At 37.5% G+C, this 72089-nt stretch overlaps 1 protein-coding gene across 4 annotated transcripts; it reads right to left on the bottom strand.

Annotated features, from left to right (window-relative positions):
• Positions 1-15991: 15991 nt before the first annotated feature.
• On the bottom strand, positions 15992-63359 carry VGLL3 (vestigial like family member 3). Of its 4 annotated transcripts, none has more exons than XM_082460541.1 (4): positions 63224-63359; positions 51326-51608; positions 41789-42322; positions 15992-22295 (listed from the first exon to the last, which is right to left on the bottom strand). In XM_082460541.1, the coding sequence occupies exons 1-4, from the start codon at positions 63347-63349 to the stop codon at positions 22252-22254; spliced, it is 987 nt and encodes a 328-aa protein (XP_082316667.1). In that variant the 5' UTR covers positions 63350-63359; the 3' UTR covers positions 15992-22251. The 4 variants fall into 4 exon arrangements, with proteins under 4 accessions (XP_082316667.1, XP_082316666.1, XP_082316669.1 ...); XM_082460540.1 differs by having other exon boundaries at positions 51326-51611; positions 63224-63358; XM_082460543.1 differs by having other exon boundaries at positions 51326-51443; positions 63224-63356.
• Between the last annotated feature and the right edge of the window lie 8730 nt (positions 63360-72089).

The following is a 72089-nucleotide window of genomic DNA, read 5'->3' as shown; positions in this document are numbered from 1 at the left end:
ACACACAAATACGATATCATAACCAGCACTGATGAAAAGAGGAGAGTACAAATGAAGGATATTGGAAATGCATTTGAAGTTAAGAGACCAGCAACTTAAAACAATCTTGTATATATAGACTGCTATATCAAAACCACTTGGGAACCACAAACCAAAAATCTACAATAGATATACACACAAAAAAGAAAAAGGAATCCAAACACAACACTAAAGATAGTCATCAAATCATAAAAGAAGAGAACAAAAGAGGAAGGGAAGAAAAGAGACCTACAGAAAAAAATTTAAAAAAAAAAGATTTTAAAATGTCAACAAGAACATATATGTCAGTAATTACCTTAAATGTAAATGGATTAATTGTTCCAACCAAAAGACACAGACTGGCTGAATAGATACAAAAACAAGACCAATGTAATATGCTGTCTACAAGACACCCACTCCAGATCTAGGGACACATAAAGACTGAAAATGAGGGGATGGAAAAAGTTATTCCATGCAAATGGAAATCAAAAGAAAGCTGGGGTAGCAACACTCATATCAGATAAAATAGACTTTAAAATAAAGAATATTACAAGAGTCAAGGAAGGACACTACATAATAATCAAAGGATCAATCCAAGAACAACATAAAACAATTGTTAAATATATATGCACCCAGCATAGGAGCACCTCAATATATAAGGCAAATGCTAACAGCCATAAAAAGAGAAACTGACAGTAACAAAATAATAGTGGGGGACTTTAACACCCTACTTATATCAATGGGCAGATTATCCAGACAGAAAATCGATATGGAAACACAGGCCTTACATGACACATTAGATCATATGGACTTAATTGACATTTATAGAGCATTCCATCTGAAAGCAGCAGAAAACATATTCTTTTCAAGTGCACATGGAGCATTCTCCAGGACAGATCACATGCTGGGCTATAAAGCAAGCCTTGATAAATTTAAGAAAATTGAAATCATATCAAGCATCTTTTCCAACCACAAGCTACAAGATTAGAAATCAACTACAAGAAAAAAACTGTAAAAAACACAAACACGTGGAGGCTAAACAATATGCTACTGAACAACCAATGGATCACTGAAGAAATCAAAGAGGAAGTCAAAAAATGCCTAGAGATAAAATGAAAACACAATGATCCAAAAACCTATGGTACACAGCAAAAGCAGTTCTAAAAGTGAAGTTGATAGCAATATAATCTTACTTCAGGAATTAAGAAAATAAACAACCAAACCTTACACCTAAGGCAGCTAGAGAAAGGAGAACAAACAAAACCCAAAGTTAGCAGAAGGAAAGAAATCATAAAGATCAGAGCAGAAATAAATGAAATAGAGATGAAGAAAACAATATAAAAGATCAATGAAACTAAAAGCTGGTTCTTTGAAAAGATAAACAAAATTGATAAACCTTTAGCCACACTCATCAAGAAAAAAAGAGAGAGGGCTCAAATCAATAAAATTAGAAATGAAAAAGGAGAAGTTGGCAATGGCACTGGAGAAATACAATGGATCATAAGAGACTCCTACAAGCAACTATTTGCCAATCAAATGGACAACCTAGAGAAACAGACAAATTCTTAGAAAGGTACAATCTTCCAAAACTGAACCAGGAAGAAATAGGAAATATGCTGACCAATCACAAGCACTGAAATTGAAACAGTGATTTAAAAACTCCCAACAAACAAAAGTTCAGGACCAGATGGCTTCACAGGAGAATCCTATCAAACAATTAGAGAATACTTAATACCTATCCTTCTCAAACTATTCCAAAGAACTGCAGAGGAAGAAACATTCCCAAACTCATTCTATGAAACCACCATCACCCTGATACTAAAACCAGATAAAGATACCAAAAAAAAAAAGAAAATTGCAGGCCAATATTACTGATGAACATAGATGCAAAAATCCTCAACAAAATACTAGCAAACAGAATCCAACAACACATTAAAGGATCATACACCATGATCAAGTGGGGTTTATCCCAAGGATGCAAGGATTTTTCAGTATCAACAGATGAATCAGTGTGATACACCACATCAACAAATTGAAGAATAAAAACCATATGATCATCTCAATAGATGCAGAAAAAGCTTTTGACAAATTTCAACGCCAATTTATGATAAAAACTCTCCAGAAAGTGGGCAAAGCGGGAACTACCTCAACATAGTAAAGGCCATATATGACAAACCCACAGTAAGCATCATATTCAATGGTGAAAAACTGAAAGCATTTCCTCTAAGATCAGGAACAAGACAAAAATGTCCACTCTCACCACTATTATTCAACAGAGTTTTGGAAATCCTAGCCACAGCAATCAGAGAAGAAAAAGAAATAAAAGGAATACAAATTGAAAAAGAAGTATAACTGTCACTGTTCGCAGATGACATGATACTATATGTAGAAAACCCTAAAGATGCTACCAGAAAACTACTAGAGCTCAGCAATGAATTCCATAAATTTGCAGGATACAGAATTAACACACAAAAATCTGTTACATTACTATACACTAGCAACAAAAGGTCAGAAAGAGAAATTAAGGAAACAATCCCATTTACCATCACATCAAAAAGAACAAAACACCTAGGAATAAACCTACCTAAGGAGGCAAAGACCGGTACTCTGAAAACCATAAGACACTGCTGAAAGAAATTGAAGATGACACAAACAGATGGAAAGATATACCATGTTGTTGGATTGGAAGAATTAATATTGTCAAAATGACTATACTATCCAAGGTAATATACAGATACAATGCAATCCCTGTCAAATTACCAATGGCATATTTTGCAGATCTAGAACAAAAAAATCTTAAAATTTGTATGGAAACACAAAAGATCCCGTATAGCCAAAGCAATCTTGAGAAAGAAAAACACAGATGGAGGGATCAGGCTCCCTGACCTCATATACTATACTATAAAGCTACAGTAATGAAAGCAGTATAGTACAGGTACAAAGTGAGACTTATAGATCAGTAAAACAGAATAGAAAGCCCAGAAATAAACGCACATACCTATGGTCCATAAATCTACAACAAAGGAAGCTAGAATATACAATGAAGAAAAGACAGTCTCTTCAATAAGTGGTGCTGGGAAAACTGGACAGCTATATGTAATAGAATGAAATTAGAACATTCTCTAAAACCATATACAAAAATAAACTTAAAATGGATTAAAGACCTAAATGAAAGACCAAATACTATAAAACTCTTAGAGGAAAACATAGGAAGAACACTCTTTGACATAAACTGCAGCAATATCTTTTTGAATCCACCTCCTAGAGTAATGAAAATAAAAACAAAAATATACAAATGGGACCTAATTAAACTCAAAAGCTTTTGCACAGCAAAGGAATCCATAAACAAGACGAAAAGACAACCCACAGAATGGGGGAAAATATTTGCAAATGATGCGACCAACAAGGGATTAATCTCCAAAATTTACAAACAGCTCATGCAGCTCAATATCAAAAAACCAACAACCCTATGAAAAAATGAGAAGACCTAAATAAACATTTCTCCAAAGAAGACATACAGATGGCCAAGAGACACATGAAAATATACTCAACATCGCTAATTATTAGTGAAATGCAAATCAAAACTACAATGAGATATCACTTCACACCAGTCAGAATGGCCATCATCAAAAAGTCTACAAACAATAAATGATGGAGAGGGTGTGGAGAAAAGGGAACCCTCCTACACTGTTGATGGGAATGTAAATTGGTACAACCACTATGGAGAACAGTATAGAGGTTCCTTAAGAAACTAAAAATAGAGCTACCATATGATCCAGCAATCCCACTCCTGGGCATATATCTGGAGAAAAACATGGTTTGAAAGGATACATGCACTCCAGTGTTCACTGCAGCACTGTTTACAATAGCCAAGACATGGAAGCAACCTAAATATCTATCGACAGATGAATGGATAAAGAAGATGTAGAACATATATACAAAGGAATATTACTCAACCATTAAAAAGAATGAAATAATGCCATTTTCAGCAACATGGATGGACTTGGAGATTGTCATACTAAGTGAAGTAAGTCAGACAGAGAAAGGAAAATATTGTATGATATCCCTTATATGTGGAATCTGAAAAAAAAGGTACAAATGAACTTATTTACAAAACAGAAATAGACCCAAAGACACAGAAAACAAACTTATGGTTACCAAAGGGGAAGGATGTGGAGAGATAAATTAGGAGTCTGGGATTTACATATACACACTACTATATATAAAATAGATAACCAACAAGGACCTACTGTATAGCACAGGGAACTCTACTCATATAGGTAATAACCTATATGGGAAAAGAATCTGGAAAAGAATGGATATATGTATATTTATAACTGAATCACTTTGCTATACACCTGAAACTAACACAACATTGTAAATCAACTATGCTCTAGTATAAAATAATTTTTAAAAGTGTTTATTGAAATTTATTTATTAATTTTCCAGTGGGAGTCATAGAAGCCAACATGGATTGTTAAAATTTGGTTGGACACACCATAAAAGATTTTTTTTTAAAAACTAAATAAGTAAGGGCAAGGCTGGATAACCTGTTATGTCTTTAGTGTTGTATGTAACATTATCTTCTGTGTTGGATATAATTATTTATAGGAATGCTGTAAATTATTTTTTTTAATTCTACATCTCTATTTTGCAACCATTGAGTAATTCAATCCTGCACACTGAATGCATGGGATGAACAAAATTTCTAAATTATACACAGGTTTGAACATTGGCTCCTTGAAGGACAAGCTATGATAAAAATATAAATTCCAGGATGTCAAATTCCTAAGGGAATTGTGTCTCTCCTGCTTTTTTCCTGTTAAGATTACATAAACACCAATGGCCTTTGTTGCAAAGAGATTTGGAATTTTCCTTTGTTCCACTGTGTACAACATTGTCATTACTGAATTTTCATAGTCTAGTCTTCCACTGACATCTGAAGAAGCGGTCAAATAAAATTCCAATTAGATTATTCTTTCCAAAATTTTCTTGCCCCGGGAAAATATTAATGCTGATGTCTAAATAGGTTATAGCAGTATATATTTTAAAAATACACATAGAATCAGAGAACTTTTAGAGCTAGAAGAAGTCTTAGAGGTATTCTAGTTTTGTTTACCCTATTTCATAGATGAGGAAACACAGCAAGGATATTTAGTAATTTTTCCAGAAGCACATAGGCTGTTAGTGACAGTCAGGTCAGGAATACATTTTTTTCAGATAATCTAAGAAAGCATTCTTTCGGTAATATTTCATTGCACAGTAAGACTTCATTTTGGGGGGAGCATGTGATGTGGTTCTTCTTTGTGATCATGAATAGCTGCAAACAACACATAGACTTTTTTATTCTTGAAGAAAAATAAGACTGGCTTATCCAGGGGGTAACTCGTTCCTCACTATTCTCAGCTTCAGGTTATTTGTACATAAATTCTTCAGTTCAAAGTCATCTTACAAACTGTTTTTCTCTTGTTTGTCTATGTTGAATTCCTTCCAAAATTTTCAGCTTTCGTTTCTGCCTTCGTCTCTCAACCTGAAGCCTTTTTTAATCTCGGCTATTCAAGATGGAACTCTCCTATCATCTTTGAATTTATAGTTTAATGTACTACAACAGACAAGAACTGGAAGTTAAAAATACAAAGCCAAGACAGCCTAGAAATAAACGCACATACTTATAGTCAATTAATCTACGACAAAGGAGGCTTGAATGGATATATAATGGAGAAAAGACAGTCTCTCCAATAAGTTGTGCTGGGAAAACTGGACAGCTACATGTAAAAGAATAAAATTAGAACATTCTCTGACACCATACACAAAAATAAACTCAAAATGGATTACAGACCTAAATGTAAGACCGGAAACCCTAAAACTCCTAGAGGAAAACATAGGCAGAACACTCTCTGACATAAATCGTAGCAATATTTTTTTGGATCTGTCTCCTAAAGCAAGGGAACTAAAGCAAAAATAAACAAATGGGACCTAATTAAACATAAAAGCTTTTGCACAGCAAAGGAAACCATCAACAAAAGGAACCATCAGTTTTCTCCTACTGAATAGGAGAACATATTTGCAAATGACATGACTAATAAGGGGTTTATATCCAAAATACATAAACAACTCATACAATTCAACATCAAAAAAAAAAAAGAAAAAATCCAATTAAAAAAAGGGCAGAAGACCTGAATAGACATTTTTCCAAAGAGGAAATGCAGAAGAACAACAGGCACATGAAATGGCTCAATATCGCTAATCATCAGGGAAACACAACCAAAACCACAATAAGATATCACCTCACACCTGTCAAAATGGCTGTCACCAAATATCAAACAACAAATTTTGGTAAGGATGTGGAGAAAAGGGAACCCTTGTACACTGTTGGTGGGAATGTAAATTGGTACAGCCACTATGAAAACAGTATGGAGGATTCTAAAAAAACTAAAAATAGGACTACAGTATGACCCAGAAATTCCACTTCTGGGTATATATCTGAAAAAAACAAAAACATTAATTTGAAAAGGTACATGGGGTCTTCCCTGGTGGCACAGGGGTTAAGAATCCGCCTGCCAATGCAGGGGACATGGGTTCGAGCCCTGGTCCGTGAAGATCCCACATGCCACAGAGCAACTAAGCTGGCAAGCCACAACTACTGAAGCCCATGAGCCACAACTGCTGAAACCCACGAGCCACAACTACTGAAGCCCGTGTGCCTAGAGCCCATGCTCCACAACAAGAGAAGCTACCGCAATGAGAAGCCCGCATACCACAACGAAGAGTAGCCCCCGGTCGCCACAACTTAGAGAAAGCGTGTGCACAGCAACAAAGACCCAATGCAGCCAAAAATAAATAAAATAAATAAATTTATATTAAAAAAGAACTTGTAGGGCTTCCCTGGTGGCACAGTGGTTGAGAATCTGCCTGCCAATGCAGGGGACACGGGTTCGAGCCCTGGTCTGGGAAGATCCCACATGCCGCGGAGTAACTAGGCCCGTGAGCCACAACTACTGAGCCTGCGTGTCTGGAGCTTGTGCTCCGCCACAAGAGAGGCCGCGACAGTGAGAGGCCCACGCACCGCGATGATGAGTGGCCCCCACTTACCACAACTAGAGAAAGCCCTCGCACAGAAACGAAGACCCAACACAGCCAAAATAAATAAATAAATAAATAGCGTTCCCTTTAAAAAAAAAAAAAAAAAGAACTTGTAAAAAACTTTTTAAAAAAGAAAAGATACATGCACCCTAATGTTCATAGCAGCATTATTTACAATTGCCAAGATATGGAAGCAACCTAAGTGTCCATTAGCAGATGAATGGTTAAAGAAGATGTGGTAAATACACACAACGGAATACCACTCAGCCATAAAAAAGAATGAAATTTTGCTATGTGCAACAACAAGGATGGACTTGGAGGGTATTATGCTAAGTGAAATTAGTCAGACATAGAAAGAAAAATACTGTATGATATCACTTATACGTGGAATCTAAAAAATACAACAAATAGTGAATATAACAAAATAGAAATAGACTCACAGATATAGAGAACAAACTAGTGGTTACCAGTGGGGAGAAGGAAGGGGGGTTGGCCACACAGGAGTAGGGGATTAAGAGATACAAATGATCATGTATAAAGTAAGCTGCAAGAATATATTGTACAACAGGGGCAATACAGCCAATATTTTATAATAACTATAAATGGAGTATAACCTTTAAAAATTGTGAATCATGAATCATTATATTCTACACCTGAAACATATAATACTGTACATCAACTATACTTCAATTAAAAAAAATAAGCAGTTGAAAACCACCCTGCTAGGCAGGAACATCAGAAGTAGAGAATTAAATGTTTGCAGGTTCTCAATCTGTGGCATTTCAGGAGCAAAAACAGACACAGCCTCTGACTCGGGAGAGAGCATTTACCTGAGAGCCTGCCGTTTCCTCCTCTTTCTCCTCATGCTTTGGATTGTATCCTCAGGCAAGATTATGTTGCGGAATCACATCTGCATCTTGAGAACATACCTTCAAAGGCATCAGCACAACTCCTTCGCCTGCTCCCACTGCATCCAGAGAAAGAAGGACCTTGAAATGCTGAAAATGCCAACCTCTCCAGTCTTTTGTCTCAGGAGAAATTCAGGCACAGTGAACTCCTAGATGAAGACCAAATTGTGATTTGTTTTCTTTCCTGTCTGCATGTGCTCTCCCCTTACACAGACACCCAAAAATTCTGCTAAAGCATGAAGTCTGTTGGTTGCACTGACCTGCCCCGTCCAAACACATGCAGAGCAGGTTCTGTTACCCGCCCTTGGACAAATGCCTGGACGCAACTCTCACAGATATACCCAGTAGCCCTCGTGCTTAATCCTGGCCTTAGCTTAGAATCACCTGGAGCACTTAATTAAAATAGCATTGATGTTTCCACCCAGATCAATAGACGGGCTCTGAGGGGGAGGCACAGGTGATGTTATTTCTCAATACTCCTCATGTGATCCTAATGGATGGGAACCACTTAGCTAAGCATTCCTTTTAAAGCTTTAAAGTGCGTGCAAAATCCCTTAAGGATAAGGGGCCCCAATCTAAGAAGCTATGATCCTGCAAGTTCGCACTGGGGCCCATGAAATGACGTCTTTAACAAGTATTTTGCTGCTTATGTTGTTCCAGCAGACTCGTTTTCAGCAGCACTGAGTTTGAGGTGTCACACAGCACACCTGAGTCCTCTGCATGCCGTGAAGCTTTGGGAAGGGAACATCCAGAACTTCGGGCTCCCACGGGCCAATTCCTAGCGTCTGAGCTCATCCTGGAATTGGCGTGGCTGTGTTGTCGCCTAGAGCACATGCGGTGGCCATGGAGAGAATCAAATGGTGCTTCAGGGTTGTATAAAAGGTTCCCCTCAGAATTCTACCCAATGCTACCCTTTGTCCTCGAGTCCTTTAGCCCCCTGTCTCCTCAGGGCCTATTTGATTCACGGGGCAATCCATGGTGTGAGCACCTGTCCACAGGTGAGCAGAGCCTCCATCCCCAGGAGACCTGAGGCATGAAAGTGTTTACATCACAGTTTTGCCTGAAAATAAACCAAAGACAGCAGCAGAGGATAGATTAGCATTTTATGTTTGGAATGGAGAGAAACCCTTCCAAATGATGCCATGAGTGCACATTTAATGATGCACAAAGGAAGCTATGATACACGCTAAGTAACAAAGGAGATTATAACTGGAAAAAAATGCAAAGCCACACACCAATATCCTGTAAGTAGGACTTCTCTTTACCACGGAGACACGTTGAAGTGGCATGTACACAGACAGATTTGCCCTGAAGCAAATGAGGCTAAAGCTTCAAGGCCCCTTCCCAAGCCCTGGGATGCATCCCAGCATTCATGTTGACATATGTTTTTGCAAATATTTCAAAAATAAGCTATTTTAACCACAGTCATTTCAGAGCGCTCTCTTTTTCACTCAGATGGTCCTTATTACACTTTCCCTGCATGGGGTAGTGGATATTAAGCTAAGGGAAAGTTTAGTTGGTAGATATACACAGTTTGGATTTGGATTGAGTGGGATATATTTATAGCATTCTCAAACATTTCCAGGGGTAGATAAGTAATCATATCCTAATGTAATGGCTTCTAGGAATACTTCAGCCCCTCACTGTGCTGTTTCAAAAGGGGCTGAGAGCATGTTACTTTATGAACAGGTCCTATGAGGGTTCCACTACCAAGTATAAGAAGAAGGTACTGGAAAAGGAACATGTTTGAAATGTGATAATAAAAGCACGTTGTTTGAAGAGTGCTATGTTATACCATACTTGTGTCTTAAGCAGGCAGTTAATACAAATTTACATGATTTTTCTAAGTTTTGTGGTTATAGTATTCAGTCTCTCAAAATCTGTTAGTTGTGATTTCTAATTCTAAATAAATATTCACTTTCATACATAATTTAGCATTCGTTTTGTTTCTTTTTCTTGAAAAGCCCCCTATCCCCCAAACTTTTATGTCTCAGGTCCCACAAATCACAGATCAGCCCTTGGGTGAATAACTTCCCGGAGAGAATCCTTTTTGGCTTCGGGACAGCCTGATCCTGGCTCATTCCAGGAGCCAGAACTGAGCCAGGCAGGGGTAGGAAAGACCTATTATGAACAACCAAAGAAGTCAAAACCTCTTCTGAGAAGTGCAATAAAAAGATCAACATCAGAAAGGGTTGAATTCTGTTGACAAGTGAAAGGGGCTCATCATGGGGCCAGGAAATAGACGAGTTCAGAAGTTTCACAGGCCCAGATGTACCACAGAGAGCAAGGAGCAGTGGTGCCATCAAAGAACATTTCCATGAAAAAACTGGCATTCCTAAGACTTGTTTTCATGAATGTGCACTGCCTAATAGGAGGGTAGTTTGGCCTATTTCAAATAGTCAGTACAGATACTACGTCCACTGACAATTGTCAAGGGAAAAAGATTTAACACACACGTGACTTCAAGACCACAGCCCCTAGGCATTGAAATCACCACTCTGTTTTCCTTGTATTAGTATTTTTAGCATATATGGTTGACCCTCCATTTAGCATAAATGGAGAAGAAGAAAAGATGTTATGTTGTACACACAAACACACCCAAATTCTAGGGTTCTGGGAGAGGGAGATCTCTCCTGCTCTGTTTTTTGTTTTTGTTTTTAATAGATCTTTATTGGAGCATAATTGCTTCACAATACTGTGTTAGTTTCTGTTGTACAACAAAGTGAATCAGCCGTATGCATACATATATCCCCATATCCCCTCCCTCTTGAACCTCCCTCCCACCCTCCTATCCCACCGCTCTAGGTTGTCGCAAAGCACCAAGCTGATCTCCCTGTGTTGTGCTTCCGGAATCTAAAAAAAAAAAAATGGTATTGATAAACCTAGTGGCAGGGCAGGAATAAAGACGTAGACATCGAGAATGAACTTGAGGACACAGTGCGGGGGAGGAGGAAGCGGTGGCGAAGTGAGAGTAGCATCGACATATATACACTTCCTGCTGTGTTTTTATGGGATTTGGAGGAAGAAGAAAATGGGAATTACTTCCCTCTTGCACAAGTTTATGTTAATCTGATTTCTGATGCAGAAATTTGACTAGACTTTTTGATTACTCATCACGGTGTATCAGTCACGAAATTAGCTGCCCAGTAATTTAGTTCAGGGACCACAGCTAGCTGCGGTATAAGCAGTTTAGAAGCCAGACATCCCATCACCCAGAGTAGGGCATTTATACTCTTTCTTACTTATATTTTATATGTGAACGTGAGCAAACCATAGGCACTCAATATTAATTTTTTAGTAGATTGAGAAGCCAGCTGGTGCAGTGGAAAAGAAGTGAGCTTTGAAGTTACACAGACTGAACATTCAATCCTAATTCTGCTTTGGACAAGTGATCTAAAATCTCTACAACTCAGCTTTCTCATCTGTAATGTGGGAATTAAAAAACCCACCTTGGAAAGTTGTGTGAGGATTCAAAGGAGTGACTGTTGTGTCCTTCTTACAAGTGCCTAGTAAACTGGGGCTGTTAGTAATTGATACAGGAAATCATACTCTTCCCAGGAAGTCTAGTGTTTAACAGGCATATATACATTATCTCATTTAATCCACATATCTACTTTACAATGCAGGGATTACCATATCTTTTTTTACTGATGAGGAAGAATACTTTTTCCCACATCAAACAACTGACAATTAGAGAGTAAAAAGGTCAAAACCCAATCTTGCAATTTCTTAGCTTTCTGACAGAGAACCTGCAAGTTAAGATATTGTGTGTTTTTAAATGATTTATTCCATTACCATTAGTCCTGCCCCAACACACACTCAGGGTGTGAGAAATGAGAATACTTCATAAACATTAACCTAATTATAAAATAATCAGGTTTAAAATGTAACACTGATTGTTTCAGCAGAGAAAACGAGAGCTCATCCCTAAAGAGCTAGTGAGTTGACATTTTCAGATGAAAACTATGATAAGATGTCAACAGAAAGAAGCTATAATTCTTCCAACCCATTATTCACTATTTTAATGAGATTTGAGATTGACCTGAGTAGAAAAATAACCAGGATCCTTCAGACCAGAGGAATATGTTGAATGCGTTGATTCTGTATCCCCAAGTTACAAATAATGATCTACAGTTGCAAAATCTGTCTGAACTCTATTTGGCTTGTGAAAGCCACCTTACTCTAGCTTGTTCTAAAGAATCTTCCCCTTTCTGGCTATTTTTAGTTCCTCCTACTGTCTCTTTTATTCTAGTTGGCTAAGAGATCATTAAAATATGTTCACGGCAAATACATTCAGATGTGACAATAGCAAAAACTTTGGGAACAGTGTGGTGTTCTAAGATTCTATTTGGGGGCTTGAATCCTGGCTTTTACTTGTGGCCAAGGGCCCTTGGGCAAGAGCTTCCCTGATCATTTACTCAATTACTCAAACTACTGAAAAATAAGATTAATAAAAAATCATAGTATTTACCTAGTGTTAAACTATTTGCATATTTTACTAGTCTTCATAACTCTATGAAGTAGTTATTTTAAATATCTTCATCTTATGGATGAACACAATGAAATTTTAAAAGCTTAAGGAAATTGTCCAAGGACATACAACTTCTAAGTAGCATCACTAAAACTCAAATCCCCATTTTTAAAATATTGCTAACAGCCTCCCAAATAATGCTATCCACATGTTATTTGTGAAAATTCCTTGAGATAAATTCATGTATTGTTCATGGTATATAGAGGACTTTTAGTACATATCCCTTCCTGTCTCTTTGTATCTACTTTTTGTTTTCTCAAAGCAGTTTGCATCTTTTTATTTCACTTGATCTTCATCTGACCAATAGAGAAACTTTGGAAATTTGGGACTAAATGATATCAACAAGTTTCCCGTGGAACTGGTCCTAGGACCCAGGGTTTCTCCTTTTACGTTTGCCATCTTTTCTCCTCTCGAAACCTGTCAAAATCCTGTAAGAAGTGACTTATATTTTTAACTTCTCTTGAGTCCTCTCTTCCTTTTTAGGCTTTGGGTAGAAAGGCATATGCTTATTTTCATAAATGGATGAGTGCCTTGATAAGAACCTGATAATACACAATTAAAGTGATTACTCTGATCTTTGGAATCTTCATGGCAGGATGGCCACTCTCAAGAGGACTTTCCCTCCCCTCGCAATGACAAGCCTTAATGGAATCTGGCCTGAGGAGCGTCTGGGCTGTGTGCAGGGCTGGTGTCAGAGCAAGTGCAAGCTAGTTCCCCGAAGCTCAGCCTTTACAACGTGGTACAACTCAAACATTCCTTCAAGGCACCGCCCACCTTTTCCAGTGGGAATCTACTGAAATGATTCTCTTGGAAGCAGTGTGGAGGAATGGGGGAAGGGTGTTAAGTAGGTGTTTCCAGAGGAGATAGTGGATGGGTGAGTGGGTGGAGACAAAAGGGGGAAATGACAAGTAAAGATGGAAAAAATAACCACTACTGCCACCAAAATATTCTGCTCAAGGAATGAGGGAGTACACCTTACAGCTGTTAGCACTGGTCAGCATGTTTTGCATATTTACATATACCAAGTATTTCCAAACAGCCTTGTGTTTGTTTTAAAATCCCACACAGAGATGTCTGGTAAAGCTGTCACTGTGAAAGGGTTATTTTCTTGGTCATGTTTGCAAAACTGCTTTCAAAATTCTGTATATACAACATAAGAGACAGAAGAGTCACTGTCATTACCCACGTTATAGAGAAATCTGGACTAGTCCATTTACCCATCAGACAACAGTCAGAGTGAAACACCCACATTCTAAGGCAAAAAAAAACACCTGGTTGGTTGAAGCCAATTTTTTATTATTACTTTTGCTTCAATACAAAACAAAAGACAAAACATCACCCAGTGATCCTTGGTTAGTCCTGAACCCACCAAAGTGTGATTTTCTTAGTTACTGCTGACTCTCATCTTTGATTTAGGAGTTGAGATTTTTTTATGAAAAATGCTAACACTGGATGGATTTCTCATATAGCCATTTTCTTTTGGAAACATAAAGCTCCACAAAACCACACATAGCCCATTTGAAAAAGATTAGGGAACTTCCAGCAGAAGGAATGGGGTAGTTTAAAGCTATATTTTCCTTTTAGCAAGATCCACAAGAAAAGGATAGAGTGTTGTGCTTAAAGGGGAACAGATTTTGTATTTTTTGGCAAGATATTAAATCCTCTGTTGCTATATTTGGCTTCCTGCAAATAGTCTTTCGTACAAGTGCAAAGCAAAGATCAATGCTGGTGTTCTTCATTCAGCCACAGCCAAACTTGGTATGAAAAGTAAAACGGGCTTAAGTGTTGTTTCAAGAGATTCTAGTTCATTTATTGATCAACAGCATTCTAGAGTCTAGGTACCTACTTTACACATTAAATGTATCAAAACATGTTTGCTTTCCATAATAGTTTTTCCCCTGCTTAACTGATAACAGATGTAAGGACTCAATCTGGACAGAAATGTAAAAGCTTTACCAATGTAGTCAATGTAGTCATATATGGATATTTAGTCAAATGTGTATAAGCAGGTCAAATGAGATGCTTGGAGACTTAGGACATCACAGGATGGGCATATATTCCCAAAAAAGGAAGCAAAACAATTAAATGGTAGTTGATTGTCCCCAGAGAAAACACACTTCAGCTAGGAAGAATCTGTACCAGATGTCCTGCTCACCACCCCCCTGAGTGCCTGTCTGACATAAAGACAACATAACCCTTTGGATTCGAAGACACTATAATAACCACATAAATGTTTGAAATAGCAACAAGAATTTCCTTTATATGCAATTATTTAAGTGACTGTAGATGAATCCTACACAGATGACCATTGCAAACATGGAACACGCCTTGCTAGTTCCAGTGATATAGTAAACCCTCTTAGATTAAAAGGCTGATAAAAATTAACTGAAATCTAATAGTAATTGTGGTAGGTTGAATAATGCCCACTCAAAATGTTCACTTCCTAACCCCCAGAACCTGTGAATATGTTACCTTACATTTAAGGACTTTTTAAAAATTAAGAACCTTGAGATGGAGAGATTATCCAGTGCAATTACAAAGGTCCTTAAAACTTGTAAAAGAGAGGGTCAGAGTGATCCCATGTGAGAAGGATTTGACCAGCCATTGTTGGCTTTGACGATGGAGGAAGGAAGGAGGCCATTAGCCACGGACTCTAGAAGCTGGAAACACCAGAGGAACAGATTCTCCCTTATATCCAGAAAGAATGCAGCTGACTGTTTGATTATAGCCCACCGAGACGGGTGCTGGATATTTGATTTATAGAGCCATAAGATCGTAAATTTGTGTTGTTTTTAGCCATTAAGATTGTGGTAACTTTTTACAGCAACACAGAAAACTCATTACACTTGTATAGTCTAAATACGACAGACAGTTGAGAAGGCTGTGCCACATTATTTCACCTGTGATGATGAAGGTCTACTAATCGAAATGCTGATTTCCAGGCTTTGCATTTTCACATTACAAATTCATTTAATAAGAAAATAAAAGGCCCCTGTAGAGAAACTCCAGCTTCCTTTAAAAATAAGGTCTTGGACTTCTCCTTTCCAGGTGCACTTCTTCAATGTCAATGAATTGTCAGGAACGTTTTGTTTGTTCTTCCACACTACTTACAGAAGCTCCATATCAACAAATGTAAAAGCAAAACAACAAAGTACACCTCTCCCAAAGAGTTAATTGATAACTTCAGAAGCGTTGTGCTAAAAAATTCACAAGCCTCATAGCGCATTTCACTTGCTCTTCTATTATAAACACTTGCTTTGTAACCATACAATCCTCACTATGACATATAAATCCCTTGGCTGTAGAAATTAACCTCATTAAGAAAAACTAAGGTGGTTTAATTTCTAAAGATATTTGTAATTTGCTTAATTGAATAAGAAGAAAAGAGAGAGCTTTAGTTAATTGTCAAGAAATGCAGACAAAACCAAATTGCTACATTAAATTATAAACATTAAGTTCACATTAAGTTATTTATTGAAAAAATTGAAGTTGACATTTGTTTTTATTACAAAGTCCTCCATCATCTCATATCATCAACATATAGTTATGAGACCTGCATTTGAAGAGTGAATAGAAATACAAAAATGTCTCTTCCTCCAACCCCATGAAAAACAACAACAAAAAATATGATTTTATAATTAGCTTGTGAAGCGAAAAGTTTTATGAATTACATATATTTTGTAAATTAAGAATGACAACAGAGCTAAGATTAGTTAATTTCTCTTTCTGGACATGTAAAATGAAGATAGCATAAAATTGCCCACAAAACAAATAAATCTGGAATTTTTTTGTATTTCAGGGTTGTCAGATAACATTTATATTACAAGTTTTCAGTTCACTTAATCAAGTGACAAATATAAAGTTCACCATACTATGTATTTTTTTTTATAAAAGCTTTCACCTTATCTAGATTTATGTGATGAAAACAAATTGAATCTATGTTTTCCCTTTCAATATATGCACTTTAAAATACAAAGAATTCACATGAAGAGCCTTCCCCATATTGCATATCCAGAAAAATGTATGGAATAGTAATTTTAAATCAGATACAATATCCAAGATTGTAAATAGTCTAAGAAATGAAATCAAGTGTGTAAATAATCATTAATTTTTGCCCTAGCCACAGCATAGAAAAAAATGTACACCTCTATCAGTATCTCTTATCAGTAAGAGATATCATTAGAAAACTTCACATCTTATGCATATACCAAAAAAAACTAATGAAAGAATCTTGTATTCTAAAAGAGTTATTCTTAGGGCAAAATTTAGTAGTCCAGAAATTGTTAACAAGGAAGCTAATCGATGATAACGCGGCATTTTCTACGTGTCATTGTTTATTTACACAAAAGAATTGGTAAATTACACTTAACTCAATTATCATTTCTTGAAACTTTAAAAGAAGATTTAGATAATTGTATTGGATCAAATGAATTGGCATTTTCAAGAGAACATTAGTTTGGATCAATTATCTGAAACTATAAAAATATTTTTCAAACAGACAAAAAAACACAATGGACAATAAAAGGAATAAGAAAATTATGATATTTTAACTATAATGACTATTTCTATACTTTGGAAAGTGTATAGAGGGAAATTCCCAGCGAGCACTAAAAGAAAAAAACCCACTGAAGATTCTGAAAGTCTGTTCTGTGCCCAATCTCCATGACCAAGTTACCAATTAATTAACTTTTTTTAAAAAATTAATTAACATTTTGAAGCTATTAGAACTGAGGTTCCCTTGCAGGCCTCACCTGTTCCCCACTTTCCATTTGTGTGTAGTTTACATATCCTTCTTCAACATACATTATTTTTTTTTATTTTATTGAAGTATAGTTGATTTACAATGTTGTGTTAATTTCTGTGGTACAGCAAAGTGACTCAGTTATACATATATATATTCTTTTTCATGTTCTTTTCCATTATGGTTTATCACAGGATATTGAATATACTTCCCTGTGCTATACAGTAGGACCTTGTTGTTTATCCACTCTATATATACTAGTTTGCATCTGCTAATCCCAAACTCCCAATCCTTCCTCCTCCCACCCTACCTCTCCCTTGGCAACCACAACTCTGTTCTCTAGGTCTGTGAGTCTGTTTCTTCAACATATATTATTAAACTAAATTTTTACCCTGATTTTTCTAAAATGACTTAAATAATAGTTTTAATGTTTAATAATAGATTTAAAGGATTCTAGAGCCATGTTTTTATAGAATACATTCTAATTTCTCTCTCAAACCACCTTAAATTTTTTGAAAGATATGTCTTTTATCCTGAAGGAGGAAAAAAAACAACTGAGTCCTTAGGGTCCTGTACATTAAAATTGGCAGGCTGATTTCAGTCTTGGTCTCATAGTTTCAGCTTTTCTGCTGTCCTGTCTGCTGTGAAGATGCTCAATCACAGGAATTTTAACAGCCATCGATGCCCCTTTGTAACCACAATGGCTCAAGTGAACCCTTTCCATCTTCAATAACTGACACAGTGTCAACATCTGCTTCCAATGAAGTTGTTTCTTTTTTTCTCAAGTAGAATAAGTCTGCTGACTGAGATCATAAAGGGTTGGGGTTTTTTTCCTCCTCTTTTCATGCAGAACGTTTTTTCCACCATATTTTGCAATTTTTTCTCCAAGTCAAGTAAAAAAAAAAAATGGGATAACTTCAAAAGAGATGTTTTTATTCTCGGTGCTAAGGAAGCCCAAAATATAATGAAAAAATTAAAACTTTGGTGATTTCATGAAAATGTCACTTTAATTTGGGGGACAATAATACACGGGGTCCTGGATGAATAAAAGTTTGGAACATGTAAGAAAACTCAGAGTTGGGTCTACATACCACTAAAAGGTTAATTTATTTTCCTTCATAAACAGCACACTAAAATAGAGATAATTTAGAAATTTACGTTTTATCTTCAACATCTAGTAGAAGGCAAAGATTCTCTTGCAACAATTTCTTACAGAAAAGCACAGTCATATCTATTTGATTGCTACAGAAATGGGTGTGGAAAGTAAAGAGAAGTGATGTTTGGGAGCTCAATTTTATGACTCACTCAGCTGATAGGTATTTGTGGTATCTGTCATTTATTGAATGTCTACTATGAGCCAGATGATTGAGTATATATATATGATTTCCAGCCTGCCAGTTAGGTATTATTATCCCACTTTACTCATGAGATAAATAAATGAAGCACCAAAACACACATCTAATTATGGCTAAACCAGAACAGAAAATGACCTAATGTCCAAGCCAATGTTGTTGGTTTTTTTTTCATTAATTCATTCTGCTTCTCTATTTATCCTCTAGTCGATCTGTAACATAAATACTAGCCTTTTCTACCTCTTAGTACCATTGTCCCATTGACTTAATTTGGCAAACATTACATAACCAAGGGACACTCAGTAAGGGATAGAATGCAGTTTCTAAAAATATAGTTTCGATTGCCATTTGTATAATGAATAACGAGCTCCTCAAGGGCACAGTTTATGCCCGTGCCTAGAATTTTTTTTAAAAAAAAGGTTTTTACAACATTGAAGAAATTAATTTCTCAATTATTTGCAAACCACTTGTTATCATTTGCAAAATGTAGAGCAATATCGGCCATTTTTGCTTAAAATAGTGATGTAAATAACTTTAAGAGGAAAGAGAGAGGAAAAAAGCTAAAGGGGAAAGTTAGGAGGGGACGGTTAACCTTAAGACGAAGCATTGATTTTTACATTTAGAGGTGCTTTTCAAATAAACAGTTAGGAACCAAATAACCTGTAAAGATCTACCTAATCACTATTTTGTTGTTTCTTAGTTCATGATAGTTTAGTGGTTGAAGCATAGATTCGATGGCAAATCAATGAGATGATTTTCTAGGGTCTAGCTCACAGATCTTTAGAAAGCTTGAATAAAGCCTAATTTATAAAATAACCAAAGGTGGAGTGGTTCCAAATGAAATTGGGGAGGGAGATGGTAGCCCTCAATAAAGCAGTCTGGAAGCCTCCAAAATTAACAGTATCATTTTGGTGTGAGAAAACCAACCCAGAGAGTGACAGCATTTTAAACTTAAACTCAGAATCATACTAAATTACAACTCATCCTCTTTTATGACTTTGGTGATAATAGTAATATGATTATAGCAATGGGATGTGAGACAATTACAGAGACAGGCACTCATCTTTTTTGACTCACATTTTGATCCACTCCTTGTATATGCAAGGATCCAGTCCCTGCGATGTGCCAGCGACACCTGGGCCTGTTCTCAGTGGGGGATCTCACTCACAAATCTCTCCTGTGTACAGCAGAATTCAGATCCCCATCTTTTCTTGGGTCCTCAGAGCCAAGGAATGTTTTATCAGATAGTTACCAGGAGTGACACAGGGCAGAGTGTCACCCTAATTTCAGGGTGAAGCTATCTAATTGTCAGCTCTCTCGCCTTAAATTCAATTCAGTGGAGAGTAAGGAAACGGGCAGAAAGTCAATACGTTTCTTCTCATAACTGGGAAAATCCAATTGAACGATCTGAATGAGTTGGAGTGCAACCCTGTTCTAAGAGAAACTGCAAAGGAAGTTAACAGGTTCCAAGGGAAGAGGAGGAAAATAAATATCCCCAGTGAGTCACCCCATGGGAGCTACTGAACACTGGTCTTTGAGAATTCAGGAGGACACAAAGTAAAACAAATTTTATAGATTCATTCAACCTTGTGCTACACAGATTTAGGCAAATTACAGATAATTGTATCAAATCAAATTGTAGATCAAAATGTAGATAATTTAACCAAGCCACTCCCTAGAAATCTAAGTTCATATCATTAGTAAGTGGAAGATTCCTTACGTTTGGACCTCACATTAGGTTAAATGTGCATACTGTGTTAAGAGGAGTCTGGTTAAGAAGCAATATAGTGATGAAAATACAAGAGAGTGTATAGATTTATAACTCATAAGATGCACCAGGAAAGAAGACTATGGCATAAAAATAGAGTTAAGGGAAATATTTGAAAATTATCTGTGAGAACTCTGCCTAGCTAAGCAGAGACTATGTTGTTCTTATATCTAAAATGTTCACACATATGAGATACACTATTTAAGATGGAAAATGTATTTCACTAAACATTTAATTTCACATGGGTGAGGACAGGGATGGGAAAAATTTGAGAAACATTTTTAACAATCTAAAACTTCTATATAATACTACCTTTTTAATATGAGCCATCTCTGGAAGCAAATGAAAGAAAGAATGGACTTTACATTGAAAGTCCTTAAAATACCAATAACGGCTACCTTTATAAACCTAATCCTTTCCTAATAGCATTTTAATGATAATCCCAACTTTTTCTTATTTAGATCCTGAGGGCCATGTCAAGTTGAATCCTGAGTCCTCAGTAATAAATTTCAAATAATAAGTTGTCAATTTATTAACCTAATTTCAGTAATTGTAGTATAAATCCCAATTTAAATTTATCTTGCCCCCATTTTTTCTTAAAAAGAACTAAATCAACTAAAACCAGAGCTAAACAGACAAAAAAGACGCAAAAACTGTTTTAAAATCTTACATATGCAATACATTAGTTTTCAATTTAAAATGATGGGTAACACTCTCAGGAACAGCCATTGAATTAAAGGCTTTGTGATGCGTCTAGTACCTTCCCAAATATTATCCCTTCAAACTATCTTCAGGAAAAAAAAATTCACTTAAAATATGGCAAAAAATTGCCATGAATGAGTAATTATAAACAAGAAAAATAAGTCACTGGCACTCAAAGTTAGCATGATTAAATGTGTTCTTTTTCCAGTAGTTGGATATAAATTCTGGTTCCATTTTTCAAAGTCAGATGGACGAGAAAGATAATTATATACTCTAGGCAAACTCTCCATCTGATTGAAAGTTTATGCCAACTTTCTTCTCAGTCAACCTCCAAGCAGTCTTTGGGAGAAATCAAAGTAATGAAATAGCCTTTCTTTAGTGTGATCATTAAAAAACTTCCTTTTCAAGCTTTACATATAACTCAGAGCTAAGTGAGCTAGCATGGAATTAAATCTTCACTGAGATTTAATGTAAAACAATACCATATTGGCTTGGCTATGGTGCTACTTTTGTAAAAAGGAGAAACTATCAAACATTTGAGGTAACCTAGAAAGCACAGAGCGTATCACAGACATCTTAAAGCCAAGCATTTTAAACATTTTTGCCAGTGCTTCTCTGAGAGCAAGTTCTTTAAACAGAACTTAACAATTTTTACAATATTTAAAAAAAAAACACATCCCTCAAAAATAGCCCATCGATGCTAAATCAAACTTTCTGTATTTTTACAAAAATAGATGCACATAGAGCTACAAAATTTTATTCCTGAAAGAATGATCATTTTTTTTGTGGTTCATCTTTTCCTGACAAGGTGGTTGGTTCAAAAAGAAAAAAAAAACTCAAAAAAAGTGTCGAACTGAAACAAAAATTAAACCATGTATTGTTAAAAGCAAGACAAAAAATAAAAGAGAGTTGCACAGTTGGCAAAGGCTCAGATGAGGGAAAAAATAAACAAAAATGCTTTTCTTCAATGTCTATGACCCACTCTGCTTTCTCAAGAAAAGGCTCCAAACCAAAGTCAGCTGGATAACACTTCCTCTTTTCCTTCCATGTCTACTGTGTCCCACTGCAGAATGACAAACCCTGGCAGCATCTTTTCCCAGTGGGCCCATGGATTCACGCTTCAATCTAACTTGCTAATACTGTGTGTTTCAGTACCATGGTGAGTCCTTACTCTTGTCTTGATGCTGTAGACCTAGAAAAGGTGACAATGAGAAATAGAAAAGAATCAATATACGTAGCACTCAAAAATGGGCATAATCTACAATGCACTATGTATAGACACCAAAAAGACAATTGAGCTTACAATTTTCAAAAAGCCAACCAACACAGTAAGTGACAAAAAAACTCTAGAGCGGTGTTATTTGCATGGTACACATTCTTTACTATGGTTTTATCTTACTACAGTAGGTGTGAATAATAAATAAAATAATATAAATGAAGATTTCTTCCTTCTAATCCCAAAAGGAACTGATATGGGGGAAAATGATATAACCTGTCTTTGGGCATTTAGGCAGCGCTTCAGTTCATACTTTTCAGCAATCATCAAATGACAGTTTTGGACTAAGGTAGTGGCTAAATTTACTGATTTTTATTGCCTTTTCTTTCAGAAACTATTTAAGATGGCTTATAAAAATCCATATCTCAAAGCCAGAAAATGAAATTTACAGATAAGTTTAAAAATTGGAGTACAAAAGGAAAATATGTGAACATGTATGAATTCCAACTCAAAGCTAGAATGATTAGGATGAAGTATATCAAAGAGGAAACAGAAAATATGACTCTGATTTGGTTCTAATGTAGTCAATTGACTAATTTCTGATGTGGGCAATTAGCACACCATCTTCAGCTTACACTCACTTGAATCATTTTATTTTTGTCCTGAGGTATAATTGTTTGGAAGAGTGAAGACTCCAAATAATGGTTGCTCTTAAGTTGTTTAAAACCAAATACCTAAACATGAAGAGAAGGCTATTAAATAAGTGAGTAGAAATGCAGTGTGACTGCTGTTATGTGGGTGCTAGGATCCCAGGCTGTCTTCTTGATTTTTTTAACCTAAACCTGTTTTAAGTCTGGGCTGGATGTCAGAAATTGAATGGTTAAATGAGCCAGTATGGTTTTCAATGTAACTGTCACTAAAACAGCTGTAGTGATTTCATTGCTTGTCCTTCAACTTGTTAAAGAACTTTATAAAACAATGTGTGTCATTATAAAACAGATACAATTAGTCAGTCATTGATAGGAGACATTAAGACAATCTACGAAATAGATTATATAAAGGGAGGAAGAACAAATAAAAGGAGTCAGAGAAGCACCTCATAGAAACACAAGGCACAATCTCTGGTTTATAGCGTTTGTATCCTGGGAAAAAGCAGCGCTTCTAGAATGCCAAAAGATTAGCTCCATCTTAAGTTTTTTCTCATGTATACTAGCATTATGTTTAGATACAGAGTCAATAGTTTTCCTTTCCCATTTCAAAAGAAGAAGAGAAGGATAAAGAGAAGCAGGAAGAAGAAATAAAAGGATCTGGGATGTACCAATTCATTCTAAGTTTGCTTTATTCATTTTCAAATAATTTTGTGGTCAGAATAATTTGCAACCTGACAAAGTCTCCGTTGGGTGACTTTTATAATCTAAACCACCTTAACTGACAATCTGCTGACTGCATAAATATTTTTTTCATTATTAAAATGTCTCATCTTCTGTATGACTCAGTTTTTTCCACACTTGAAGACTACATCAATCTATAGAATGTCAGCACTGCAAGTCATGAATAGTGTTGGAATCATCAAGTGGTTTGAGTGTCTTTTTTTCTTCTTAAATAAAAGCAATCCTTAGTTTGCGTTGCAAAGACAGATGACTCCCTCAAAAGCATGTTAGCCTTTTTCTGTGGACAAGGATTACATTACTTAACAGAGCCCTAAATATTCTAACCAGAATAACTGGTTGGAATAACTTTCATTATAACTTTGTCTCTTCAATTGTTTTGTTTCTAAAACTTTGCATTACTCCAAAGCAAACCTTAAAAAAAATCAATTCATCTACGCCCTGAAACATATTAAATAGCTAATGTTGTCCTTTTGGCTTAGCTTCTTCTTAGTGATGGGACATATATAAAATTTTTACTTTGATTACTAGGTATCTATACCTGTAAATTTCAAAATAGGTGTAAGTAAAGCACAAGAAAATGAACAACCACAGGCAAAAGACCCTACTACTAGTAAGTTGTAACAGGAAAGCAGGACTATGATCTTTCTTGTTAAACACTTGTTGAAGGAAGATCAGAATATTTAAGAATCAGCCAGTACACTTAGTTTTCCAAGTAAGGGTGAAAGGGGACAAAGTCATTAACCCATGATCCTTATGTGGTCTCTATATATCTTTAATCCATGATCCTTACATGATCTACAGTTACTTGGGGTTTCCCCAAATTTTCTTACCAGAACACAAAATCAACTCTGCTATTATTTTGTTCCTATTTAGCCTTTTTTTTGCCTTCTCAATTCCTCAGCTCAAACCTATATGCAATTAGTTTATAACACATTCTGAAATCTGCCCACTGGCTAGCTGAAATCACCCATGTTTTTCTCTTGATGTTAGTAACTCAGTTTTAGTTTTATTGTTTAGTCTGTGAGACTTTCCATGAAAGGAAAATAAACATCATAACAATAATGTTAGCAAACACTTTCTTAGGGCTGAATATGCCAGACATTGTGCTGCTTTATGTGAAATATCTCATTTAATGCTTCCAACCATGCTAAATATATATATATATATATATATATATATATATATATATATATCCATTTTACAAATGAGAAAACTGAGAGTAAGAGAGGTTATGTTAACTATTAAGTGGTAGAGCCAGGACTGAGAATAGGTGGTCTGATATCAGAGACAATGGTCTTAACCACAATGAATATGGCTCCCCCTATGTGGACTATATTGTCTGTAGGCTGTGACACTAGCCTATACTCCTGCAACTCCCTGAGTCAAAATCCTTTCATTAAATTAATTCGAAGAAAAGTCAATACATTTTTTTAACACCTTTATTGGAGTATAATTGCTTTACAATGGTGTGTTAGTTTCTGCTTTATTCCTTTTTGCACTGTTTAGAAACACCCTGATTTAACAGAACTGATACCAGTGTTAACAAAATAGCTCTCCTATTGTGTTTTTTTAAACTATACATTTGAAAAGCTTTACCCAAGACACAGCAAATGATTACACAGTAATTAGTTTGTTATACTTCAGATGAAGACTACTCCAATAGTGTAATGGACATGTTTTATTAACTGATGTGTTTTTTTGATATGTGTCTTTAATATAACCACTCCTCCCTGCCCCCCACAGACCTCCCCAGTGTGAACACTGAAGACATAGGGTGGCCATTTGACTCATGAGGTGGTTGTCAGAAATGGGACCAAAGAACAAAGACATCACATTGTTGGCTTCAGAGTTTGAGTCTGGGATGGAGTTAGGAGAAAAGCCTGAAAGGAAATGCAAGCCCACAGACCCAGTTCCTCCCTTCAGTTCCAACACCACCACCACAATCTGACCACCAAAAGAAAAGGGAAAAAAAACCCAGACCCAGGAATAGAACAAAGGAAGGACGAACATAAGAAAGAAATATAGAATAATTAGTAGCAGGAGAGAAGTCTTGGTCACAGAAGATCATAATAGGATTTCGCTTTAAAATTTGAAGAATCTGACTATATATCAAGGCATCATAACTCATTTTCGCATTTTCTAGCTGAGATTTTTGGGAGGCTGTTGCTTCACAGATTCATCTCTTGCAAAAGGCTCCGGGAATAAGGAAGTAGAGATGGCAACAGGGTGCGTCTAAGCATAGAAAGCCTAGAAACTTCCCCCTCCCTAGTTTCCTTCAACTCCAACGTGTCTGATGAAAAGATCTTAAAGTTCCCATGGGCCCCCTGCAACAATGATACAGAAGTTAGTTCAGAGAGATTTCTGGCAGGCCTGCTACTACATTCCATAGTAGTGGGTACCCCATGGAAGAAGATGTGGGTACCCCATGGCAGAAGATGTGGGTACCCCGTGGCAGAAGAAATGGCACGAGCCACCCCAGCTGAGCACCTTGGAGGGATGATCACCAATATTAGGAAGCTGAACTCGAAGTAATTAGTCACTGTCAGGGCAGCACAGTATGGAGAATGCACAGAGAAACAGTGGGGGGAGGGGAGAAGCTGGCAAACAAAGGCCAAGATAGGAATGAAATGACACGGCCAAGAGCAGAGAGCAACCTCTCAATCAACAATGTTCACAATGTGACAAACAACGTGATGCAATGTGAAGCAATCCCTAGGGAGAGCGTGAGGGAAGCATCTGAGAAGAGGTTTCAACTCTAAGTGGGACAGTGTTTTCAAAAACTGAGCAATGAAGATATCATTGGGCTGGACTATGAATACTCAGAATTGATGAAATGACTGTACAGCACAGGGAACTATATTCAATATCCTATGATAAACCATAATGGAAAAGAATATGAGAAACAATGTATAAAAAATCTATGTATAACTGAATCATTTTGCTGTACAGCAGAAATTAACACAACACTGTAAATCAGCTATACTTGAATAAAGTAAATTAAAAAAAATTTGATGAAGTTAAATTTTCTGTTATGTGGCAGAAATAAATAATAAATTGGCTTACTGAAAATGTTACACTCCAGCACACCTGAGTTTTAGGGACTATGTGATTATCAGAGTCATATCCACTAGAAAAGCATATCCTACTTCTAAGGAGGCATAATCACTTGACAACATCATTGACCATCGCTCATAAGTAAGTTGAATATGCTTCCAATTAATTTTATTGCTGGAGATAAAAGAAGTAATGTGGTAACCATGCACTGGTGAACATGCTGTTGATAAAAAGAGAAGAAGAAAAATAGGAACATAAAACCTGGATGTGCAGGTAGAATATTTTATGACTGAAAAGTAAAGAAAATACTTAAATGAACTTTTCATTTCATAGATATTAAGAGTCTAGCAAACCCTTGTGGAACAGAATGCTTGCTATTAGACTAAAAGAAGCTGGTAGCTTATTTCTACATTAAAAAAAAAATGAATCCCTGCTTCATCTTTGCTTTAATAAAGAAAAGCTATAATTATTACAAATATAAATATATACAACACTGTATTGGATGCTATATCAAAATATCCAACCTTCACCAACAACCTGACATCTAACACTGACATACTGTCAAATGATCACAAACCATGTGATGTGAGAGACAGTCATATTATCTTCTCCTACTTTATAAAATTATCACTGCTAATGATCATACAACTGCATTTGTTTGTCTGAGGCCCGGAGCAATCAGTTTAAATGTTAGTTAAGAATTTCTAAATAAGATCTACATGGGGGTAACACCTTAACACTAATGAAGGGAAAAAAAATAAGAGTGAGGGCTATCCAATTTGGGAACTATGATTTCATTTCAGGTGAATATCAAGATAGATCATGTTTACTCACCATGGAGACCTCCCTTTATTTGTTTTTAAAACATCTTTGTTTCTTTAAACTTTAAAACATCATAGATTTCTTGTTTAAAAATCAAGTTACAAAGTATTTCAAAAGTAAAAGTTCTGCGTAATGTACCCTGTCATCACACAACTTGCTGAGTATACTTCAGATGTACATGCATACACCTCTGTTTATCCTGTGCTACAACATGCTTATTTCACCAGCAATATTATCTTGGAAAACCATTTCATGTCAGTATATGTAGATCAACCCTTTTGAAGGGCTACACAATATTCATTCTTCCCTATACCATAAATTACCCAGTACTCTATAGATATGCATCATTCGGATACACACACACGTGTGTAAAAATATATTTGTTACTTATGTGAATATTTAGGTAGATAAGAAAAATTCCTGAAAATATGTTTGTATAATTGCTGAACCCAAGCATATACCCACATTTATGCTTACATATTTCATCGTGAGGGGTGTGTTTCAGAAAGTTTGTACCAATATTCATATTTTTACTATTATTATCATTATTATAGATTAAAAGTATCTAATCATTTCAATTTACATTTCTTTCAATATTAATGAAGCTGAACATTATTGAGATTATGGCATTTCTTCCTCTGTGTTTTAGCTTTGGCCTATTTCTACGCTTTTAAGAAAGTAATTTCCTCATTGATCTCTAAATGCTTTTTGTATATTAGGTATATTAGCATTTTTTCTCATGTATTGTATTTTTGGCCAATTTGATGAGCACTAAGTACCTCCATACTTAGTACTTAAATTTTGGACAATAATTCTTTTAAAAGTCATCACAAACAAGATGCATTCTTGAACCAGACCAAGGATTAAATTTATTATGACACTTAAATTACAATTATTCACTTATCATTACAACTTTTACATACTAAAACAATAATAAAAGACACCTAACTATGACCGAGTAATAACTGATTAGCAGAGGGAGGGTTTTCAGTGTATAGAGACATTTTCTCGGGGTACATTTAGAATTGGCTTAAAATCTCCACACTGCCAGAAACAATGAGGTGAAAACTGTCTGAACCTGCCGAAATATCTTTAATTCAGATTCAAAAGAGGAGTAGAAGAACTTTAAAGCTCTCTGAACCTGACGTTACCGGTAGACCATAATTTACTGCATTATTGTAAGAAGCATGGCACCCACACACCTGCGGCCAACATTGCAGGTGACTAGCAGTTCAGTGGCCAGGTGTTTCCCACTGCTCCTGGCCCAGGTGGCAAGCCCCCTTAGTCTGTCTGCCCTCTCAGACGTCTCCTCCCTCCGAAACCACAAACTCATGCACAGACTCTCCAGCCTTTGCCTTTAGCGATATCCACTACCTCAGACTTGTGCACTTTAAATGCCCAGCTGGAAGGGAAACTGGCAAGTACTTTAAGCATAAGAATATGGAATTACAAACCTGGACCAGCCATTCTAAAACCGACCTTTTGGACAAATATATAATATAAATCACAGAGTTAGGTAGTTTTTGATCACAGCAGCAATTTACCACGTTCAAAATGTCAGTGTCAGTGTGATAACCTCTTGGCTGAGAGAAGCTGGGGACCAGGAGGTGCAATACAGCATGAAGACACCTCTCACCAAGTTAGTGACCTCAATTTCAAAGCAGATAAAAAGTAACTTTGAAGACAGAGACAAAGAATAAAGCAAAAAAGGAATGGGGAAGAGCGAAATGAAATACCCTCTGTGATTTCTTCTACAGACTTTCTCCGAGAACTGGAGAAGAGCAAGACCAGAAAAACGCCTGGATCACTTATTGTAACTGAAACCACAAGTTAAAATACTCTCAAGAGATTCTAACCATCCAGACATCTGCTGGATAACAAATACAGCCAAACATGCATCTTTAAAGAGGTTTCTAGGTTATGCAGTGACAGCTTTACGATCCAGAAAATAGATAATCCAACCAAAGGAAGAGCTAATCTGGATCCACTGCTTACCCATAAAACCTTAAATAGGGACACAACACCAATACAGCAAACATTCTACCTGAAACTATGAGTTAGTTAAGAACTCTAAAATCTTAGAACTTACTTCAGAACTGCAGAAATACAATGTAATTTTTATGCCCATTTAGTTTAAGTAATCAATCTTCCCATTAAATCAAAACATATTGGAAAATATTCAGTAAGAATGAGACATGGTGTATATAGATCAATTCTACACTGACATCAGTAATTTTTCATCTCACTTCTATGTGACACGAATATAAGCTCACTCTCTGACATTATCCAGAAACGTCTGTCCAATCCAAGCAAACATAAATAGGGCTTCAATGATTGTGAAGATGCTAGATGTCACCTGATACTGCTCAAACAAGGCAGCTATGAAAATAAGCATTATAACACATGCTTGTGGTCAACAAAAATTAAGTGCCCAGTTTATCAGGCTGTAACCAAACAAAAAACGGCATATTTTGCTTCTCATCGGTCTCTTGCAAGACTTTTTTTGGTCATCTTTTTGCCAAGGAATTCAGAACATGTTGGCCACAGACAACTGTTTGTGAAACCTTGTATTGTTGATAAATAGAACAATAAGAGAAGAGTTAGACAGCCAGAAAGAGAATAAAAAGTATCTGTAAATTCCACAGGCCATATAGAAATTTTGTATAGAATCTTTGTAGCTTATTTGAAAGTCAATGTGAAATTGCCTGGGGACAAGTTCTAAAATGGATTTCTTCATTCGAGCTGTTTCTTTTAGATGCATGCCTATATGTGATACAGGAAATAGGAAAGCATTACTGAAAAGACAATTTGCTGATACAAAATACACTGACCCCTGAAACAAGCCTTTTAATGCTTTGAGTGGTTCTCCATTAGAGTCATGTTAGAATTAAGTATGAGTTTATTGAACTTCTATAGCTCTCCTCTCAGGCAAGCATATAAGCTTCTCTTGGGAAGACACTGTGTACTCTGACAACATCCCCAATCCCCATCCCCAATCAACGACAGGTAGTTGATGACAACTCCTTCAAGAAAATAATCAAAAGATAATGGTGTTGCCCAATTTTGCTTGCAATTTTTAAGAAAACATTTCAGAAAGCAAGAGATGCCACCCAATTTATATAGCTACTGATAGCAACTTGTTCACAAAATTAATACTAGAATGGAACATGAATCCATTTTTAGTTCACAACTTTTGAAGATTAGCATGTATTAATGGAGCTTTGGTGAATCTAATTATACGCATAGTCTAACTTCCTTATTCTGCACATAAGATTTCCTTTCGATCTATGTGAGTGTCAAGAATAAATATCTCAACCATCCATAAGCACAATGGGATAGGATGTACTTACTAAGTAACCCCTACCACATGGTAGAGCGTTTAGATGGAGAAAACTATGTTTAAAAATGTCAAAGATGTATATTCTGATGACCCTTCAAATCCTTATCTTCTTGATTCTTTATCTTCCCTTCTCTCATAATCTGCCCAATCAATACAAAACCACCCAGTTTTCAAGGTATGGCCAATACCAGCAAACACCACTACTGCGAAATTTGACTCCAATAAATATCACAGCTATTCTTCAAGAACAGAAACAAATGAAATTAGAAATAGTCAGGAAGTGATAGAGGTATTTAAAGTTTGCATCTCAATTATGCATGATGCTTCACGTCTCCAGTGTGACTTTTTCTGTTTGAAATGCACCATATTTATTAAGAATAATGAGAGCTTTAGCTCTGCACCATGTGTCACCATCTAGAAAACACAACCACGTTCATTAGTTCATTGGAATCTCCTAGTTGTGCCAGAGTAGGGAGTATCACCTCCATTTTGCATCTAAGGAAGAGGAGTGGAGAGGTTGTGAGACTTGCTCAGCATGATATAGCTACGTGAAGATACGGGTCCTGGACTCTATTTTTTGGCCCTCTGCTTTTTCCATAAACATCTCTGCAAAGATTAACGTTCCTGTATTTACCATCATTTTATGAGCCCCTAAGTTTGGGGGAAAGAGTAAATTATTGATAAAATCAATCTTTCTCCTCTCTTTTTCCTTGTCTCTTTCTCTTACACACACATATGCACATACATACATACATATTTTTTCTCTTAGTCTCTCCTCCTTAAACTCATATTAGTGACCCCAATACCGTCAGCCCCAAAAGGAAACACAAATTGGCAAACTAGTCTTCTCTTCTTTCATTGAATTGTAAGTACATGTACACATATGCAGGATTTCTTGCCATCCATTTTTTACAAAAAGGGCATCTATAGGCACTTCTTCATCTTTTTTTTTTTGTTTCAGTCAGCAATACCACACAAAACATACTTCATTCATAGATTACCTTCTTGATGGCAGTCACTTGATTCCACTTTTTTGCTACTATGAATATTGTCACAATACACATTTTTGTACCTCTATCCTCATATGCTGCTGCTTGTATTTGTGTGGCATAGACTCACAAGAGGAAGAATACTGTGCCAAAGGTTATGAGAATTTTTAACTGTAATACATTTTCTAGTTCACTTTTTTAAAAAGCCTACAATTCTTTAATTTTCTACCAGCAATGTATGAAAAATAGCATTTTCCCTTAACCAAGATGTCTTTCACAAGGATTCACACACACATATCACACAGGCAATTATTTGTATTATTATGCAAATGCATCCTAAAACATTCAGAATCCTCTCAGAAGGCTTCTGCATTTGTCCTATAAGGTTGGAGGAGGATCTGTGGGAAGAAATCCCCAGGTTTCAGGTATTGTGACATTATGGCACCATTCTAAGGATGAAGGGCCGGGAGAGAGCATGGGCAAGATCTACATGGCCCTGGGAGAGCCGAGGAGTTTCACTAAGGTCCTGCAGAATCCAGCCCTGGATACTCAAAACTGACAGCAGTGCTCTGGAATGCATTTCTCCCTCTGATTTACCATCCTGCTACTTTTCATGCAGATCTCACTCTCTGGCTGGGATCTCCTGGCCTTTTGCATGCATCTCGAAGATGGTTTCCATTACCCTTCTGGTCACGAAACTGTCATTCTGGACATGTGCCTTATACAACTAACACCATTCAAGAGTGTGTAAATACTGTAACATACCTTTGGTGTTTTTTCTTTTTTTTCCCTCTCAGTGGAAAATAGACTTATGCCATAGGCCAAAGAAAAAGAAAAAGGATTACAGAAAGTGTGAAGCAATCAGTTGTTAATTACTAAAGTCTTTACTGTCACCAAATCATAATAAACTGTAAAAAAAAAAAAAAAGAGTCCACAGGAAGTATCACTTTATAAACATTCTTCCTAGTATTTTTTTTAACCCACAACTATTTCTTTGTGACATTTTAACTATTCTAATTGAGATATTGCCCTCAAGGTAAGTACCCAGAAATCTATAAATCTCTATCGACCAGCGTGACTGTCATTGAAAAATCACATAGTCCTAGGGATGGCTTCTGTATTAAAATGCCATTTAATGTGTCTCCCTGCTGAAATCAAATGATTAGAAGTAAGCTTCTGTGTCTATTCTATTTTATGACATTATTAAATAAAATTCCTTAACTTCTTCATTTATAAAAATCATTAATAACGTCAGGAAAGACTTCAATGAATCACCAACCCCATAACCTTCCTATATATATTAAATGACTAGTATATATGTTCCAAAGAAGCGGTAAAATGGAAAAGAGAGAAACTGCTTGTAGTTGAGCTCCTATCGTATGTGTTGCTTTGATGCCTTCTCTTCTCTATGCTGAAAAATATCTTGGTGTTTTAATATTTTTTAGAGTTCATACTGTCCTGTTAATTATTACTGTGGCTCTCAATGATCTCTCTCCAAATTTAGCATATTTCTCTTTCATTATAAGGCCTGGAATTGGGGCACTAGGCTATCAGGTAAATATTCAAATGTCTTATGTTGGTAACTCTTGGTTTCCTTTGGTCTTTTATTGTAAATGTATATGTTTAGAGAGAGAAATGATTTCCAAGAAGTTACTGGATGCAAAGCTCCATGATTTTGATACCCTTAATATTCCAAATAAAAGCTTGTCAGCACCAGACCACCTACAAGAAAGCATGGGTCTTGAGAGGTGATCTAGAGAGATGGTAACTTACAGGCTGGATGGAAAAGCAAGTGGTAACTTTATATCCATTTCTCTTTCATGGAGGGAAACTGCTTCTCCATTTGCTGCTCTAGTATGTGAGCTATTTTTACCCTGCTCTTTTACTTCCTATATTTGATAAAACAAAGATATTTATATTTCTAATGGATTTCAATGTAAAGCATCCATATAGTATTAAGCAAGACTGATCTTAACCAATGAAGTAGTTTAATTAGCCTATTTCAAAGGGAACACTGTAAAATAATTTTGAGCAATAATAATTACAACTTAGATTGCATTAAAATGCATTTTTGGTCATTTATGAAAGACGTATCTTTCACAAAATATTCAGATTAGAAGATTCAGATTAAACCAGATTTTTATATATATATATATATATATAAAAAACTATAAATATATATGTAGAACTATGAATACATATATTTATACATATATAAGTGCATATATGTATAAACATTTATACATATATAAATATATATATATAGTTTATAGGCCTTATATCATAAAAAATTCAGAAAACCACCTAAGGTGATTCTACTTTTATGATATTATCAGACACATAGTGTCTATGAAGAAAAAAATAAAAGAAGGACGTTTGTGAACTCCTAACTTCCCTATTGTTGCCCAGTGCTCTGTGTTCACTATCAAAATTTAAGAGTTCAAAAATATTTTTTCCAGGTTTCTTAACAGAGTATTTCTATTTGCAGGTTAATCAAGCCCATTGGTATAAAAGTCTCTTCAGAAATAATTTGGTATATGCCTCAACGTTTGAGAGAATACTAGAAACATAGCTTCCTGTACTTATGGAAAATTTCACAAACCTGCATTTTTAAATCTATTGATTATTATAGTTACAGTTTTTCTCTGTCTCATAGGAACTGATGTCCCATTCTTTGATATATAACCTTGATTTCACTCAATATCTGAAGGTATGTTCTTCAATGAGAGGTGAATGTTTGATATCTGGCTATAATCACACTTTGAGGTGGAATCACATGATGATTCACTCATTGAATCTACTACTTATACAAATGTATGGTTAATGCTTATATGATAAAATGTTTGAGAAACCAGAAGGTACATCAATATATGTAAATGCTCTTTTAGCTCCAGATTTCTTGAACCTGTGATATAGCACAGAATATTGTTGAATATCGCTTTATTTTTTAATTTTAGGCTAACCTAAGTGTATCTGGTCAAAAAGAATATGTACACCTCAACTCTAAGTTGTTTATGTATATTTTATATTGAGTTATTGCAACATTTCTCAAAGTAAAAAAAAAGATAAATTTATAACAAAATTGGAGTTAAAATAACTTGAGGGAGCCTAAGAAAAATATATCTGTGAATCTAGAGATGAAAACAAACTCAAGCTATGAGCAGCTTGTGTTTATAGAAAAAAAGTCATACCACAAATCATGACTCTTTTTCCTTTCTGTAAATTTAAATACAGTGGATGAAGTAGAACTTATAAAGTCAACTTTGTAATTCAATAACAAGACCTCATTAACAAATCTTTACTTGAAAAATTAATTCAAACTGTCTGGAATATGCAACATTGTATGTCCTACATTAGGTAAATTATTGGTAATAACAGGAAATAAGAATGACAGCATTTCCATAAGATGCATTTTTTTTTGGTTATGGCCACTGACAGATGAAATTGTAGTTCAGAATTTACTTAATGTCATCATGAAAAAATCTGAGCATGATAAGAAGAGACATATTCTTGCATTCATATATGCATATCTAATAATATATTGTATCACAATCACAAATATTTCCACATTTAACTCTCCTCTCCCTAACACACAAAGGGGCCCCATACAGTACTCTGAGATTACTGAAATTAATCTGCCATATCCTGGGTCTTCCCTTTTTCAGCTTACCCTCCTAGGTATTATCTTCAGCCCCACCTGTCCTTCCTAAACTATACCTCTTCACAGCAGCTAAATGTTAGGTGAAAGTTTCTGATGGAATTTGAAAGCTACATGGCTTTTATGATGAAAAAAAGGAAACAGCATTTCCCAAAGAGCATTCCATGAGAAGTTAATAAGTATGCTAAAAACAAAATGTGCCCCAAAGAAAATCAGATTGGAAAATCTCTTATTAAGCAAAATTTAAGATGTTTCTTTACTAAAGAATGCATAATAGCCTTTTATACGCTAAAGTGAATTCTGATCTCAAAGAGATGTACGTAGCAGGCAATGTTAACAGATTCATTTCACCATAGACCTTTCTGTTTTTCAATTAAGCCCCTCTTATCACATTCAGGAACTATTGTTCCCATGGAAGCAATAAAACCCAGTTTTGAGACTGCTAAAGGAAAGGGGAAAGTGTTATGTGGGATTTTAATAACAGCCTTTTGGTAAAGATGGGTATTTTGCACAAGGAGGGCAGATACAGATGCCCTACAATCATATCAACACGCTGATCGTTCTGAGCGATGTATATGAAGTATCCATTCAACAGAGGGAGCAATAAGTGACAGCAAATCAGGCAAGGCAGGAAAGTAGGGCCAGGGCAGGGTGAGGCAAAATTTAAGGAGGTATGTACTAGCACGTCTTGGAAAGTGAGTATCTCTTTAAATTTTGAGTTGAGGCACCTCACTCTCCTCACCCTAGCTTGGGCCCTTCAGAAAAGATGGACCATCTCTCCTCATGCTTGTAGAAGAATTTTGTCTACCAAACGCCAGAACTCTTTTCTATTACTGTATTACGATACTCTGTAATTAAATTAAAAAAAAATTATGGCCATAGTAAATGCTCTTTGAAATATTTTCAAGAAATAGAGAGGTATATAAAATAAAAAGTGAGGTTCTCTCAACCCCATAGTTCTACTAGGTACATAGCCAAGAGAACTGAAAACATATGTTCACCCACAAACTTCTATATGAGTGTTCATTATATTATGCTTATTAGCCAAAAAGTAGAAACAAACCAAATACTGAATGAATGAATAAACAAAATGTGGTACATTCATACAATGGAATAGTATCCACCCTAAAAAGGAATGAAGTTCTGATACATCCTGTATGGATGCATCTTGAAAACATAGGCCAAGAGAAAGAAGGCAGACACAAAAGGTCACATACTGTATGACTCTATTTATATGAAATGTCCACAGTAGGAAAATCCATAGAGGCAGAAAGTAGATTAGTGGTTGCCAGGTAATAGTGGAAGGAGGAAGTATGGAATTTCTTGTGGAGGTGATGGGAATGCTCTATACTAGACAGTGGAGATGGTTGTAGAACATTGTCAACATACTAAAACCCACTGAATTGTATGCTTTCAAATGCTGAAGTGTATGATATGTGAAATATTGTTCAATAATAAATTTTTTAAAGCTAAAATGAGTGAAGGTCTGATCACTTTCCCTTATGTAGCCAGAATTTATAGTGTACCTACTATGTGCAGGGCACATCTGTAAATGTTTTACTTCATTAACTCATTTAATCCTTGAAACCACCCAATGAAACATCTTTTAAAGATAAGGAAGTTGAGGCACCAAGCAGGTTAAAAAATTTGCCCAAAGCCCTGTAGCTAGGAAGGGACAGAGCTGGGCTTACAAAACCAGGCAATCTAGCTTCAAAGCTCACATTGCACACTAATTACTAGGAGCAATGACCATTAAAAATTGGGGTATATACTTCTAGGCACACACATGCATATGTATGTGTGTCGATAGATAACAAGTACTCACATGGGACTATACATACTAGAGGTCAGCAAACTATAGCCCATAGACCAAATCAGGCCCACCATCTGTTTATACATAATCCATGAGCTAAGAATGGAAGAATGGATTTTATATTTTTAAATGGTTGAGAACGAAGGAATGAAAAAAGAAGAGTATCATTTCATGACATACAAAAAGCATGTAAAACTCAAATTTTAGTATCAATAGAAATTTTATTGGGACACCGCCAGCTCATTTATTGTTTTGTCTGTGATGGGCTTCTACACTACAAAAGCAGAGTTGAGAGGTGGCAACAGACAGTGTGACCCCCGCAAAGCATTAAATATTCCTATCAGGCCATTTACAGAAAAATTTTGCTGACCCTTGGATTATACCATACAAGATACTCTAAAACTTTCTTAGGTCACTAAACATTATATCATGTTCAACCTCCCAGACTTCTTAATTTCATTAAATGGCTGCAAAATTAAAATGCACCTGAAAGTATTAAATCTTCCCCCTATTGATGAAAAGGGCATATTCTTTATCAAATTTCTCTCCAAATGGTTGGATTAATTTATTTACCTCCTAATGTGAAAATGACTTACATTTTGGTGGCCTAAGTACCTGGTCTTTGGGAAGTTTCGTGCCTGTCTCACCTGAATGCAGGCTCTTTTCACAGTTGCTCAATAGTCACCTAACAAAGATGTTGAGTTCTGAGCTGTTTTGGGCTGCACGGTCAGGTCAGCTTTGCACAGATTACATAGAGGGACTCATCTCTCATTCTTCTCAACAATCTTACCTTCCCTGCTTGGGCCTATTACACAGAAACTTCTTTTACAAGTAGTTAGAAAAGTGGAAGAGTAGCTGCCGCTCTTTTGTTGTCCCTCTGTAGTGGATACTGTGGTGGGCTGTCAGGTCCCTCACTATTCTGTGTTGAGATATTCATTCTCCTGCTGTTGGCAGCTCATGACCTTCAGTTGTTTCGCTTTGGGAATTGTTTTCAGCTGAACAAGGCTACCTTGCCTAATGTCATGACCTTTTGTCCAGGGGCAAATCCATCCAGTAACTGATCAGTGTGGGAATATAAAAGCCCATCCACCTTGACTTAAGGCAAGACAATTATAAAAGGCCATCCCAGATCTAGAGCTCCCTGTAGAATCCACTGAGGTTCAGTTGAACTTATTCATTGTGAGACTTCTCCTGTTCAATTCTTCTCTCATTGCACAAAGATGTTGCACTGAGAACATTACTGCATAAATTTCCTACAACCAAAACTGCATCAGAGAGTCTGTTTCTTGGGGAAACCGACCTAAAACACTCCTAACTAACTCTTCCTAAAGGAAGAGAGATGTGATATTTGATAAGATGCCTGAGAATAGGAGAGGAAAATGAGTCCCTGTAGCTTGGCCCCTTCAACTCTCTCTTTTTGGGGCCACCCCCATGCAGGGAGGTGCATGCTCCTCCTGCTACCTTTGTAAGGTAAGTCATGCCTCAGACTATGCTTTTCTGAGGCAAATCTGACCAACCATCATCTCTTTTCACAGTAACGAGGCTCTAAACTGTTGTGACAAGGAAGATGTCTATGGGAATCTTCTCTGAAGACTAGATTTTCCCTAGGATTGGATCTCCCAAAATCTAAATTTAGTTGAGGATTCCAGGAAGTTAAATTATGGTAGTAAACCTAATCTAAGCTCTCCAATTTGGCCTGATCAATAATTATGCTAATGATTTGATCTTTATCTGCTTGATTCCTTTGTCTTTGTTTGTTCAGTTGGGTTAAAACTATGGGACAGGAAAGAATGATGATCATCATCCTAGACCCACACTGACAAACAGGAGCACTACATACATCCAAAAGGTAAACCTTCATTCCTCAATATTAACCATTTACAGTCTAATTTAACAGTTTTAATTAATAGTCTCTTTTACCTATATAAACAGGGAGATGCTACCCCAGCAACTCTTTAGATTGGGGCAGGTCTTAGTTCAAATCCACCTTGAGCATTTGTGATTTAGGAAGCAGTTTTCAAATAGGAAAACTGAGCTGTGTCCTTATCAGTAACTGAATCAGAGAAGATCCATCTCAGATTTGGTTTAAGGATTAAAAGCAAAAATACATATGAAGTATCTCTGGCAATACCTTATATAGTGGGTATTCAATACATAGTACTTCATAGCTCAGTAAGTATTAAGAACTATTATATAATATACCCATATGGGTGCTCTCTAGATTCTTCAGAGAGAACAAAAATCCCCTCTTCTACTTCCAAAAGGTAGGAGGATGACTTTTCATTCCAAAGAGATTATTTCAAGCCAAAATTCTAAACGAGTCAGTGAATCGGGGTCACACCAAAATTAACAAGTACAAAAGTAGGTAATAAGTGACACAGAGAAACAGGGAGCAAAGGCAATCACATCCACCTTCCCCTTTATGTTATAAAATGCAAAGGTTAGATGCTATAGACTGAATGTTTGTGTCCCCGCAAAGTTCATGTTAGATCCTAACCCCCAATGTGATGGTATTAAGAGGTGAGGCCTTTGGGAGGCAATTAAGTCATGGGGTGGAGCCCTCATGAATGGGATTAGTGCCCTCATAAATGAGATCCCAGAGAACTCTCTTGTCCCTTCCACCAAGTGAGGACACACTGAAAAGACAGTATCTATGAAACAGGAAGCGGGCCCGCACCAGACATTGAATGTGTTGGCACCTTGGTCTTGGATTTCCTAGGCTCCAGAACTGTGAGAATTAAATGTTTGTTGTTTAGCCCACCCAGTGTATGGTATCCTGTTGAAGCAGCCCAAACTAAGAAAGAAGAGAATGTTCCATTTGCCTGCTAAGAGCATTGTTAACTCTGGCCACGCAGGTACCCGGGAAGTGAGAGCCTGCAGAGACTGGCTGCCAATGATGGCAGCTACCAAACTGGGGCTCTCATTACATTTGGCCCCAGGCATCAAACAACTCAAGAGTCACCTTCATACTGCTAGTATGTGGCAAAGGAAGGAGGGAAGCCTGTGGTGGTTAGCCCCATCATATTCTCTTCTCTTAGAGAGGGAGAACCAAGTCCCTGGAGAGTTTAGAAAAGCAGCTTGAACCCAGAGGCTGAGTAGGAAGCTGAAATGGGTAAGGTTAGGCAATGACCAACACTGGAAAGCTCAGCAGAGAACCAGTTAACCAAGATAAGAATGTTTCACTTATGTCAGGGTGAACGCAACTTGATGCTCAGCATTTATTACTCCGGGGATTTCTCTGCTGTGACCCAGCATTCAGATGAAAGATCTTGCACACTAAGAATAAAACTAAGAAAAACTATGAAAAGAGTGAGTTTTCTCATCACAAGGAAAAAATAAAGAACTAAAATGTATAAAAAAGAAAAGAGTGAGTTTCCTTAAACTTCTGGGAAGAAAATTCTAATTTGTCACAACGTGTTCCAGGAAAAGAACCTGGGATTGGAGGTGGAGGTGACTGCCTTTGGAACGTAGATTCTGGGGATATAATCACTGACCTGATTTGTCTTCTTAGCCTGTGATGCTTGTGATTTTGTGAACTCAGAACTATTAACACTATTAATATGAGTAATTTGGTCCAAAAATCAAGCTCAAACATTTAACACCATGACCTTCGGAACTAGTGAATTCCAGAGAGGAGCTGAATGCTCTGTGAAGAAATATTTCCCTTACCAATTTTTTTCTAAATCTGTTGAACATAGACGTTAGAGTAATCTCAAGTCTGATGCTTTAAAACAAGAGAGAGAGAGGGAGAGGAACAGAAAGGAAGGAGAATAAGGAGGAAGAGGAGGAGAAGAGGAAGGACGGAAGGAAGGAAAGAAGGAAAGAAGGGAGGGAGGAGGAAAATAACAAAAGGCAAATGAAGGGAAAGGAAGGGAAGGGGAAGAAAGGGAAGAGAAATCCATTCCTTTAAAATACGTTCCATAATTCTTTTTAAAGACCATGATTATATTACATAGATTATATTCCAGAAAGCAGTTTGGTTTATAAATAATAAATAAGACCTGACAAAAAAGGGAGAAGGAAAAATTACTGAAACATTCTATTTCTGAATTCTGTTAGGCATTACACATCACTGGTAGAGAGCACAGAGACACGGGAGATTTAAAGAATGTGTTTAAATCTTTGTAAATATAAGGTGCCAGAGATTCCAGTTCAAAGAAACAGATTACTAGCTTAAGAAATGGGAGAAAAGTTCTGAGACCTCTCTCACGCAGTCATACCAGTTTCTGCAGGAATGCAGGAATTCTTGAAAAATGGTTAGTTCTATAAACATATGGGCACGGCGGAACTTTCCATGGAAGAGAAAAAAAGTTTTCCAGGTATTTAAAACATCCTCCATTTTTCTGTATTTATTTCATTAATTTTTCTTCTTTTATGGAAAGGAGGAAATTGCCGGGCTCACCTGTATCAAACCCCACACTTGGCACTAAGTCCACGGTTCCGTGAAAGGCTCCGGCCCACGCTGAGGTAGCAGTGGTGACTGTAGTCGGATCTGTTTTTGTGATGTCACACGGGGGAGCGGGAATCCTGGCCGCACGTACAGACGGCATCAGCAGGGGCCCGTAGGATGGATCCAGGGCAGAGCCAGCAGAAGGGTGGTGGTGATGGTGGTGGTGGTGGTGGTGGTGGCGGTGGTGCATGTGGGGGTGGTGATGCCGCATGTACATGTCATGCATGTGGCTGTAGGACGGGCTCACCTGAGATGCCAAAGGGTAGTGCCAGGACTCGGACACGGGAGGGGGAGGGGCGGGGCCAGTCTGATGCAGCCCATGTCCTGACCAGGGGCTGGGGTCAGCGGCAGTAAAGGTGCCAGGGGGTGCAGTGACCTGGAAGTCAGGATGAACTCCCCCCAAACAGGGTGCAGATGGGGGCTGGTAAGAGCTGGTCCAAAAGGAAGTCGGGAAACTACTCCGCTGGCTTGAGAGAGCTGAGCTGTCTGAGAAGACAGAAAAATACATTATTTACATAAGATTCAGTTCTGGGATAGACTTGCCTCTACTTGTCCAATATTTTACAAGCAGGCTAATTAGTATACACTCTTTTTCTCCCCACACAGAGGTGAATAGATACCAGGTAAGCCTCTGAGTTGCCATGCCAAGTCAGTGCTCAGGGGTCCAGGTGCTGAACGAGTCCCCTGCTTTGTTTGCTTAGCTTAGGCTGTCACAGTCTAGGCTGAGGTCGGCAAGTCTGGGACTGGAAAGCTTCATTTCCTCCTGCGTGTCTTGCTGCCATCAAGTCTGAGCAGAGGTCACAGGTATACAAGTCTCAGGTAAGAAAAGCTTATGCCATAGACGTGATTCAGGTAGGTTGGAAACGATGATGTTTACCAGTTTCTTTTAAAGGAAAATATAATTTTCACCCAAACTAACCATTTTAATGCTAAAGTAACAGATGGAAGTAAGATCACAATGATGCTTGCCAACCCCCATTTTCCATCAAGAAGAGTATGTTCCAAGCTTATTTTTTCTGTACAGGTCTGGGAGTTTCTAAACTGAAAATAATAATAGTTCACATTTAGTGTCAGTGACCAAATGCCCAATACTAGGCCAGGAGCTTTGCATGGATTTGATCTCATTGGATCCTCACTCCAACCCTATGAGGTAGTTACTGTTATTATCCCCATTTTAGAGATGTGGAAACTGAGGCAGGGAAGAAGCTCAAGAGTCACAGCTGGCAAGTGGGAGACTGGGCTTTGAAGACAGGTAGCCTGCCTGGATGGCTGGCTCTCACCATACCTGTGCCACAGGACAGCACACTTGTAACTATAAGCTGAACATCTAGAATTTGGTGACGATTCTGTGGAAATCATGAGTGGAGGAGATTCAACTGTGGTAACGGATTTGAGGAGATGTTTAGGGAAGGGGAAATGATATCAGAGAATAGCATTTGGAGATAAATAAGCAAGAGGGAGAACCGTCCTCGACTTTGCTTCAATTCAATTTCTCCACTCAGTGGTCTTGACATATTTATATAGATGACCTACTATGTGTGAAACATGGGGCAACTAGGGATGACCGGACAGATATCACCTTTAATCACAATCTGGCAGGGGACAGACAAGTAAATAGACATGAGCAATGTAACTTGGTTTGTGCTCTCATAAGGGGAAATATAGGGAGAGGGCACTAAAGCTAAGAAAGTAATAGCTAAATAGAAAGGGTCAGGAGGGCTAGCCTTGTGAAGAGGTAGGGAAGAGTGTTTTAGGCCAGGGGTCACCCCGGGCCATGGACCAGTAGTGGTCCGTGGCCTGTTCGGAACCAGGCCACACAGCAGGAGGTGAGCAGCGAGAGAGCCAACGAAGCTTCCTCTGTATTTACAGCTGCTGCCTATCATTCGCATTACCGCCTGAGCTCCGCCCCCTGTCAGCATTATGGTGAGTTGTATAATTATTTCATTATATATTACAACGTAATAATAATAGAAATAAAGTGCACAATAAATGTAATGCGCTTGAATCATCCCAAAACCCTCCCCCTTACCCACCTCCTCTGTAGAAAAATTGTCTTCCACGAAACAGGTCCCAGGTGCCATAAAGGTTGGGGACTGCTGTTTTAGGCTAATGCAAAAGTATGTGAAAAAAAGGCCAAAAATTACACATACACACACAAATAGCATTTGAGGGACAAAAAAGAGTTCAGTGGGCAGATGGTGACAAACAGACTATGGTCTAAGAAAGAACCACATGGGTATGGTTTTATGAGCCACGCACTAAGTGTGGGCGCTGTCCTGAGGAGATCCAGTGAGCTTAAAAGGGTTTTAATCTAGGGAGCGTTACAGTCAGAACTGTGTTTAGAAGGCTCGATACCTCCAGTGAGAGCCGGGTGCCTCCAGTGCAGGGTAACTAAGCAAGCACTGGCCTGGGAGTCTGGGGGGCTCAGCCAGAAAGCTGACACCCAGCAATTACCCTGTCTCATTGCAGGACCCCAAATGATCTGTTGGCCTCTCTGTGGCTCAGTGTCTTCCAATCAAATATGAGGCATTTGAGCTCATTTAATTCCAAATATCTTCTGGCCCCATACTTCTAACCATTCTGTGACATGTCCTATAGAGTATTTGTATCTATAGGTAACGATAAGGTTGCTTAGTACATTAGTCATGCGAGTACAGTAAAATAGTATTTTTATACTGGGTTCCACACAAAAGAACCTTGCTAGATCCTGCCATGGAATGAAAGATATCCTAAGAAGTACTGTGAAATAAAAGTATTCAGAAGTCTGACATGTTCACGTTCTCATGTCATAAACTTCCAGGACATAGTTTTCTTGCCTCAGGGAAAGCTTATATAACTTGACTCAACCCTTACATATGTAATTTGATGAACGTAATTACGATTATCACCGGGTTGTTCAAACATTTCCTTTCTCTAGCTTCCCTAAAGGCTGTGGCACTAGCACTGCGAGCTTTTCCTCTCTCTCCCCATCAGCCCTACAGCAGAGCTATCAGCCACCCCATCCGTAGACAGATAGCTATTCAGTGTCTCAATTCAAGTTTCCTCCCACCCCCTGCTCAGGATCTCCATGGATCTCAAAACCCTTGAGGAAATCTAAGCGATGATGTCTTCAAGAGGCAAAGGATGAAAGGACAAACTATTCTTCCAACCTTCCAATAGTCCTGGCAAACTTTTACTTGAATGGCTTAGTTTTGTCACAATCACAATCTATCAGAAAATAGCACTTAAAGTCACTTACTGGCATTGAGGCAAATATGTTCTATTTAAGAATGGTCTTCCTTTGACATATGAAACGTGTCTGCTAATGACAAGAAGGAAAATTGTGTAAGCTGTAGGAAGAAAATTCAATTTGCCTTAAATGATGGCCGTGCGTAGAATATTTCTATCATACCCACAGTAGAAAGCTGTTAACGTTTAAAGTTTAAAACTCATACAAAGAGTTTATAGAGGCTCCTTATGTTATACAGTGCAGCTTTGCCACCACCAATCTGCTCCTTTGTTCTCACAGATCCAATCTTTGGTGGCAAACCCTTCATTCTGCTCATAATTTGTATCTCTTGCGGGGCCAGAATCCCATTATAAAAACAGCTGAACTCAACCCACAGGTGTGTGCCAGAGACAGAGAGTTCTCTTTATTAATATCCCCCATTAAAATGTCAAAAGTACAGAGAGTATATGTCATTTCCCTGGATGCTTTCCTTTTGTTTCTTTCCATTTGTATGTCCACGGACCTAATTTTATTTTACAGATGCTTACGCATTTTGGATATGCGTGCAGAAATATGAATAATGAAAAAATTCCTTACCAAAAATATTATCCTACTTATGACATATTGTATTGTGATTAGTGAACACATTAGCATTGAAAGTAGAAATCTATTCTAAAAAATGCACCCCATAGAGGCTGAACAAAGCTTTAAAATGCCCCAGGGAAAAATCAAATTAGAAGCAACTTAATATTTTCCCAGTCGGTATGTCTCCTGAGATTAACATAAAGTTTGCAGAGATCTATGCAGCCCTTTTCAAAAATAATGTTGCAGTCTACAAGTAAATGAAACTATATTGAACAGAATATGTTTATGGACAAGTCTACATTTCAAAACCACTATCTGGTATCTTGATTGTTAAAAAAGAAATTCTTGATACAAAGAAACAGATGATATTCTTTGTTTCATGCCTGGGAATCAGTGTGCTTATTTCATATGTGTGTAAATTTTTTCATTACATGACTCTTTGCTTACAAGTATTTAATCACAGCCACATTTTTTGGATGAAAAAGCTTATGAAAAACTGCACACGCTATTTCCATGCAATATTACTTTTTAGCAATTCAGAACTATGCGATATTCACACTCTGTGGTGACTTTGGGCTCAATGATACTGGATATTTGGATGACATTAACACTGAGTCTAACATGTACAAAAAGTCTAAATATACTTTGGTTCAGTTTACATTTGGGATTAAAGAATATTACACATGCATACACACCCTTATTTCTAAACAACAACAAAAAAAGAAAAAGAAAAAAAGAAATTGTCCCATACAACCCACCCAAAGCATACCCAGTAATCTCACTGGTATGGTTTTTAGCAGAAATATGTCTTAGAGACATAAAAGACTTTAACATGGAACATCAAGTGGTTCTTTCAATTTCACAGTAGCTGGGATACTTTTTACATTAAACTTCAATGTCTCTGAAAAACAACCTAAGGGCAAACATTTTATGCAAGAGAAAATTCAACATATAATTTTAAAAAATAAATATTTTGTTACCTAATTTTGAAAAAAAAATGAAAACTATATTAAAAGGAAAAATGAGACCATAAAATGTTGTAGAACCTCTAACTTAAGTCATCTTAAAAATCTCCAGAAAACATATTGTTAGAATAAATACTGATTGGAAACATCCATGTTAAAAGATAATATTTACCTTTTTATTAACCTCAGTGAAAAAAAATGCTACTCCATTCTCAACCTAGAGGGCCCTCGCTCTAATTTTAATTCCCTTCCTCTTGTTCTGCTTCCCATAAAAATAAATCATTGGGTCAGAGGTGAAATGATACGTGTTCCAGTGTTTTCTGTCACTCAGGCATTAAGCATTACCATTATATCAAAAGACTGCCCTCCAGGTATTTTGTTCTAGAGTTGCTCAAAAATGGGCCTTGTGACTCTAAAGTGAGAGTTTCAAGGGGTGCTGTCAGATGCCCTACTCCTTGGAGGCAGGACAATGAGATAAACCAGGCCTCAATTTCCTCCCACGTGTTTGTTCTAAGCTTCCCAGCAGCGATTACTTCCAGTGCCTCTTAGAGATGCCGCCCAACTCTCTCCGTCCCTGTCTCAGTCAGCCCAGGAGATAGGCCCTCTCTCCCCTTCCTCCTCTTTGCTAAGTTTAATGCTCATTTTGAGAGGGCTTTCTTATGAGAATGTTGCTCCAAGAAGACAGATATAGATCAGTCATGCAGAAAACATTTACTTTGCAACTACAACAAGAAAAAGTATATCAAGTTTACCACTCAGCATAGTTTTTAAGCCAGTGACATATTTGTCTATGTCTCGACTTAACTACTCGCTTTCCCTACACACACACACACACACACACACACACACACACACACACACACACTTTCTGTAATAACACTTAAGCACTGAGGTCAGTGAATAGACATATTTGAAGCCGATGCTTCTATTGGATGGGATAAGGAGACAGTCAGATTCATTAGGTTTTCTTAACTGAGAAGCCCTACTCAATCCATGAGGAGATATAATGGGAGAAGAGGTAGTCGTTGTGATGTCATGTCAAATAAAGTACAAATATTTCCTGTCAACTGTTTGCCTCAAAGCTGCAAAATGTCTAAAGAGGACTTTCCTAACTCCATCAAGATACAGACGCAACGTATGACCGTTGTTCCATCATTAGCTGACACTCTATCATTTGCCTAAAGATTTACTGTGGAAATACATTCTGCAACCAAACATAATTCAGTTTTAAATTCCTTTGAAGTACTGTAGCACTCGTGTAGCACTGTGAAAACCTCATGCCATAAATTAGACCCTTTAATTTAATACAGCTGGTCAGCAGCTCCTCCTAAAGTATTATTGCCACGGCCATCAACATTGTCAATAGCCTTGAGTACTTAGTATGTCCAAAACACTGTGTTTTTGCCAGGAATACAAACTTCCAGAAAACAGTGTTTCTGAATAAAGATCCAAGGTTGGTTTTCTATGTGCCAAATGAGTGGAAACTTACTTAAGGAAGAGAGAAAAGGCATCTGACCTTCAGTCAGTGCCTTGCATCGAGCCCTATGCCAAATAATTCATATATATTATCAAAATATCTTTACAACAACCCTAGGAGATGGGTATTAATCAACACATATTACAGTTGAAATTAATCTCAGAGAGACTTTGAGAATTAATCGAAGATAACATTGCAACCAGGCAGTAATAAGGTCCAAACTTGAACCCAAAACAAACATAATCCAACCAAAGACCACATTATGCAAACCTGTGTTGCTTTGGCAATTAGTACAATATTTCCAGCAACTCTCTTAACTAGACATGGGAATCTCAATTTATTATACTTCTCTTTAACATATTCAATAGTTGCTAAATCCTTAATTACATTTTGTGGATTTCATATGAATGTTATCCAACTCATGTATACTTAACTAAAAACACTAATTCACAACTAGAAACAACTATGGCAAAGTTTTATTCACGAGTAGAAAGTAAATAATACATTTCAAATCATAGAACTTCACAGAAAAAAAGATTTCAACAACCACTTAATTCAACCCCCTTATTTTATAAATAAGAAAACTGTACCCAAAGATTGCATACAACTTATTACTGATAAATTCTCTATTAAGGATTTTTTTGTTTTCTAATCCTGGGTACATGATATGAACTTGGTTCATCTAATTTAATCACTTGATCATTCAATTCATATTCCATATTTTTCACATAGAAATGCTTTATCCTGAGTATTGGGGAAAACGATGTGAGTTAACTAGATAGGATATATATAGTCTCAGTGGAAGAGGAAGAGATGGAAATTGAAGAGCATGCTGTGTTTGCCTGGGCTACTCTGATAAAGTAACATACAAAGCTCTAAAAATTCTGGTCTCTACTTACACCTCTTCTTTTCATTCCATTCACACTAGTATTTCCGCTTCTCGTTGAACACTCAAGTTCAATTTTTCCTCAGGGCCTTTGCACTGGCTGTTCCCTCTGCCGTAAATAATTTCTCCCTAGATATTTGTGTGATAAGAAGCGCTCTTATTTCCTTCGGGTCTGTGCTCAAATGTAAGTCTTAGAGAGACCATCTGTTATCACCTTAAGTAAAATAATACCTTGCATCTCATTATATATATATTGCCTGTCTCTTTCACTAGAAAGCTCCATTGAGTGTAGAAGCTTAGACTCTCCTGTCCATTGCTATATTCCCACTACCTAGAACATAGTAGGACCTTAATAAATATTCGCTGGATAGTTAAAAAAAAAAATATTCGCTGCATAAGTCAATGAATGAAACAGGAGATAGATTTGAAGGCCAGATTTAAGATAATGCCAAGAAAATTCTAATAATACTTATTAAAACATTACCATTATCCACACTTTCTATACTGAAATTTGACAGCCTTCCAAAGATTCTCTCCATTCAGTCATGCAGATTATGGGAAAAACACTGATATGTAGAGTTTTTGCATTTATACAACACCTCACTTAAAACTATTATGGTTATGCTACTTTAGACAATCACTCTTACATCTAGCTATAATTTGGGGATTTCGCTCCTATATTCCAAGTTAAATGATCACTGGGTTGCATATGCTAGTATACTAAAAGAATTAGGCATTGCATTTATTACTCTCCTGGGACTGATTGTCGTGATAGGATTTATTATTGATATATCAAACTATTTATTAAAGCCAGCTAATTCACTGAAGTTTCCCTATTTTCACCCTCCACAAGCTATTAAAAGTATTCACAATGTGCTATCAAATAGGACATTGTTGGTTCTATTAGCATCTTGGGATTTCAAGGACTAAGTTCTCAGTTCTTGTGGGAAGTCCATAATTACTAATCAAATAAGCAGTATGCTTCCCAATTCACCTCTACCAAGGTCTAGGTCACTTGAATATGGATTCCACCTTCCTCTTTAAAGTCACTGTGTATGTCAATGTTGTTCATATTTATTATCAGAAAGGAGAAAAGAAGGGAGGGATGGTGAAAAGAGAGAAGGGGAGGGGAGGAGAGAAAAGGGAAGGAAAGGCAGGCAGACAAGAAAGAACCATTCTTCTGATGCTGAGGGGGGACCGACCACTCATCACCTCTCACCTGCCCCCTACCACAGGTGATCTACCACAGGTGACCTATCACTGGTGGCCAGCCTCTCCTCACCATAGGATCACATGGGGCACTTACTATAGTGATTCCCAGAGCCTCCCTCTGGAGCCTCTGTCTGATTCGAAGGTCCCAATAAGGGGGCTGCAATCTGTGATTTTTAGCAGCACTAGATCAACAATTATCAAACTTGAGCCTGCACCTGAATCCCTGGCAGGGCTGGTTAAAACACAAGGTACTCTACCTCTGAGTTTCTGATTCAGTAGGTCTGGGGCCCGGCCCACAAATTTGCATTTCTAACAACTCCCATGTGATGCACATGTTCCTGGTCCTGGAAACCACACTTTGAGAACCATTTTACTAGATTCTTCTTAGAACCAGGTGAGTTCAGAAGAAACATTCATCACATATTTCTCTAAAACTACCATTGGAATGATGGATTGTTTTTTTCTAATGTTGTAATTATCTCAATTAAGTTGTCATCCGACCATTTTCTGTGAGTCAGAAATCAGATTCAAACACACCTCTCTGTGACCTCTATATAGAGGGAAATAAAGGAGAGGAAGCCCAATCTACTGCTTTGCTTTACTGAGTTCAAAAAAAATAGCCTAAACCAGGGAGATACAGTCAATAACGTCTGGGTTGTACACTACAAAGAGTTAACATCACAACAAAGCAGGACAGAGAAAGCCATCAAGAGAACACAAAAGGCTTTCAAAGTATGTATTCCTGGGTCAGACTCAGACCTCTGCTATGTCATCACGTAGCACCTAGTGGAATGAGCAAGAGCTAATTTTTAAACACTGATCCAGGCACGCCTATTATTTAGAGATCCAAATTGGGCCATCGGGGCTTAAGGAATGGTGCTTCGCAGCTCAATCCTGCCACTATAAACTCAGGCCAGTTGCATCACTACTTTCCATGAGGAATTTAAGGGGTGTGACTGCATCCTTTCCAACCCTGCATTCCACATGTGACAAAACTGATCCAGCTGTTTGTCTGAAAGAAATTCCTTGCTGTCCTTAAAAATTAAAAAGCGAGTGGATATCCGTCCTCCAGGGGCAAGTCTCCAGCTGGAACCTGGTACAGACGGTTGCGAAACAGAGCCAGTGCCCTGGAGAACATCTGCTTTGGAATTCTTACCTCGCCATAAGGGGGTTAGCCCCATCTTGCTTTTTGAAATGGCAGATTCTGGATGAAGGGTGCTGGCTTGGCCCAAAGCTCTTGAGAAGTGTTCATCCACTACTGACCCAATGTCTCCCTGGAAATAAGTGAAAAGGACACAGCGAGAGTTAAGGTACTCCATCTCGGCAGGCTGGTCTCTCTCCTCCTCCTCCTCCTCCTCATCCTCCTCCTCCTCCTCCTCTTGTTTGCTGGGAAGGGTGACTTCCAGAGAGTCCTGCATCTTGCTGTATACCGCTAACTTCTTCTGGGATGGAATAAACAAAACACAGTATCAAAGACAGTTTGTAAAAAAGCATTAACTAGTTAACTTTTCACTAAAAAAAAAAAAAAAAAAAAAATCTAAATATTAACATATGTTCACAAACTGATTCTTCTTCATTTGTTTTACTCCATCTTCCCCCTCCCCAAACCAGCCTTCTGCTTCCCACCCTGAAAAAAAAGACTTTGTTATTTCAAATTTGGCGAAAACAAAAATGTCCATTATCCAATGGTATATTCTCAGACTGTGAAAGGCAGGCTTGTTTTTTTCTTAATTTAGATATACCAAAAGGAGAATGACTTAAAAAAAAAAAAAAAAGAAAGTGACAGATCCCTTCCATTTTTGTTCCCTTTTCTATTTTAAAGATTTAATGTACAGCAACATTATAGTTCAGGACGGGGAGGAATGGAGATGGTAGGCCTAACTGTCTGGGGGAGGGGTGGAGAAGAAAAGAGTTTTCATAAATGAAATACACTAAAATAAAAACAGGAATGTAGCATCTTATAAAAGGATTTGGCAGATGTGCTGAACTCAATTCTCAAAAATCAAACTAAAATGACAAAATAAGTCTGTGTGAAGATCCATTTTGCATGGAACATATTTTTCAGATGTTCCACTTACCACCATTATCATAAAAGGGAAAAAAAAGGTATTATGATGACTTGCTGAAAATAATACAAGATACTAGCAATGGCTAGGATGGCTTTCAAATCAAAATGAAAAAGGTTTGGTAATTTTAAAATATTTTCAAAACAAAATCGTAGCTCTAGTAATAGTTTATATTATGACTGATACTCTTATATTTACTGCCCCATTTAATCTTTACAATTCTATAATGTGGTTATTATTACTCTCCATATTTTAAATATGAAGAAGTGAGGCACAGAGAAGTGAAGTAACTTGCCAAAGGTCACAGAGCTTATAAGTGATGGACCCAGAATGCATAATAAAAATACACAGATGTACATATGTGTGTACATGTATGTGTCAGAGGAGGGCAGGGGAGGGATATCTAGTGCGGAAAAAAAAAATCACCAAAATGTTATGTTTTGTGTTCTTTTTCTGGGTGGTAAGCTTGTAGTTGGTTGTTATTTTCTTACTCCTACTTTTCAATATTTCCAAATATTTTTCGTAGAGCACATATCATTTTTTATAATCAACAACTTTAGTGCAAATTATATATAAGAAAATAATGCTAAAAAATTATAAAACTCATTATCTTAATGACAAAATGAGCATCCAATTATCTGTATACCTACAAAACCTGACCCTTTGTCATACCATTTTTCTTATTTCAGAAAAAACTGCATGTTGGAAAGTGAATGTCAGTGGAAAAAAATAAATCATTCTAGAATATTCAATAAGCACATAGTTTGGCAAGTGTTATCAAAACACATAACCAAGACTCAATGTTTCTAGTGGTAATTACCAGCCCCAAAATCTGTAGCCCCAAATTATAAATGCCTCATTCGAAAAACTGAACCCCAGCAATGAATATGTTGTTCTTGCGTGAGGTAGGGTCTGAAATGTTCAGGCACATTACAAGCTGCTGCTTATTATTTAGGGCTGTTATATATACACACTCACTATATGTATCTCCCTTTTTATTTGAAATCTGTGTCAGTATGGTTATCGTTTCTTGATGAATAGATGATTCATTCCCTGTGAGTGAATATGCGTTGCTGATGAATAGGTGATTGTAATGACTGAGTGGTTATAAAATTCTTTCAATCTGTTCTGCACAGATTTGAACACGGTTATGTTTAACTTCAATAGTAAAAAACACCGTAGTAATATAGGTTATGTATAAAATGAAAAGATTGAACTAACTGACCTCTACAGTTACTCCTGGCTTTAAATTCCATTATAAAGTTACATGAATATTACTATTTATTAGTCAAATCACAGTACTGCTTCGCCGGGCACATGTGCATTTACCGAAGTTATACCATTTTAAGCAAATACACACACTCTGCCGAATATTCAGGCATATTAGAAAGAAGCAATGTTTTTATTTGGGAAAAAAATTAAAACTGATCTACAGAGTGGCTTCACTGCCTTAAGTGTTCAGTATTATCTATTAAACCGATTTCTTTTTTCTCATTAACGTCCAATGCAGCATCAGTTTGTGAGAGTCAGGCTTTGCATCTACTTGTTTAATTTGTTTAATTTTAACGCTTATTCCTTAAATGAAAGAGCCTTGGCTATGTTAATTATCCAAAGAAAGACAATTTTTTATTTTATCCCAATTAGCAATTGATTCTTAGATAAAATAAAATTAAAGTTATATATATGTGAAAGATTTGAGAACTGCAAATCAAGTGCAAATATAGCCTCCATTAGTATGCAAATGTAGCATAGCATTATGATCAATAATGGTATCAATAAAATTTCTTAATTTTTACATTGATGGCAGTTGAATTTAAAGTATAGATTTTCAGTCTATTTAAGATTACACAATTTTTGAAATGCTATATAATTTTATGTTACTCTTTTTTAACCAACTGCTGAGTGGTTGGATACAAATAAGTTATACATTTTTCACTATGAAATGGGGAAAAATTAAGCAAAATCTTCCATTGTATCAAAATACATTTTATGAGTCTATTTTCTAAATGTCAATTCTGTCAACGGATGCACTGATTCTCTATAATCTTTATATTTCCTATATATGTAATATATATCTATATATACACATATGCATTTATATAAGTATATGTTGAAATATTCCTTTCAAATAGCCGTGGTACTATAAAAATATCTATATTGACTACTCTATTTAAATACATTTTGGGAGGATGATTATAAAATATACTTTTTTTTCCTCTCTCCCAGCTCTTCGAGGCAGGTCTTCTACTAGTTAAATAAACTTGCTGGAGACCATCAAAAAATAAAAAATAAAAATGGAGCCTATGATATAGCTACCAATGGGAAGGATATAAAGCATATTTATCACCCCCCTCTTGCATTTTGCATCAATTTTCACAAATTTTAGTGTACCCATTTAAATATTTACGTTTACAACACACAGGAGCATTTATGATCACACCATCAACATCACTGGTTAAAATAAGAATTCTAAAGCATCCAAACAGCCTGATAGCTTTCTAAAATGGCAACACTGAATTTACATACATTTTTTAAACATCAGGTGTGAGCATGAAGAAAACGGGAACACACAATTTAAACAGCAATTGATCCATATGCTAACATTCACACTATCCTAATCTTCTTCCCCAATGACTCTTAAGCCTCAACTGCCTTCTGTTATCTGTGCTTTTGTGACTGTAAATCAATCCTTCGCTTTTTTTAAAAAAAACTCAGTATGTTATTTATGTACACTGTTGCCATATTCTGTATTTACTTGGTGTTTGCTCCTTGGAATGAAACTTCACTAGTGTTATCTTCATTGTTGAAAGTAATATATAAAATTTAAAACTTGAAAATAAATCTCAAATCATCAGAACCTAGATTTCCTGAATCAATGCTGAAAGGCAATGTGGTTCATACTTTTCTCAAAATGCACTATCACACCCTAAAAATAGCCCAATCTGTCAGAAGTCTTCATGTTTTTCTTACTAGACACTTACGAATTATTAACAAAAATAAGTCATCAGAAGGAATTTCAAAGACTACAATTTGGTTTATTGAATGCACCTTAACTGGCTCATTTTCCTTTGCAGAGTAATGACAAATTTCCTTCAGGTAAAAGAACCCTAGAGTTAGATGAAACAGTGACCGAGTTAACAGGCACAGAGTTAAAATTAACTCAGAAAGACTTGAAAGTAGCAGTGTGAAGGAGTCCGCCTAGGCAGTGCGGACCATGCCCAAACACCTCACAGCCTGCCATCAGGCACAACAGAAACAAACTCGCACAGGAATGTGCCGGGGAAAGGATTTGTCTGACAAGAGAAAGACTTCCATGTCAGGAGCCAAATACCACTAACTTCCCAAGGCTTAAGCCTACAAAATGCCAAATGATTACTGTGCATATGTGGAAACTTTTTTTCTAAGGAAACAAAAGTATTTTAATGAATCATTGGATATTTGGAAACAACTATTTTTTTTTTTTTTTCTACTGGCTATCTTCTCTAAATGCAATGGTTCTTTCATCCTGAGATACATGGTTAGAGCCTGTAAGAAAGGACCACTAACCCATAGTCAATGTTTCAAAACTATAAAGCCCATAAAGCAGTGTGTTGCTCTTTGATCCTATTTTTCTGAATTTACTTGAATAACAGATTTTTAAATCTATCCCAGAGAGACTTGAAGTTTTGGTCCCTGGCCTATTTGGAGGAGGAGGAATCAGGTTGAGGGAAGGTGGGTCAGGATAAGGAAGATAGTTCACAGACCTCTGATATTTTATTTCACTAACTGTCACACATACACAAATATTTTGTCCAAATAATTATTCTCAATGTGTATATGCAAAAACTGATTTACTTGGCCAGATCATCTAACTAGTAAATGGCAAGGATGGGATTAGAACCTATTTCTGTCTGACAACAAAGCATCTGCCAAGAAAACAGACTAAAGAAAATGAGTCTCTATATAATATTTAGTTTAACTGTATAAACAAATAGAAGCCCACAGTCAGCGTGGCATCTTATGCTAACTAAAGAAAGTCTAAAGTTATTTATAACACTTAAAAACTAGGGATGTAAACATATCAAAGATATGGCTATTAAATAATGCATTGCTCTTCAAAATATATGTATATCTAGATGAACCTGCCCTTCTATATCTAGAAATGTGTTGTCCCCTTTGCAAGTCAGATACAAAATACAATTTTTCTGGAAATCCTATTTTGGAAATGTGAGTGGAGCCAGTTTACTAGACACACTCAGACCTCGAGATTCTGTGTTTGTTTGCTTTTTTTATTTTTCTTAACAGTAGGAGGAGCAAACCAAAAATACTATTAGCTATCTTTGAGCACACCTGCCACTCAATGATTCTGGTCATTATCAAAAAAAATCAAACCCATCCCCTCAAAGGATGAAATTTTTCCAGTTTTGAGGATATTAAAAAAAATGTGCCACAGGCTGAGAATTTCAAAATTTGCATTCCCAAAATGTTTTAAGCAATGATCGCATCATGAGGGTATGTGTTCTCTCTCAAACTGACTGCTTTGAATGAAACAACAGTTTCTGATGTATAAATTTCTGGTATGTTTACACAATCCTATTACTAGATTTAGGGTATGATTTCACTTTTTAAAATGTATCTGTTAGTCATCGAATTGCCAGTTAATTCTTATTTTGTGTCAGTCATTGTGCAAAGGCTCGGAGCCACAAAAATGAAAGTCATAGCAGTTGAGAGAGGGTTGTAAGGAAAATGGTAAAGAAAGAGAACCTCCAGGTTTATCCACATGGCTAATTGTCTAATTTCTCCAAGTAGCTAATATGCAAAACTTTAAAAATTAGAAAAGTAAGAGGGTAACACTAGGTGAATTACTAATTGCTTTTGTTGCTTCTAAAGAAGCCCAGATGGAAAGGGAACACAGTAGAAAGAGAACTGGAATGGTTAAGGGGATTTGACCAAAACTAGTCCATGAATCTGGGTAAGGCACCGAAAACTTTGGCCCTCAGCTTCCTCTTCTGAAGATGAGGAATTTTGACTTCATTATCTCAGAGGTCTCGTCCAACTCCGTAGGCTAATAAGCAACATGCTGGAGCTCTAGACAAACTCACACTTAATTTTGTTTCTTACGTTGGCTGCCTTTTCTGATTTTGCAGGACATTGGTCAAAAAAACCGTACAGATCATTGAAGACTAATTCATTTGCAGACATAGGTCATCTAGCCCATTCCTAGGAATTAGTTTGTGTACTTCCTTTAGCTATCTTCACAGTAACCAGAAAGGAGGCATCCTTCAAATATCCCCACCCCATTCCCCAAGGACAAGTGTTTTCGCACACTAAAACAACATAGTTTTAAGAGGAAAGGACACCTGTTCGGTTTAGGCCCTTCTTCCTTTCTTTTCTTTCCTTTTTTTTTTTCTCTACTGAAGTATGAGACAAGTGAAAAATAGTTCCGTTATCCCAGTTCATACCATACTTGTAAATTACTGAAATAAATCTGGTATCCACTGAAATATCTATAAATATGGCATTCATGACTTGCTTCTAGCAACAGACGTTTGGGTCTAATGGTTCAAGTCCCTATTAGGGTCTTCCCAAATGAATAGTTAAAGCAGAAAACCAGCTGCTGAAAGAGGTGCTTTTTAAAAGAGTCAGTGCAAAGTTTTGACCAAAATTATTTCCTCCACTATCTCTGCCAGAGTCTGAAATTCAAGTATTGGAGAGTTTTTGTTTGTTGAATGAAAATGTTTTTCTAGAGACAATACCTTAAATCGTTATGTATTACTAGACGTATCAGTTTTGAGATTTCTTTTTAAAGCCAGTTGGAAATAGGGCCGATGGGACTGGGATTCAAGTTAAGTGGCCGGGTTTTAGAATGGCAGTCACTTAACTCTCGAGTTCGCTTTAGAATCTGCCTTAGGCATCTTGCGCATAATATTTTTAGTCTTATTGACAATCCCCTTTGCACAGAAAAACACAAGGCAGAAATGTACACACTGCCCAACCGGGTCAACACAGCATCTCTTCCGTAGTTGTCCAAGGAAGCACCGTGCAGGATCGTTCTACCCACTGATCCCCCTCATTTCCGCTGTTATGGGTCATGTCCCCGTCATCTCCAACTCTGTGAGATGTGAGACTTTACCAAGCGCTAAGTGAAGTAGGACTTCCTTGCGTTGAATGAAAATATCCTTCACTTAAATTTCCACAGAGTGCTGCCTTGTCCCGGCATTTGGTTTTTCTGGTGAATGTAGCCTCACTGCACATGATTTTATGGATTTCAAGCCTGCCCTTACTATCCGTATTGTAATCTCCATTCTGGTTGACTGCCAGAGACAACAGTTCAGTTTAGTTATTTCAAAGTTTAATTTTCCTTCTAGCTTTGAATTTTCTGGCTGGAAAGTTATTGGGAGCATAAAGCTCTGGGGCACTTGAAGCTTCTAAGTCTCTACAGTCAAGTTACTTTGTGTAGTTTGGAATCAGAGGGGCTGTTCGCTCTCAAAGAAGTCCTGTATGAATTCTTATAAATCTACTTAAGTCCTTGCTTACAGTTGCAAGAAAATTATATCCTCCAACTTAAATAAGTGGACTGTGTATTGAAACTATTTAGAATGTAATTGTATGCTTTCCTCTTAATAAATCTAAACTTATGTTGGAACAGCAATGATATATGAGGCACTTAAAGCTGACTGTTAATACCACTTCCTGCATATTATTTTCAAATAAATACATGTTCATTTGCTAAGTGGATATTCTGCTTCATCAGCAAAGGATGCAACAAGGATAGCAAAAGTCATTAGCATAATACAAATGCTTGCAAAACAACTTTGGAATGCCTAAACTAAAAACGTACACTACCAAGGACTTGGAAAGAATTTCAAGCTCCAAGGCCAAAGAATCTACTGCATATTAATCTTCTTTATCAAAAAGTTGATTTGGAGCACTAAAGACAAAAATAAGCCTATTGTGCAATAGCAAAAAAAAAAAATCTTGGGAGACGGCATGGTATGGTGGAAAGATGCTCTGCTGGGGAGCAGGGGATCCGGTGGTCCTAATTTTGTCACCAATTAGCTTTGAAATCTTTAGCCAGGCATTTCAGCCCTATAAGCATGCATTTCCCCATCTGTAAAAGGAGGGGTTGAAGTATGTTTTCCCAGGGTTTATTTCCTAACAAACAGAATCTCAGATTTTATGACCTAACCAAGGTGGCAGAGTCCAGAGAAAGAGTTTGAAAAACTCCTTACAAACTTAGAACTGGAGTTCTGCCTCCCAAGACTTTGAATTCTCGTAAGTGAAAGCAGGCATGCATATTCACCCAGCTGTCACCCTTTAAGAGAGCAGCGTCAATATGCTCTAACTTATATGAAGCCCAAAGTGCGATTGTTAAAAACCCCTATGCACAATTCGAGAGTGGGCGATTGTTCTCCTCTGCTTTCACCACCTCACCTATGAACTCACCCAGTTCTGAAAGCTTTGCTTTAAGTATCTTCCTAATGTTAACATTATGAAAATATGGGGGGAGGGAGATTTTAGACGACAGATCGTCTGCATTTAAGATGAGGAATCTATGGGGTATGAAGGGAATTTATGATTGTTTCCCTCAATTTTTCCTGACACATATTTTGAAATTGTTTTCTCTTTTTTCCTACTGTCACTGTTGGGATACAAACGCATTCCTTTCTGTACACGTTCTGCAGTGTCATCATGCCTTTGGAGCACGTGCTGAGAGACTAAGTCGAGAGTTCTCCTGAGGAGTTGGTAGGGACTGATGCATTCAAGCAATGAAGAGATGGTGGGCACAGGGACCAGAGACCTTAGCATTCCTTAGCAAATCCTGGCTCTATAAAGCACATTGTTAGATTTATGCACGGCCACACAATTTCTAGGAATTAACGTCAGGGACTATAAAACTGACTCTTTAGGTATATTTACATTTTACTTTGATTCACTTAGCCTACTGTATGCTTAAGTAACACACTGCAATGCAGCCTGATGTATACGCAGTTCACTGTGTTTAAGGTACTAACCTATTACCCACCTATGATTCAATTAAAAAATGAAACAAAATTCCAAGTGCCTTTTACACTTGTAATTACACAAAATTACATTGTACTTTTAGGTGGAAAGCTGCGAATACATGTGCCTGGAGCATTAAGTTCTACTATGTAAAAAAGAACTTCTGCTATATAATCATGCATTAAGAGGAAAATATACCTATGTTTAAAATCTATCATAATAAACCACTATGAGATAATAATTTACAAGGACTATAGAGCTATATGGACTTGAGGAAAAAAATCAGTTCAAAGATACACTACAATAACTGAAAATACAGAAGTGATACAAAACTTTAATGCTCTCTTTTCTAACATTTTCTAAATGACCATTAAACTTTGTAACTCTGTCACTTTTCCTGTCCTCAACAAGTCAATTTTTCAAGTACAGTAGGACTCGTAGCCCTTGTTTTTGTCTCCCAGGCAAGATGCTATTAGGGGTCACTTCCCACGTACGGAGAAAACAATCTTCATGGATAATAATGATAAAACCTTATGGAATGCAAAAACAACCAAAATATGTATTCTCAGATGACTACGTTGGGGCCAAGTCAATATTAGTCCCACTTCACCCACGCACCACATAGTCTAAAAATGCTGTCAGCCTGATAAGAATTTCCTGATTTACTCTGTTTTCCAGCAGAAAATATAGGTCATCAAAATAAACCCCTGACAGTAAAAGAACAGTAGTTACACTACTGTCTTTTTATTTTGCTAGCCAGTTATATAGTCAAATAGTTGCTTTACCTGACAAAAAAAGTAATCTCGAACAAGCCAGTGTAGTAAAAGCAACATGAAAATTTCAAGCACACTTTTCAACTAAGTTCTTAAGTTCAACTCAGCCTAACATCTACTTAAACAATATCTACAGAAGCTCAAAGGATAGCAGAAATTGATCACTATTTACTAGTATGTGCCACTCATCGAGGTGGACAATTCAGGTGAAAAAGAAAGCTCATTTTTTGGTTTGTTGACGGTCTTAGCAAAAGAATACGATTTGAGAACTGAGTTTCGGGGCAACTGCAAAAGTTAGGTAAGGTATTGGAGTTATTTTTTTATTGAAAGCTAAATTTCATGATTAGTTATTTATAATTTTTCTGATACCGAATTTTATTTTCTAGCTCAAAAAAGTATGCCAATTCTAACCCCCACTAGAGAGTCGTATTTTAATGGAACTATTTTCACAACTCTGGAAAATAAAACCTTATTCACAACTATTCTGCTAAAGTTATTTTTGAAGGGGAAAAATACCTTTCTGAATGTTTAGTAAAGTTTGAGGCTGTTGCTCGTCCACATTCCAATTGATAATTGAAGGCCTCTACAGTCTCTCAGATGGAAGAAAGTAAAGAAGAAAAGGGTGGTTGATCTGGGACACAGTGTTCATAACACACAGAAAATGGATATCCAGCGTCTCTTTGCATCACTTGCCTGACTTGGACTTAAATGGTTTCCTCCATTACTTATATCTTTTATATTAAAGCCAAAGAAAAAGAGCACAACCAAAATGTTTTAACTTGTCACCCTTGATCACAAATTACAAAAAGTTTTCCCATTCCCCTCCCTAAAAGTAATCTTGCTTTGAAATGCTTAAGATGACGAAGGAAAAAAAAAAAAAAAAAGATAGCTAGAAAGTGAGTCTCCTTCCTCATTTGCCCTAGTTGTCCTGGTTAAGCTCATATTGTTCAGCAGATAAATCTAGAGTATGTACTCTTCCAGAATCAGCTGAATTTCAGTCCCTAAATTCTAAACAGAAGTTATCATTTCTTTCCAAAGAGTAGCACAATAAATCTAGTAAAGAGACAGGGGTAGAGGAAATAAATTAAATGGCCAGATTAATTAAAGGGCCAAACCCTGAAGACCACAATAAAATATATGTTTTTTAAGAAACTAAAAAAAAAAAAAAAAAGTCAATCAATAAATTCTGTGGATGTTAGTTTCGGAACCATATCTAGATCCCTGATAGGTGTCTCTACCTCAGAGTATGTATATTTTTTTAAGTCTCACCAAATCAACCCACCCTAATTCCCAGAGTCTCAGGACCCTATTTTGGTACAGCCCCTGGCCACATGCTCACATATGTGTTTTACGTAGCGCTAACTAAGCCTTGACACACTGCGGGCGAACAGGGAGGAGCATCCAGGGGTACCTAGTGCTTAATTCCCCAGAACCCTACTCTCCCTTCTAAAGGAACTTTATCATCTCCCTAGTTCCTGAATCCTTTTTATGCAACAGCATTCAGTCACTCTTGGCATGGTGGAGACCCAGCATCCAGTGATCCAAGGTTACCTCTTAGCTGGGAAAGGAAAGGGTTCTTCTGTCCAACAGACTGAACCATAACATCTCTGTGCTTTGATGGAATTAAAAATGAATGAGGAATTTGGGGAACAATCCCTGTCACCTAAGTATGGAAGATGACAGACTTTGCAGAGAACTTCTAGTAACATTTGACAGATATTACGCTAGACCCATGTTCCACCATAAAAGATCCAGAAAAGTCATTCCATGGGCCCACTGTCCAGGTGGCCTCCCCTATGTCAGTGACACATTTCATCCTCTTAATCAAGAAAACCCTGAAACACTCCACTGTTTCAAAGGAAACAAAATATTTGGTTTAAAGGAAGTTTACTCACATACTCCTAAGACAGATGCCCTTGGTGAGCTTCAGAGAACTGAGCCCTAAGAGCTAGGGTGGCTACGAGGAACAGCTTCTGAGCCGGTGACAAGAGCTCACTGAAGCCCCCAGCCAGGTAATGCCTCACTTGGAATCCCCACCCGTCCACCTGGCAGCTCGTCCTTCCCGAAGCCTCGTCTCTTCTCTTCTGATGGCTTTCTGTTCAAGGGCGCTCCCGCAAGTCTCAGAGCATCCTCCGCGCCACCCGTCCCAGAGGGACGTCTTGGGAGCCCCAGACCGATACTCTCGCTGCCCCTCGCCCCCGCCCCCGGCAGGCTGCCCGGTCGGTGACTCACCTGCTGGCCAGGTTGGGGCGCCGGGTGGTAATAGGCTGTGGGGCAGGTTGCAGCTGCCACGGGGTTGGGCAGATACTGGGGCGCTCCATACGGCTGGGGGTGATACATCACCTCCGCACAACTCATGGCAGCCGGGGCAGCGGCGGCCCCGGAGCTGCGGCCGCTGCTCTACGCGCTCGCGCGACGGGCGCCGCCGCAGCTGCCGCCTCTGTCGCAGCCCCAGCTGCTACTGTGGCGAAGGCGGGTCCTCGGCGGCCGTGGGCTCCGCGCGGGGCGCGGGCTCGGGAGGGGTTGGCAATCGGCGGGGGCCCATGAGCGGGCACCCTCATCTTCAGCCCCTCCGGGTGTCCCCTGGCCTGCGCTTATATAGCGACTCGGAGACGCACTGGCCCGCCGCGCGGCGGGAGCATGGCAGTGCGGGGCTCGGGCGAGGGCAGCGGCGCCCACGGCAGCGCCAGCCGCAGCCGCAGCCCCGGCCGGGGTCGGGCAGACCTGGGGAACCGGGCTCTGGTTTGCATATACACAATGCACGCCCGGGGCTCGTCCTATCACCGGCGCTCCCGGCTGGGCGAGGACCGGGAGGCGGGGGCAGAGGGAAGGGGCCGACAGGGGAGGAGGGGGAGCACCTCGCCTCTCCCGGCTCTGACGCGGAGCTTCGCGAAGTTCCTCCAACTCGGTCGGTGGCGGGCCGGTCGCCCAGCAGGGGGACCCCGGGGAGGGCCGGCCGCGGATTGGAGCGAAGTTGCAAGCTCTCTCCGCCTCCCGGCAGCGGGGTGGTGGTGGGAGGGAAGGAATGGTATGCGAGAGGTTCCACGCCCTGAAAGCTCCGCGGGTTCCCACCCCATCTCCTGTCACCTGGGCGCCGGGGCGAGGGCTTCCCAGCCCCAAGGAGCTTTTACAAGGAACACCAAACTGGAGGCCAAGGCTAAAGCAAGGCCAAGTGCACTAGGAGGTAAAACAGAGCAGGCCAAAATGAGCTGGAATTGGCTCCTACATTTAATATAACCGTAAGTGAAAGTTAACTTCATGGCAAGCGCGCACGTGCCAAGAATGCGACGCGGTTTTCCGTAAGCAATCTCCACTTTAAGTTAACACCTTCATGGTATGACCTCCTTGCGGGACGTCAACCTCTTCTGGCTTTTTCAGCCTGGTTTCCATAGAGCAACAGGCAGTGACAGTCGATTAAACCCATCCAGCTATTATTTAAAGGTTGATTTGCACGTGGTTTACAATCCTCTCGGAAATGAAAAGTTTGTTCCTAGGAATGTAATTGTATTTCAGTATAATCAGGTAAAGTAGAAAAGATTTATACTTATTTTATAAATAAGCAAACTCTCTGACCAAGTGTATCTCTCCCCCTATATATGACACAGAACAATCCCTTTCGTTTTCACAGAGACTATCCCTTGAGGAGAAGTTAATCTAGATGTTAAATGTCCTGATGTTGTTATGGACAGACTTGTGTCCCCCTAAAATTCACGTGTTGAAGCCAAACCCCCAATGAGACTGTATTTGGAGACAAAACCTATCAGGAGGTAATTAAGGTTAAATGAGGTCATAAAGATGGGGCCCTAATCTAGGACTGGTGTCTTTATAAGAAGAGGAAGAGATGCCACAGATCTGCCTGCTTTGGCACAGAGGAAAAGCCTTGTGACACCCAGTGAGAAGCCTCAGTCTACAAGCCAGGAAGAGAGGCCTCACCAGAAATTAACTCTGAGGGTACTTTGATCTTGGATTTTTAGCCTCCAAAACTGTGACAAAATAATTTCTGTGTTTAAGCCACCCAGCCTGTGGTATTTTGTTATGGCGGCCCTAGCAGACTAATGCAGATGTACAGTACTAATATATTGTTTGTATTGTTAACCTTTATATGAATGTGTATGTGGCTATGTATAACTACACAAACACACAAATATATAAATGCATATACACTCACACATGCCCTCACTCATACACTCAAATATACAAACTATAGTAATTGGATAGGAACTCTTGGCTACTCACAGCAGCTCCTATTCACTCACTCATTCTTTCATCCACTGAAAATTAAAAATATATTTATTAAGAGCTTTCACAGTTTAGACTTTGTACTCTTTGTAATGGAGGAGTATTCCAATCAGTAACAGACATACAAATTTATTTAAAATATCTATTACTGCCTTTTCACAAGTTGACAACCTCTGGTCATACCCATCTTCTGTGTTCCAGGTTCATCTACTCAGTTTCTGTCTGGATGGCTCCACGTAGACGTTCCGTAGGAACCTCAGTCGTAATAGCACTAATATTTTCCCCGTAGCCCCAACCCGACCCTCCTCTTTTAATCCCCATTTCAGGTGTTGAAACTCCCACCCTAGTTGCTGAGCCGGAAATCTGGGAATCATCCAACATCACAGTCCCCACATCTGGTCTTGGAGTCCATTTCATACACACTTTTACCTTTCTACTGGCTCTCTCCACTCATCTCTTTATCTCTGCTGCTATGATACTTAGTTCATTCAGCTCCTCTCACCCAGAATCCCGCAAGAGGCACCTACCTAATTTCCAGGCCCCAAGTTCAACCCTCTTCTCATCCATTTTTCATGATTTGTCCTCCTATTCTTTTCCATCCCAGCCACTGCAAGTCCAACAAAGTAATGATGCTTGACCCTCTTTTTAAAAAAATTTCCCAGCAGCAACCCAAAGTCCACAGTCCCAACTCTTTAACATTCAAATTTTGGCCCCTACCTATGTCACCATCTCCTGCAACTGTCCATTCAGCCATTTGAATTGAGACCTCCCTTTCTAGGAAGAAGCATGGTCGCTTAACACCACTAACTTTATCTTCAGATAATTTATCTGTAACTGATTATTTTTTTGTACAATTATGTGCTCAATATGTCTCCTCCACTAGACAATTGCTGAGACCATTTATATCTTGTACATCTAACATTTAAAAGGTGTTCAGGCTATTATTTGTTGACTTAGAAAATAAAGGCAGAACTAGATCCAACATGTTCATACTCCAATTTCTGTATCTTCCCTGTGCCCCATAGAGCCTCTATCTAGTATGCTGCAAATATTTACTGTATGACAAAGATGTAGTTCTCAGATCCTAGTAAGTTATGGACTCAAAAGTCTGGAGGTATTTGGCAAAATCTTTCTATAATGCAATATCTTTGTTTTGCTACCTCCCTTCATTTCCATATTGCAGCGATGGAAGAAAATGAGAAAATTAAGATAAATTCTGCCCAGACAGAATTAGAATCTAGAAGAAGCATAGACAGAACAGAAGGAGAAAATAACCCGTCAAAGGGTAGAGTCTTTGTTTGCTCATTAATAAAAAGTAGGATCATTCCTGTTAAGGAGAGCTAATTTGGAGTTCTGATAGGAAAACAGATGCGCCTTACTTCCCCCAGGTAGATGTTTAGGGTTTTAGAATAGAAAAGAATCAAAAAGATCACCTAGTCTAAAACATCTTCTTTCAAAGATAAGCAAACAAGTGGTCAGATTAAAATCTCCTAGGGAAATGGAGGCAGAACTAAAACCAAAGTGTCCAGGTCTCTGGACTCTTAGTTCAGTTCTTTATCACCCACAGTAATATTTATAAACAAACACATATGTAAATCTACATGCATGCATACATTATATGTGTGTGTGCATACATGTACCTATTTGTGCATATCCATTTATGCATATAAGAAGAGGTTTTAGATGAGATTATCCTTTGGTGAACCTTGAGTTGTGGAAAAGGAGTGAGGGGAAATGTAGGCCGATTACATTTGACAATAGTGAGTCACCCACACCAGAGAATTTTATCTAACCACTGGTGTACTCATTTTCATATCTGTCACGCAGAGGTGGGTGTCACAATTACTTGGAATAACTCAGCGATGGGATGGAACTTGATAATTTGCACTTCTGAGCTCAAGTTCCTCAAAATGTACTCATTTACCTTCTTTTTCTTCTCTGTGTCCACCACTGATCTTCTGGTTGAGTGATGTGGAACTCAAGCCTACCCATCCAGTGTTTACCCTCTTACTCTTTTCTATCCCAGCCACCGTAGTTTTAATAGAATATTTAGATGACCTTAAATGTTCCCAACTCTTCTGAGTCAGGAGTTTACAGTCATTATATTTTTGGTCCCACCCACCAACTTTCCCAGAATATTTCCAAATTTTCCAGCTGGAATTTAGTGGGGTGAACTCCCCAGACCAGTTTTATTTGGAGGGGTAACTTGAAGTAGATTTTCCCAATATTTCTTGGCGTAAGATAGGGCAAAGAAGGGGGCAGCTTTTTGTTTTTGAGAGATGACAACCAGGCTTGTCTTTAACTTAGGGTCTCAGTGTAAGAGAACACATGGGACCTGCAGTGCCTGTGCTGGACATCTCAGCATGTGTATCGAAACTCTCTTCCCAGGCCACCAAACAGCTGATTCTTGGCCAGCACTCTGGCCCACTGATAACACAGCCTGCTCTAGGAATTACCGCTCTGAGCAAGTGGACTTGGTTCATCTGCTCAGAAAATTCCCAGGTCTTGAGGACATAAATGTGGTTGTTCTAGGCAGAATAACGCCTATGAATATGTTTATCATATAGCAAAAGAGAGTTAAAATTGCAGATGGAATTAAGGCTACTAATGAGTAGATTTTAAGATAGAAAGATTATCCCAGATTATCTGGGTGAGCCCAGTGTATATAATCCCAAGGGTCCTTTTAAGAGGGCAGACAGGAAGCAGATGAGTCAATGTCATATATATATATTTTTTCACACACACACTGTATTTTATTTTTACAAGAGATAGACTGACACCAAGCATTGTACATGGATGACCACAACAAAAGCAACGATGATTGCAATTACCAAACATGAAACACACTCATACTATGTCATAATATTGACATTCAGTCCAGTAATCCTCCACTGTAACAGTTCCTTTACTTTGCAGTGAAAATTTATTTGTATATTCTTTGCTTCTGAGTCCTTGTGGGATTTTTTTTTTTTTTAATTCAGACAGAAAGTCACAAAAATTATACTCATCCTCATCAGTTCACTCAGTCCCATGTAATTAATTTTTTTTATCTTGATCTTTTGTTAGCACTTTTACGAGTTCATCAGTTTTTCATTAGAGTACTGAAAATGCTTATTTATTCAGTTCAGCAGTACAGTCAGTTACCAGAAACCTGTACTTGTCAGAGTCTTTTCCATGAATTTTTTGAAGACGAAACCCTTTTATAGGAACATATTTGCAAAAGCATCAGAGTACACCCAGAACTGTCTGTAAATGACAAAAGACTTAAAAATGACCACAGTTAAAGATTTGATGAAAGTTCATAATAATGGAGTTGACAAGAAAATTAGTTATTTCTGAGATATACATTTTAAAGTAATAACTAGGATTATGACTTATAACATTATACCAGAACGTATAAGATTTTTAGAAATTTCATGTAATGTCTGAAACATCTATATTAACATATTTCCATACACATAACCCAAGGAAAGTTTAGTGTTAGTTGTTTTGTTTGTTTTTTTATACTGCAGGTTCTTATTAGGCATCAATTTTATACACATCAGTGTATACATGTCAATCCCAATCGCCCAATTCAGCAAACCACCATCCCCACCCCAAGGCAGTTTTCCCCCCTTGGTGTCCATATGTCCATTCTCTACATCTGTGTCTCAACTTCTGCCCTGCAAACCGGTTCATCTGTACCATTTTTCTAGGTTCCACATACATGCGTTAATATACGATATTTGTTTTTCTCTTTCTGACTTACTTCACTCTGTATGACAGTCTCTAGATCCATCCACGTCTCAACAAATGACTCAATTTCGTTCCTTTTTATGGCTGAGTAATATTCCATTGTATATATGTACCACCTCTTCTTTATCCATTCGTCTGTTGATGGGCATTTAGGTTGCTTCCATGACCTGGCTATTGTAAATAGTGCTGCAATGAACATTCGGGTGCATGTGTCTTTTTGAATTATGGTTTTCTCTGGGTATATGCCCAGTAGTGGGATTGCTGGGTCATATGGTAATTCTATTTTTAGTTTTTTAAGGAACCTCCATATTGTTCTCCATAGTGGCTGTATCAATTTACATTCCCACCAACAGTGCAAGAGGGTTCCCTTTTCTCCACACCTCTCCAGCATTTGTTGTTTGTAGATTTTCTCATGATGCCCATTCTAACCGGAGTGAGGTGATACCTCATTGTAGTTTTGATTTGCATTTCTCTAATGATTAGTGATGTTGAGCATCTTTTCATGTGCTTCGTGGCCGTCTGTATGTCTTCTTTGGAGAAATGTCTATTTAGGTCTTCTGCCCATTTTTGGATTGGGGTGTTTGTTTCTTTAATATTGAGCTGAATGAGCTGTTTATATATTTTGGAGATTAATCCTTTGTCCGTTGATTCGTTTGCAAATATTTTCTCCCATTCTGAGGGTTGTCTTTTCGTCTTGTTTATGGTTTCCTTTGCTGTGCAAAAGCTGTGAAGTTTCATTAGGTCCCATTTGTTTATTTTTGTTTTTTTTCCCATTACTCTAGGAGGTGGATCAAAAAAGATCTTGCTGTGATTTATGTCAAAGAGTGTTCTTCCTATGTTTTCCTCTAAGAGTTTTATAGTGTCCAGTCTTACATTTAGGTCTTTAATCCATTTTGAGTTTATTTTTGTGTATGGTGTTAGGGAGTGTTCTAATTTCATTCTTTTACATGTAGCTGTCCAGTTTTCCCAGCATCACTTATTGAAGAGACTGTCTTTTCTCCATTGTCTATCTTTGCCTCCTTTGTCATAGATTAGTTGGCCATAGGTGCGTGGGTTTATCTCTGGGCTTTCTATCCTGTTCCATTGATCTATATTTCTGTTTTTGTGCCAGTACCATATTGTCTTGATTACTGTAGCTTTGTAGTATAGTCTGAAGTCAGGGAGTCTGATTCCTCCAGCTCCGTTTTTTTCCCTCAAGACTGTTTTGGCTATTCGGGGTCTTTTGTGTCTCCATACAAATTTTAAGATGATTTGTTCTAGCTCTGTAAAAAATGCCATTGGTAATTTGATAGGGATTGCATTGAATCTGTAGATTGCTTTGGGTAGTAGAGTCATTTTCACAATGTTGATTCTTCCAATCCAAGAACATGGTATATCTCTCCATCTGTTGGTATCATCTTTAATTTCTTTCATCAGTGTCTTATAGTTTTCTGCATACAGGTCTTTTGTCTCCCTAGGTAGGTTTATTCCTAGGTATTTTATTCTTTTTGTTGCAATGGTAAATGGGAGTGTTTCCATAATTTCTCTTTCAGATTTTTCATCATTAGTGTATAGGAATGCAAGAGATTTCTGTGCATTAATTTTGTATCCTGCAACTTTACCATATTCATTAATTAGCTCTAGCAGTTTTCTGGTGGCAGTTTTAGGATTCTCTATGTATAGTATCATGTCATCTGCAAACAGTGACAGTTTTACTTCTTCTTTTCCAATTTGTATTCCTTTTATTTATTTTTCTTCTCTGATTGCCGTGGCTAGGACTTCCAGAACTATGTTGAATAATAGTGGTGAGAGTGGACATCCTTGTCTTGTTCCTGATCTTAGAGGAAATGCTTTCAGCTTTTCACCATTGAGAATAATGTTTGCTGTGGGTTTGTCATATATGGCCTTTATTATGTTGAGGTAGGTTCCTTCTATGCCCACTTTCTGGAGAGTTTTTATCATAAATGGGTGTTGAATTTTGTCAAAAACTTTTTCTGCATCTATTGAGATGATCATATGGTTTTTATTCTTCAATTTGTTAATATGGTGTATCACATTGATTGATTTGCATATATTGAAGAATCCTTGCATCCCTGGGATAAATCCCACTTGATCGTGGTGTATGATCCTTTTAATGTGTTGTTGGATTCTGTTTGCTAGTATTTTGTTGAGGATTTTTGCATCTATATTCATCAGTGATATTGGTCTGTAATTTTCTTTTTTTGTAGTGTCTTTGTCTGGTTTTGGTATCAGGGTGATGGTGGCCTCATAGAATGAGTTTGGGAGTGTTCCTTCCTCTGCAATTTATTGGAAGAGTTTGAGAAGGATAGGTGTTAGCTCTTCTCTAAATGTTTGATAGAATTCACCTGTGAAGCCATCTGGTCCTGGACTTTTGTTTGTTGGAAGATTTTTAATCACAGTTTCAATTTCATTACTTGTGATTGGTCTGTTCATATTTTCTGTTTCTTCCTGGTTCAGTCTTGGAAGGTTATACCTTTCTAAGAATTTGTCCATTTCTTCCAGGTTGTCCATTTTATTGGCATAAAGTTGCTTGTAGTAGTCTCTTAGGATGCTTTGTATTTCTGCGGTGTCTGTTGTAACTTCTCCTTTTTCATTTCTGATTTTATTGATTTGAGTCCTCTCCCTCTTTTTCTTGATGAGTCTGGCTAATGGCTTATCAATTTTGTTTATCTTCTCAAAGAACCAGCTTTTAGTTTTATTGATCTTTGCTATTGTTTTCTTTGTTTCTATTTCATTTATTTCCGCTCTGATCTTTATGATTTCTTTCCTTCTGCTAACTTTGGGTTTTGTTTGTTCTTCTTTCTCTAGTTTCTTTAGGTGTAAGGTTAGATTGTTTACTTGAGATTTTTCTTGTTTCTTGAGGTAGGCTTGTATAGCTATAAACTTCCCTCTTAGAACTGCTTTTGCTGCATCCCATAGGTTTTGGGTCGTCGTGTTTTCATTGTCATTTGTCTCTAGGTGTTTTTTGATTTCCTCTCTGATTTCTTCAGTGATCTCTTGGTTATTTAGTAACGTATTGTTTAGCCTCCATGTGTTTGTCTTTTTTACGTTTTTTTCCCTGTTATTCATTTCTAATCTCATAGCGTTGTGGTCAGAAAAGATGCTTGATATGATTTCAATTTTC

The sequence above is a fragment of the Balaenoptera physalus genome, assembly GCF_965194825.1.
Source record: "Balaenoptera physalus genome assembly, chromosome: 4".
Lineage (NCBI taxonomy): Eukaryota > Metazoa > Chordata > Mammalia > Artiodactyla > Balaenopteridae > Balaenoptera > Balaenoptera physalus.
The sequence above is the reverse complement of the archived record's forward strand: the minus strand, read 5'-3'. Positions and strand labels throughout refer to the sequence as shown.

Coding starts and splice junctions, on each gene's coding strand:
- VGLL3 (XM_082460540.1), bottom strand. CDS start 63,349: ATGAGTTGTGCGGAGGTGATGTATCACCCCCAGCCGTATGGAGCGCCC. Junction 51,612..63,223: donor CGCCCCAACCTGGCCAGCAG/GTGAGTCACCGA, acceptor ATTCCATCCCAG/AAGAAGTTAGCGGTATACAG. Junction 42,323..51,325: donor GCTAACCCCCTTATGGCGAG/GTAAGAATTCCA, acceptor CTGTCTTCTCAG/ACAGCTCAGCTCTCTCAAGC.